The 70,284-nt window shown below is 37.4% G+C and overlaps 7 protein-coding genes across 15 annotated transcripts in view; 5 read left to right on the top strand and 2 right to left on the bottom strand.

The window, feature by feature from the left end:
• LOC117920844 (stomatal closure-related actin-binding protein 1-like) overlaps positions 1–2,192 on the top strand; it is a 16,607-nt gene extending 14,415 nt beyond the window's left edge. For both annotated transcript variants that reach the window (XM_034838504.1, XM_034838503.1), the window contains exons 11-13: positions 949–1,083; positions 1,650–1,799; positions 1,910–2,192. In XM_034838504.1, the coding sequence (XP_034694395.1) occupies positions 949–1,083; positions 1,650–1,799; positions 1,910–1,942 (318 nt within the window). In that variant the 3' untranslated portion in view covers positions 1,943–2,192. The remainder of the gene's footprint in view (positions 1–948; positions 1,084–1,649; positions 1,800–1,909) is intronic.
• Positions 2,193–6,086: 3,894 nt separating this feature from the next.
• On the top strand, positions 6,087–8,150 carry LOC117920007 (probable carboxylesterase 6). Its single transcript, XM_034837348.1, has one exon. The coding sequence runs from the start codon at positions 6,228–6,230 to the stop codon at positions 7,233–7,235; it is 1,008 nt and encodes a 335-aa protein (XP_034693239.1). The 5' UTR covers positions 6,087–6,227; the 3' UTR covers positions 7,236–8,150.
• Positions 8,151–10,982: 2,832 nt separating this feature from the next.
• On the top strand, positions 10,983–14,338 carry LOC117921208 (G2/mitotic-specific cyclin S13-7-like). The gene is made up of 9 exons (XM_034839041.1): positions 10,983–11,257; positions 11,981–12,128; positions 12,217–12,277; positions 12,385–12,639; positions 12,734–12,859; positions 12,944–13,192; positions 13,289–13,447; positions 13,551–13,729; positions 13,815–14,338. The coding sequence occupies exons 1-9, from the start codon at positions 11,215–11,217 to the stop codon at positions 13,954–13,956; spliced, it is 1,362 nt and encodes a 453-aa protein (XP_034694932.1). The 5' UTR covers positions 10,983–11,214; the 3' UTR covers positions 13,957–14,338.
• Positions 14,339–14,723: 385 nt separating this feature from the next.
• LOC117921209 (glutathione S-transferase U7-like) lies at positions 14,724–15,739 on the bottom strand. The gene is made up of 2 exons (XM_034839042.1): positions 15,376–15,739; positions 14,724–15,285 (listed from the first exon to the last, which is right to left on the bottom strand). Exons 1-2 carry the CDS (start codon positions 15,688–15,690, stop codon positions 15,076–15,078), a joined length of 525 nt encoding a protein of 174 aa, XP_034694933.1. The 5' UTR covers positions 15,691–15,739; the 3' UTR covers positions 14,724–15,075.
• A 3,569-nt stretch (positions 15,740–19,308) lies between these two features.
• On the top strand, positions 19,309–38,772 carry LOC117920754 (calmodulin-interacting protein 111). Of its 5 annotated transcripts, XR_004652268.1 has the most exons (13): positions 19,309–19,407; positions 19,630–19,965; positions 21,465–21,623; positions 24,337–25,229; positions 27,459–27,663; positions 30,914–31,121; positions 34,695–35,212; positions 36,049–36,475; positions 36,834–36,914; positions 37,037–37,227; positions 37,307–37,494; positions 38,314–38,481; positions 38,586–38,772. XR_004652268.1 is itself a non-coding variant. In XM_034838364.1 (12 exons), the coding sequence occupies exons 2-12, from the start codon at positions 19,672–19,674 to the stop codon at positions 38,399–38,401; spliced, it is 3,252 nt and encodes a 1,083-aa protein (XP_034694255.1). In that variant the 5' UTR covers positions 19,309–19,407; positions 19,630–19,671; the 3' UTR covers positions 38,402–38,772. The 5 variants fall into 5 exon arrangements, 4 of the variants coding, with proteins under 4 accessions (XP_034694255.1, XP_034694256.1, XP_034694257.1 ...); XM_034838364.1 differs by having other exon boundaries at positions 38,314–38,772; XM_034838365.1 differs by having other exon boundaries at positions 38,270–38,772.
• A 1,271-nt stretch (positions 38,773–40,043) lies between these two features.
• Positions 40,044–45,394, top strand: LOC117920533 (transcription factor MYBC1-like). 2 transcript variants are annotated; one of them, XM_034838133.1, is made up of 2 exons: positions 40,044–41,616; positions 42,747–45,394. In XM_034838133.1, exon 1 carries the CDS (start codon positions 40,686–40,688, stop codon positions 41,604–41,606), a length of 921 nt encoding a protein of 306 aa, XP_034694024.1. In that variant the 5' UTR covers positions 40,044–40,685; the 3' UTR covers positions 41,607–41,616; positions 42,747–45,394. The 2 variants fall into 2 exon arrangements, with proteins under 2 accessions (XP_034694024.1, XP_034694023.1); XM_034838132.1 differs by lacking the exon at positions 42,747–45,394 and adding an exon at positions 42,148–42,584 and having other exon boundaries at positions 40,047–41,616.
• Positions 45,395–46,808: 1,414 nt separating this feature from the next.
• On the bottom strand, positions 46,809–57,979 carry LOC117920340 (R3H domain-containing protein 1). Of its 3 annotated transcripts, XM_034837801.1 has the most exons (5): positions 57,642–57,979; positions 49,416–50,040; positions 48,281–48,563; positions 47,062–47,126; positions 46,809–46,964 (listed from the first exon to the last, which is right to left on the bottom strand). In XM_034837801.1, exons 1-4 carry the CDS (start codon positions 57,751–57,753, stop codon positions 47,076–47,078), a joined length of 1,071 nt encoding a protein of 356 aa, XP_034693692.1. In that variant the 5' UTR covers positions 57,754–57,979; the 3' UTR covers positions 46,809–46,964; positions 47,062–47,075. The 3 variants fall into 3 exon arrangements, with proteins under 3 accessions (XP_034693692.1, XP_034693693.1, XP_034693691.1); XM_034837802.1 differs by having other exon boundaries at positions 46,811–47,126; positions 49,416–50,002; XM_034837800.1 differs by having other exon boundaries at positions 46,811–47,126; positions 57,642–57,978.
• Positions 57,980–70,284: the final 12,305 nt, after the last annotated feature.

Below are 70,284 nucleotides of genomic sequence, written 5' to 3'. Positions count from 1 at the left end.
CGTTTCCTTGAGTTGATTGCCTCATTAGCTACCAAGGCTACATCCAGAATTTGTCTCCCCCCACAAAGGTGTTCTGGCTGTTCGATACCACTTTGCCAATCACACTTTTTAGTCTATTAGCTAGGACTTTTACAAGAATTTTATAAAGGCTCCCCACAAGACTAATAGGCCTAAAATCCTGCACATCGCTTGCCCCTCCTTTCTTTGGGATAAGAACTAAAAAGGTTGCGTTATGACTTTGAAGCACAGCATTCTGCAAATAAAATTACTCAAAAACCTGCATCACTTCTCCACCCCCTATAGGCCAGCAGAACTTCCAAAACGCCATTGAGAAACCATCCGGCCCTCGCACCTTATCACCCCCCAAATCTGAAAGAGCTTTAGCTATCTCTTCCTCTGAAAACAGCCCCTCCAAGCCCTCATTTTCCGAGGAATCCAGTCTCCCAAATAACCCTGAGTCCACATCAGGTCTTCTCACTTGTGAATCTTCAAACACAGATTTGAAGAAGGACCCAATCCCTTCTCTAAGCTCCTCCTCATTTTCCAGACGTGCACCCCTGACAGTAAGGCTGCTTATAAAATTTCCCCTTCTCCTTGCACTAGCCATGTGATGAAAAAACTTGGTATTATTGTCTCCTTCCTTCAACCATAAAGCCCTTGATTTCTGTCTCTAGGAAGTTTCTTTAAGGATGGCTGTAGTAATTAATACTCGTGGGAACTTTGCTGAGATTTATCACTGCAATAAAATGATCTGGGCATTGGTAAACATCTGTTATAATTTTTGTTATAAAAACTTGTGCAGAGAGCTTATAATTTATCATAAATGCTAATTAGTGTCATTTAGATGTGGATAGAGAGAAGTGAAATATTGGTATAATTTACTGGTTTATGGAACTGAATTCTTGTACCATTGAGTTTTCAAGTCCTGATATCTTTGTTCTTTTATAGGTAGTCATTTCCCAGACGAATGGACAAGATCATCCCTCACATTCTGTTCATGTATTTCATGTGGGAAAGATGAGAATGAAACTCTGTAAAGGATGGATCACAAAGGCTAGAGAATCATATACGGCATCCATGCAGGTACTTATGGCTGGGCTATGAATCTTGTGTTGAAAAGAAGGTGATAGAAGAGAAAAATTGGAAATTATTTTGGGTATGCTTGGATTTCAAATTTTGTTTATGTTGTAGATAGCATTTAAAATGAGATTGTTTTTTATTTGTTACCCCATTTAAGGTGATCATGTCCATTTCTTATAGAGGAACGTATTAAGATTCTTAAAATGATGTCATTTCATTCTTTTATATAACATTTTGGTGACGGTTGCATTCTAAAGAGGTGGATTTGTGTCATTTATGTGTTGGGGAAAGTAAACTCGGTTCATTCATGGAACTTTCATATGCATGAATGAACTATCATTAAAAAGGATTTGAATTGTCTGGTGGACAAGGTTATTCTCATTGCTTAAAAATATTGTTATAATGCATAAATTTTATCTTTTTTAAAAGTTCCTCTCATGTTCCATTACCCATTGAGGCCTCTGTCTTTCCTTTTTCTTTGGAACTCAATATGAAAGTTTTCTTTGCACCGTTCCACGGGTGGTACTTTGATGAACCGGCATTTCTGACTCTTTCTTTTCTGACCTTAGCTATGTGGAGTTAGGGGTGGTGGTAATGCTGCAGCCAAGGCTTTGTTTTGGCAAGCGAGGAAGGGCCATTCCTTTGTATTAGCATTTGAATCAGAACGAGATCGGAATGCGGCCATTATGCTTGCTAGGAGATATGCGCTTGACTGCAATGTAAACTTCTTTTGATCTCTCCATTGTACTTTGATATTTGATCTTAGTTTTATTAGTTTTCTTTCTTCACCCTAAAACAAATCTGCAACTGCAAAACTTCTAATTTACAGGTGATCCTTGCTGGGCCCGATGATCGAGCTTAAACCCCAACCTAACTGATTGAGTTTTGTCAAATATGAGAGTATAATCAGAATTCCAAGTGTGAGTATTTTTGTGTGTTTGTCTCTACCTTTGTTGTTGTAATTGGGTTTTCACTAATCTGGTTTCATCCTTCTAGGCATCATTTTTTTTTTATTTGCCTAATCATTTGCTTGTAACAAGTATATCACTTACAATTAATTTGTTCATTTTGTGGCTGATTTGCATACCATATAGGATTTCTTTGTTCTCAAATTTGGTTTCATATCCCTATTTCAATCTTCATTACAATTCCAACTCGTCCTGAATTCTCAAAATTGGGGCATCATTTTGACTTGGGGAACAAGTGAACCAACCATACAGATATTTAAAAATTCATCCAGCCATTCCAATTTTTAGGGACATACAACCACTGGTGTCTTAGCTCTTCATGAGGATACTGCAGTGTAATTGGATTTCAGCATGGAAATGGCTTAGTAGCTTCATAAATCTAGTTTCCATCAGTGATGATTTCAGCATTGCCCAAGTGAAAGATATTATTTTGGAAGGCATGCTAAGACTTTGTTCGTCTAGAAGTGCTTTTCTAATGGTCAAATGGGTTTTACTCATTTTGTAAGGTGTTTGGTAAAATTTTAAAACTCTCTCAAAAAATAATAATATTTTTTTATATAAAATGCAAAAATTTCTAAAGACTTAGGGTTTGTTTGATTGCTGTTTTTAGAATATAAAAAAAATTGTGTTTGAGAATTAAATTATGGAAAACAGTTTTTGTTCTAAGAAAAAAACCATGTTTGGTTGAGGTAATAATTTAAAAATAATAATAATAAAATCAAAAAACATGTTTTAAAGTTGTTTTTTTTAATTAATAAAGTATTTTCTTTCATTGATTTGATATTATAAATATATAAATAATTTTTATATGTATAATTCATTTAAATTAAAATAATTATTTTAGTTTGAAATTTTTATACCAGTTATAATTTTCTTAAACAAATGATGACTTTGTCATCGTATGTAAATATATTAATTTCAATAATTTAAGAAAGAAGAAAGGGCTTGCATGTGGAGATGTGGTGGTTGAGTGGAGTTCACCTTGTTGGAAACACAAAAAGAAGTTAAGAAAACACACACAAAAAAAAGAAGAGAAAACATGAGAACAATCTATTATTTGAATAGTAAAAAAACAATGAAAATATATTTTTAGTGTTTTCAAAAAAGTGGTTTTTGAAAACATGTAAAACATAAAAAACAAAAATAGACACCTTTCCCCAAACATGTTTTTAATGTTTTTTATTTTCAAGAACAAAAAATAGTTTTTGAAAACAACAACAACAACATGCCCTTACCTTCCAAGAGTGATGGTTTCTAAACATTTCTTTTTATCTATATTCAAATGCCAAATGATTCACAATAAAAACATGTTATGTCGAATCACTCTCAAACGGACTCAAAGTCGAATAAAAGAAATCAACTACTCAAATTAATTTGAGTTTGGTACCACACAATTCAATCTAATTTGAGCCACTCAAATCTCTTATGGGTAGATAGTTAATCAATTTTCCAATTTGGTACCATGCAATTCGATCTTAAAATGAGCCACTCAAAATCTCTGATCAACTATTGTTAGGCTTGTTACACATTTATTTGATTGTTAATTCGAGTCCTGCTCCTCCATAATTTCGGAGACAGGATTATCACGACGGGGACTCGAATAATCCAAGATTTCAAAGGCCCCCACTCCATTACGTATAGGGGGGATCACCTTTCAAGTTCCAACAAGAGGGTCCATGGGAGAAGGGTGCAATCACCTCCTAATGTCAGTGACCTAGGGATTTTGCTAGAAGATAATACTTTGATTTAATTGTCAAGACCCACATGTTTCATCAAATGATTTAATATTTGTAGACTTTGTGATAAGATAAAAGGATTTAATATGAAATACTGAAAACATTGTGGGCCAAAATACTTCATGTCACACTAATAAGTACTTTTTAAGTATTTTTTGTGTACGTGGTTGAAATTAGATATCAATCAAAGCCTATGTTTACTAATAATTTAATGATTTAGGTTTATTTTAAGTTAAATTATAATTAAACGGTTAGTTTAAAACTCATTACCTAATTTTTAGGTTAAGTATTAAGGTTATTTGATAAAATTAACTTATAACATATTCTAAATTATTAAATTGACATATTTATTATCATAAATTATAATTAGGGTAAAGGAGGTCAAGAAATGATAGAGGTCATGGAGTAGTAAATGATATTATAGAGATAATTTGGGTAAATGAGGGTAAAATTATAAAATGAAGATGTGAATTTAAGAATAAGTTAATTATTTTTACTTATTAGAGTCTATTTGTGAATGATTTTAGAAAGCGTTTTTAACATTTTTAATATTTTAATGATAAAATTTTTTTAAGTATTATAAATATTAATAGTATTTCTTAGAATTACTATCAAATAGGTTCTTAGAATATGTTTGATAATGATTATAAAAAATGTTATGACTTTTTTAATACTTGAAAGATAAAAAATTTCAAGTATTAAAAAAATTAAAAACACTTTTTAAAATTATTATAAAATGGATTCTTAATTGGTTTATTAAATACTCACTAAATCTTTAACTTGCTTTTTAAACAAAAATTCTATTTTTATGTATGATTTTAAATTTAAAAGGAACACATAAATTTATAAATGTTGAATTTGTTTGATAGTTTTTTTTTTTAATAATATTTACTCTTTTTGCTTTTATAATAACAAACACATAGGTTTTGTTTTATTTGAGCAAAATTTGAGAGAAATGAGGAAAAAAAAAACTAAAGCGGAAATGTAGAAGGAAAGCAAGAAATAATATAAATTATAAATTAATAAATTATTTTTATATAAAATTTCATAATCATTTCACCCCTTTTAACTTTTTGATATAACAATTAAGTAATGTAAAAACATACGAGTTTATGACTAATTTAAATATATTTGATTTTTTTTTATAATTTTTATATAAAAAGAATCAATTTTTTAGGCTAGGTTTTTAGAAGTTTAAGGAAAAATGTATGACAAAGAAAATAGAAAAAAGATAAAGAAAAATTAATAAATTATTTTTATATTTTACTTTAAACTTATTTTATTTATTTAATTCTTATTTATAAAGATAAAACAATTTTAAAATATAAAAAAAATTATTAATTTTAATTATATTTAAAATTTTCTCATATTTTTCTAATAAAATCAAACACGAGAATATCACTTTTTCTAATATATATATATATACTTTTTTAACTTTCTGAAATCAAATATAGTTTTAACATTTTTTATTTTATTTCGGGGAGAGCTGCATTAGGTAGATTACGCAGCTTTTAATTTGTTTGAATTTTTGTGGAACTTCGATTCGTTTGAATCTACTCTCAATTTTTATTTTTATTTTTATTTTTATATTTATACTTTACATCAATTATTATTATTATTATTATTATTTTTCTTTATGAAGGCATTCATGCTCGTGTTTATGAAGCCTAAGATATTGCTACGGCGCCCACACTTGTCCTTGCACGCTTGACGTTGACACATGCCTGGTAGCAAAGCGTGATCGGACTGAAATTTGCCTCCTTGGATTTTGAAAAAAAAAAAAATTTACATCAATTTAAAATAAATGTGTTTTAAAATTTCGCAATTCAAAATATATTTTCAAGTTCATAGTATTTGGAAGGAATTCAATTGAAATTTGTGTTTTGAAAAGATATCTTCAATATTTAAATTAAAATTATCTTCTTAAAAAGATAATTTTTAATTAATGTCTTAAAATATATTATAGATTTAATTTTAAAATCATATTTTAATAAATATTATAAAAAAAAAAGGTGTTTTGTCAATGATGGGACCCCTTCATTTGAAAAGCATTGATGGTTTTCATCAAGACAACATCGTGTGAAGATACCCACACGTTTCTCTCAATTTGAAAAGCATTGATGGTTACTGGATACTGCATACGCGTCAAATGTCGTCCTTTTGTCCGCGCCTCATATCTTGTTGATTCCACGTTTTCCACGCCCAATGGTGTTCCATTTTGATGCCACAGCCTACTGACCGGATTAAATGCCTGGTGGGTAATGAAAAATATTATTCATTTTGCATTTTTGTTTGTCATTTTTCCATTGAAAAGTCAAGTGGTAGCTATTAATTTTGAGCCCTTTGAAGAGTAAACACTATAAAAGGGTGGATGAAATCGCTAGGGGGCTATGCAACAGCCTCCTTTCTGGACTGAAATAGAAAAGAAGGAACGACTCTAGCCATGGTCTCTGATAAGAAGCTTGTTCAAGAGGTAACCGGATGGCTAAAGGTGTTTGATGATGGCTCTGTGGATCGAACATGGACTGGTCCGCCTGAGGCCAGGTTCATGACCGAGCCTGTACCCCCACACCATGAGTTCAAGAACGGAGTTGCCACTTCTGATGTGATCATCGACCCTACTTCCGGCCTTACTGTCCGAATTTATCTACCGGAGAAGAAACCGGGAGATGAGGATAAGCTTCCCGTCCTCCTCCATTTCCATGGAGGTGGCTTTTGCGTAAGCCAAGCTGATTGGTACATCTACTACCACACTTACACCGTGCTTGCAATCAGGGCCAGAGTCATTTGCGTCTCCGTCTACCTCCGGCGAGCTCCGGAAAACCGGCTTCCGGCTGCTTGTGAAGATGGTTACTCTGCTCTTCTTTGGCTTCAATGCGTGGCAAAAGGCCAATCGGAGCAGCCATGGCTGCACTCTCATGCAGATTTCACACGTGTTTTCCTCATTGGAGATAGCTCAGGAGGAAACCTAGTTCACCAGGTGGCTGCAGTCGGGGGGAAGATGCAACTGAGCCCCCTGAGACTGGCCGGAGGAGTTATGATCCACCCGGGCTTCGTCCGGTCCGAGAGGAGCAAGTCAGAACTACAACAAGAGGACTCTCCCTTCCTAACCCTAGAGATGGTGGACAAGTTCTTGAAGTTGGCACTTCCGGTTGGAAGCAACAAAGAACACCCAATTACATGCCCAATGGGGGCGGCAGCGCCACCGATCAGCGATCTGAAACTTCCACCGCTGCTGCTTTGCGTGGCGGAGAAGGACCAGCTCATGGACACAGAGATGGAGTACTATGAGGCCATGAAGAAAGGTGGCAAGGACGTTGAGCTGCTGATTAACATGGGAGTGGGTCACAGCTTCTATCTTGACAAGATCGCCTTGCTCACTGACCCCCACACAGCTGCCCAAGCTGATCATCTCATTGCCGGGATCACAGATTTCATCAAAAACCACTGAATCCTAATTGCTTCTTCTCCCAAGAAGCAATTTAATTACATAAAGCAAAATAAGATTAAGTTAATGCTGCATTAGTGTTATAAGTTAGTCACAAAAGGCATATCGTGCTGTTCAGGCTAGCCATCCAAACAGATCGCAATATAGAGATTCAACTGAGAAAGAAGTGGCCTTTGCTGTTAATTAAGTAGCGTCTCTATTGTTGATGCCTCGCGTCCAGGGAAAGTGCGCTTTCAACCAAGGATGAATTCTGGCTCAGTCAATCCTGCAAAAGATGTTTGGACAGGATGTCTGAACACACCCTCCGATGGTTTTGTTAGTCATGACTCAAAGGATTAGGTTGTTGTCCTTTTTCTGAGTTAGCTGGCTTACCTTCTTTTTTGCGTGAAGACCCTTTTATATAGTGTCAGAAGTTTTGCTCCCCTCTTTAATGGTGGGAAGACTTTTTGATTTGTCATGATATCTCTGATGTGATGACAGAATCATCATCACCTTGCAGGCGACTGTCAGAAATCGTGGGAGGTGACTTGTCATCACTCCTGTCCTTTCGCTTTGCAGGCGGCGAAACGTGGACTGTGACAGGCTGTCTAGGGTGATTCAGCATGACTTGCTTTTTACGATTAATGGTCCAGACAATGTATCCAGATAGAATAGAGCACCGTCCGAGTATAATATTTGAGAGTATCGTGTGCCCCCCGGAGGACCCGGATAGAGTTGGCGTGCCACGTGGACTTTGGGGAGGGGGTCCCTACATCTATGATGTTTTCAACACCTGTGATACTTGGTCACCGTCATCACAGTGTGTAGCAGGCACATTTAGAGACATGATCTGTTTCCTTACTTCAAATTGTTTTCATCTTCATACTTGGTGTAACTGTGACTTTTGAAAAGGATATGTCTAGTGTTAAGTTGTTTTCACGTACCTTTTGTATGCCAAGATGACAAGCAACATAACAAAATATATATATATAACACGTTAATAAAAATAATAATAAAATGAAACTGAAGTAAAAAATAAAAAAAATAAAAAAAATGATGAGCCAAGTTTTAATAAATTTATTCTAAGTGTACAAAAAAAAAAAAAAAAAAAACCAAAAACAAATCACAATCAAACAAAAGGAATATAAGAAAAATGAGACCAATGTATAATAAAATGAGACTCTAATATAAAGAAATGAGATCAATTAATTTATATCCTACATGTACTAAGAAATGAAATTTAAATACAAATCAATGGGATTAAGGTATAATAAAATGAGACTAAGATATAAAACAAACTAACTAGTATTAAAGGTATAAAACAATGAAAATCAAATACAAATTAATGGGACGTAAGTGTAATGAAATAAGACTAAGGCACATTCAAATAATTAAACCAATTTTCTATATGCATCTGAGTAAAGTACAAGAAAATGATACCAGGCAAGTAAATAAGAACTTTGGTACAATTAGGGATGACAATGCCACTAGTTTTTAAAATCCAAAATGGATTCAAGGTGAGTCTGGGTATGCTTTATCTTGGTTTGCTTTGCCTTGATTATATATAATATTATATAAGAAAATAATTTAGTTGTTTTTTTTTTCCATTTTCAATTTTTTTAACATATATAATAAATTTATTTTCATAAAAATAAATAATAAATATTTAAAACATTTATTTATTTTTAATGGAATTTAAAATTTTAAAAGTAAAAAAATGAAAAAAATTTAAATAGGGTGAGGGGTTATGGAACTTTCCTATACCTACCGTGTTGGGTTTATTTTTTCCTTTTATGTGGTAATGCAAATAGATATAAATAAATAAGACAGAGTTAAAATAAGATGACTTGTCCCAAACTCACTATGATATCATTCCTTAGTATAATAAAATGAAATTAATAAACGAGGGAATAAGATTGATAGCAGATTATACATCTTTGTCAAAGTTTAAGTTTTGAGGTTTATATATACTCATAATTACTCTTAAAATATAATCAATAAATCTTTTTTATTGAAAAGAATCAATCCTGATATTTTGAGATTCAAATAAAAAAATCGTTCAAAAATTCACTGTGAATAACAATAGTTAATGGTCCGAATTTGTACTTGAAAATCCACGTTTGTTTGGTTTTTCATGACTCACGTATGGAGAAATTTCGCTCAAATATCGAGTGTGGGTAAGGCAAATATTTGAGTTGTAGTGGATATTTCGGCACGTTGATCTAGTTCAGTCCCCAGCGTCAGCTATTTTCTCTTAAATGTTAATCAATTGGGCCAAAGGGAGAAGGCAAACGTACCTACTCATGAGTCCATGACTTAGCCAACATGTGCTATTGTGGTGTTCCATATTAAATCCACCGGTTTTTCTTTTTAAATTTCCCATGTGGGGGTTGCGAGCACCCAAATGAAAATCATGGAAACACAACTTTGGGGCAAGATTCAAACAGGGTTCAAGGATATGAGATGAAATGGCTCCAACCGCTAGCCAAACCTCTTTTAATGTTAAATCATATATGTAATTATCTTAATTTTTACTTATAAATTTTAATTATTTATAAGACCAATATTAATTTACAAATAAAATTATGAATATCTTTAAATAAAAAATATGTATACATATATTACTCTTTTTTTTATATATATATTTCTTTTAAATCTAAACTAAATATATCATAAATTTAATATTCATGTGTTTTTAAATTCCATATATTACTATACAATGTCACAAAATATATTATACATATATTATTTATTTAAAAAACAATTTGAATATATGCATTATTTTTTATTTTATCATTTTTTGAAATTTTTCTTAATATTTTTATAAGTTTTCATCAATTTTATTTTATCCATAATTTTTTTATCAAAATTTTTACTGATATATTCGTAAAATCCAACTACTCGCATATCTATAAAAACTAATATTTTCATCATTATTTGAAATAAGAAAAATAGGAATATATCAACTAAGATGTAATGTAAAGGTGAAATTAATAATATTTTTTATTTAGAATTTCATTTATTATTATTTTTCTTTCAACTTATTCTTTTACCTTATATTATTATTATTATTAAGTTGATAATAATAACAATGATAATAATTTTTAAAATTAATAACATTAACAAGATAATAATATTAATAATAGTAATTATAAAATTAATAATATTAATTTTATGAGTAATGGTATGAAAATAATATAAAGAAATAGAAGAAAATACAAATAATAAAATTGAAAAGATAAAAAGTGGTAATTTTCAAAATAGTTAAAGAATCAAATATTTTTCACAACAATTACATAAAAAGTTAAAGCTCATGGGAATGACATATGCCATACAACGGCTAGTAAGCACAATTTTCCCTAATTTTTAATGCCAGATCATTTTTACATTACATAATATCACTAACATTTTGTCAATGGGTTATATCGATACACTACACCCATACTTTGAATTGGACACGTGACTCACGAGCCACGCCTAATATCCAAATCAAAGAGCTGTTCATTTACACGTGTCGCAGATTGACATGTAACATCTTCATGAGGCATCTTATTCCAAATATAAAATAAAATTACAAAATGGTAACTTTTGAACAGTCCCAACGGCTAAAAAATCCTCATACGCCGAGACCTGTAAAACCTAATTTAAAGCCGTTGGATTAACAAAGATCCAACGGTCGAAATTTTCAAAAAAATAAGACCGTTGGAAGAGCGGTTCCATCAACTTCAAAAGGGGGTTCAAGATCTCGCGTTCCATTGCTCATCAACACAACCCTAAAGAAAGTAGAAACACACAGAGAGATCTAGAGAGAGAAAGCAAGAGAGTTTTAGAGAGAGAGAGAGAGAGTTGCGCTTGGAGGGTGGCGACTACAGAGGAAGGAGGAGGAGCAGGGGTAGGAGGAGGAGGATCGCCCAGTGGTCGCCTACACTCGCTCTGGTCATCGTTGTTTTCGAGATTTGTAGGTGTTCTTGGGCAAATCAATACCAGTAATCAACCATCTGAAATGGCTTCAAGACCCATTGTTCCGCAGCACCATCAACCCAGAGGTATTTTTTCTCTCATTCTCTTAATGGGTTTTTCTTGGTGTCGTCTGAATCTTCTTCTTATGGGTTTTCTTTGTTTGGCTTGGAACAAAATTGGAAGGAAGTAATAGAAGATGGAGTTTTCAATTTTACTATTACTTTCTGAAAGTTGGTCTGATTTCCGATTGAGGAAAACTCACGTTATGTAGTAAGGCTTTTGATATTGAAAATTGGATTTGTTTTCTCTTTCTCTTTTCCCACCCTTTTCTCACGAGAGAAACGGCACATTATTGTTTTGATCAATAGACGCCTATTGGTATGGAGGGTTTTAAAGGTTTGTTTAATACCGATTTGTTTATTCGGAACCAAGGATCTGATGATTCTTGGTGCTTACTTTTATTTTAATATTTTCTACTTCCTTTTCTTGAAAAACATCGGGTCTTGTTTGGTTTTCAGGGGTTTTTTCCCCTTGAAATATCTCTTGTTCTATGGCATTTCTCTCTATTTTATTTGGTTTCCGTTGATTTGCATCATCTTTTGTTAGAAATAACAATAATAGTTGAAAAAAATAATCTCGTCTGATTCTATTTTTGGCTCTCAGAAATATAAAACAAATCACTGAAGGTTAATGGGTTTCTTTCATTTCTTGAAAATTTTGTGAACATGTTGCTACTCTTTAACTCTTCTGTTGATTTGGGGATTCTGATTTTAACTTTTCTATCATGATGTTTCTTCACGAATTTATAGGTGAGGCATTAGCTGGGGATGGTAAGCAGAGGAAAAACGGGGCGGCTGAAGGGAGAAACCGCCGAGCACTAGGCGACATTGGTAATCTTGTAACTGTTAGAGGAGTAGATGGCAAGCCACAGCCTCAGATCTCTCGTCCTGTTACTAGGTTTGTTTCTCTCAGTGTTACGTGGAAGAACTCTTCTATATCAGTTTTGGTCCCTTTCGTTGATTTTTTCCCCCTTCTGTTCTTATAGAAGTTTCTGCGCTCAATTACTTGCAAATGCACAAGCAGCTGCAGCAGCTGAAAATAACAAGGTTTGTCTATCAAAACAACCTTATTTCTTGCATTTTTCTTTCTCATTATTGAACTTCAGAATTTGAACCATTTCTGATTGTGCATTTTGTGATTCTTCAATTTGCAGAAAGCAGTCTGTGTTAACGTTGATGGAGCTCCCATCATCACCGATGGAGGGGCAGCAGGCAAAGCACCTGTGGCAGCAAAGGCGGCAGCCCAGAAGAAAGTCACAATTAAGCCAAAGCCTGAACAAGTGATTGAGATTAGCCCAGATTCGGAAGAGGTTAAGCAAGAGAAGCCTGTGAGCAAGAAAAAGGGCAGAGAAGGTTCATCAAAGAAAAATGTTAAAACCATGACTTCTATCCTTACTGCTAGGAGCAAGGTAAATTTCTTTAATATCTCTTCAAAGTTGGTTTTGATTATTGGCAGCTTTTCTGGGTTTTTTTAATTTGGGTTCTAATTCAATCACATTGCAGGTAGCTTGTGGCTTGACCAATAAACCAAAGGAGCAGATTGTTGACATTGATGCAGCAGATGCTGGTAATGACCTGGCTGCAGTGGAATATGTGGAGGACATTTACAAGTTCTATAAATTGATTGAGGTATGTGACTGTTCATCTCTTTCAGTTTACTCTCCCTCTGTGTAGATTTAAGTGACTAATATTTGTGCGTACTTAATATTGCAGAGCGAGAGCCAAGTTCATGACTATATGGATTCCCAAGCCGAGATAAATGAGAAGATGAGAGCCATCTTGGTGGACTGGTTGATTGAAGTTCACCACAAATTTGAGCTTATGCCAGAGACTCTGTACCTCACAATCAACATTGTTGATCGTTTCCTTTCAATCAAGACTGTGCCAAGAAGGGAACTGCAGTTGGTGGGCATCAGTGCTATGCTTATGGCCTCCAAATATGAAGAAATTTGGGCCCCAGAGGTTTGTTTTCTAGATCAGTTTCTTCTCTTCTAGTGAATTTGATAGCCAAAATGTACAATTCATTTAGCTAATTGTATGATGAACCGTAATTGGCAGGTGAATGACTTCGTTTGCATCTCAGACAGAGCATACACGCATCAACAAATACTGATGATGGAGAAAGCCATACTGGGCAAGCTGGAATGGACCTTGACAGTCCCCACACCTTATGTTTTCCTTGTCCGATTCGTTAAGGCCTCGATCCCTGATACGCAGGTTAGACATCTTGTCATTATTCGGATGCAGTCGCTCTCCAGATTCATGAATTTTCCTATAAATTTTATTTATTTTGTCTGTTTGTCTTCTTCATCACACATAGATGGAACACATGGTCTATTTCTTTGCTGAGCTTGGATTGACTAATTATGTCACCATGATGTACTGCCCATCAATGCTTGCTGCCTCAGCAGTCTATGCTGCTAGGTGCACCCTGAGCAAGAGCCCTGTTTGGGATGAAACACTGAAAGTTCACACGGGTTACTCAGAGACACAGCTGCTGTTAGTGAACTAAAAACCCTTACTTTTTTTTTTTTTTTTTGCTAATGGGGTGTGTTCTAATTTTTTATTCCTTCTTCCCAAACAGTGGTTGTGCCAAGCTCCTTGTGAGTTTCCACTCCATTGCTGCAGAGAACAAGCTTAAGGTGGTGTACAGAAAGTATTCCCAGCCTCAGCGAAGTGGGGTATCACTCCTTCCACCTGCAAAATCTCTCTTGGCTGCATCATGAAGAGGACCACAATTTGGAGTTGGTGGTGTGATCCACCTGTTTTTCAATCACATTTCCGTTATGTGAGGAATGGATCATTGGCCTGTGATGATCTTCTTCAGGGGGTGGCATCTCTTGTGTTTGTTTGGTACTAATTTGACATTTTCTAGGTTTAGTTAATTACCCTAAATTGTGGTTTGCCATACAGAAAATTCAAATTAAATTTATCCATTTAGTTTTAAGAATTTGTTTGTTTTTTTTTTTTTTTTGGTCTTTGTGTATGGGCCCAACAGCAGTGTTAAAATGGATCCTCTGATTTTTTATCAGTTGTAATGGATACCAGCAATCCCGCTGAAAATCAATGAATTCATGTTATGGGACATAGAGAGAATTTGAAGGAAAATTTTCTTCTTCCCTTTTTTTTTTTTTCCCTTTTTGATGCTGCTTTTTAATGAAATTTTGATTCCTTGAGACTCTAGTAATTTTTGTCTCCTTTTCAGGGCCTTGTGATATTTTTAAGCGCCTTATTTTCAATACCCTCTTTTATCCCCTTTGGTTGATGAAAATGAAAATTCAATCTACCTAAGGTTTGGTTCTCATTCAAAAGTTTTTAAATCTTTTTTCCCCCACGTTTTCTGGGCCACATGAGTTCTTTTTTTTCCCCAGCACTGCAGAAGAAGAAAACCTTCCCAGCACTGCACCAGGTTAATTTTTTATTTGATTCATTGGTAATTTTTTCTTGGCTTTTTGTTTCTATAAATTCAATCATATTGCTGGGGGGGTGTGGGTTTGAGAATAAACAGAAGGAGCAGGGTTGCATTATCTAGACTGAATAGAGAGTAAACCCTCTAATTATTACATAGGTGGTGAATCAGAATCACAACATACATATGGCTTATCTAGACTGAATAGAGAGTAGTAACCCTCTAATTATTACATAGGTGGTGAATCAGAATCCATAAGACGGGTTTAGAATATTTCAGATATTCAAGAGCCGTGAGGATAGGAGTTTCTGGCGAAAAGTTATAAGATGAGCACGTAATTTGTCTGGAGGTGGTAAGAGCTCTTTCACCCACGGAACGCTAAGATAGGCCTTGAACCATGCGCTCAAAGCAGGGAAAGATGTTTCATCAACCAACTTTAAACCAGTAATGTCTTCGATAAAGGGTAACCAGTATGGAATCCAACCACATACGATATCCAAAAACCCAACTGACTCTCTCCCCCAAAAAACTTTTTCCCTTCAAGTTGTTTTTCCAGAATTCTGAGTTCTTCTATTGCTTTTTCCTTCGACTTTTCTTGCTCATCCCCCCCCTCGTTTCCGAAGACTCCAGGTATTGTAGTCCAACACTGAAACAAGTTGAAAACCAAAAACAGAATCACTACATATGCCGCCATAATAGTACGGAAATAATAACCAGTAATGATAGAGGGTGTTACCTTTTCGTCCACAAATTTAGCCCAAAACGGTGCCATGGCTCTTTCGTATGGATCTTCTGGCAACAAGGGATTCTGTTTCCATGTCTCATCAATGTATTCAAGAATGACGAGTGATTCAGGGATGGATTTTCCTCCATGCAAAAGCACTGGGATTTTCTTGTGGATCGGATTGTGAGTGAGAAGGCGTTGGCTCTTGTTTAAGAGATCTTCGTCTATGCATTTATAGCAAATTCCTTTGCATTTCAAGGCCCATTCAATTCTCAGAGCCAGAGGACTTGCCCACATCCCAAGCAGTGTCACCTCTTCCCTTGCCATGCTTTGCTTTGTTTTTCCTCTTCTTCACCAAGATTGCATGTTATAAGCTTCCAACTCTCCTAATCCTTTCGTTTTGATGTTGGAGATAAAAATGTCGCCGCACATGCAACATTGGTAGACTTTTTTGGAGATAAAAATGTCGCCACACGTGCAACATTGGTAGACTTCTACTAAGCCTCCAATGTAGACTCTTTGCATTTTAAAAATTGTGGACATTTTAACATTGATTTTATTTGAAGTGTTTTTCTTTTAATAAGAGGGTTTTTCTTATAAATATTTAAAAATGTTGCCACACATGCAACATTGGTAGACTTCAACTAAGTCGCCAATGTAGACTCTTTGCATTTTAAAAATTGTGGACATTTTAACATTGATTTTATTTGAAGTGTTTTTCTTTTAATAAGAGGGTTTTCTTATAAATATTTAAAAATGTTGCCATATATGCAACATTGGTAGACTTCTACTAAGCCGCCAATGTAGACTCTTTGCATTTTAAAAATTGTGGACATTTTAACATTGATTTTATTTGAAGTGTTTTTCTTTTAATAAGAGGGTTTTCTTATAAATATTTAAAAATGTTGCCATATATGCAACATTGGTAGACTTCTACTAAGCCGCCAATGTAGACTCTTTGCATTTTAAAAATTGTGGACATTTTAACATTGATTTTATTTGAAGTGTTTTTCTTTTAATAATAGGGTTTTTCTTATAAATATTTAAAAATGTCGCCACACATGCAACATTGGTAGACTTTTACTAAGCTGCCAATGTAGACTCTTTGCATTTTAAAAATTGTGGACATTTTAACATTGATTTTATTTGAAGTGTTTTTCTTTTAATAAGAGAGTTTTTCTTATAAATATTTTTAAAAGAATCCCATATTAAGTTTTTTTTTTTTGTAAATCACTTTAGAATTGGGTTGATAATAATTCTTTGAAAAGTAATTTTAACTTTTTTTAATATTAATTTTTTTTTTTTTTTTAAGATTGAAAATACCTTCTAGAACTATTATCAAACAATATATATATTAAAGTCTTTCATATAAAAATACTTTCTAAAAATATTATCAAAAAACTTTTAATGAGATTGAGTACCAACTAGAACTCCAAATATCATCATTAAAAAATAATAATAACCCAAAAAAGAAATGATGCGACGCTTTCCGATTTATTTTATTCACAAATGCATGTCCACATACTATATGCTCCTGATTAGTTAATTAGTTTGTGGCTTTGGAAACTTTTAATTTGATTGACTTAAAAATCAACCAAAACGGAACGGCGTTATAAATTTAGAGTTAATATTCAAACCTAAATTGGAACACATTTATCGAATTTTTCCAAATTTCAAATAAATTTATTAAATTAATTAAAATAGTGAACTCATTTCTCCGCTGACAGATTTGGAGAAAACTTTTCCATACGTTATTTGGGATTTGGAGATTGAAATGTAATCCATGACGTCAACCAAATTAATAAATTTTTCATTTCTTTGTGGGATTGGGTTGGTCAATTTACATGGGGGTCTAAAGACCCACATCTGTATCCTGTACACATCCTGAATGACGGGTTTAGGGTTTTTGGTTTTTCAGTGAAGCTCAACAACCGACCAAAGTCTCTGGTGAGTCTGCAATAAGTAATAATATATCTATCCTTGGTTGTTGATGACAGTAAAACAAAAGAAGATGAAATTCTAAAGGCCATTGCTAAGAATGTTTGAAAATCTTAGTTCTCTGTCCATGTAACCCTACCATCTCTATGCAGTTATGTCATATTTTTTTATTATTTATTTTTAGTTTGTATTGGTTAAAAGCATGGTTTTTAAAAATTAGACCGGATCGGTTGGTTTGACCGTCGACTAGTCACGATTCCGATCCGATCGTCGACCGGTCATGGTTTCAGTCCTACTATTAGCTGGTCACGATTGCGATCCGGTCCAGCCAATTGAACCGAATAGTGATTGAACTAGATTCAGACCGTTTGAACCGATGGTCTGACCGACCAACTGAACGAACCGGCCAGTTCAACCATTTTTTATTTTTTTCCCATCCTCCTCCCCCGTGTCTGGAGCATCATCCCACCAACAACACACGCCTGGCGCTAGGAACCCACCCCCTACCCCCGCGTCACGTGATGGAAAGCCCTCCACTGTGTGCTGGAAAGCCCCTCCCACCCAGCGTCGCGAGCTGGAAACCTCCCAACCCTGCCCTAAAACGGCTGCAAATCCTCATCACCAACACCTCCCTCCCCCCCTCCCTGACGACAGTTGAAAAATGCAGCGGTTTAGTGTTTTGAGGCAGGTTGTGTGTGGTTGGTGGATGAATCTTCAGCTGAAGAAGAAAGATGGAAGACTTGGAGGTGTCTAAGAAAAGTTAGATGATGCGTTGGAAACAGGAAACCTCCCAATTTTTGATATTTTATATTTAATTTTTTAAATTTTTTATTGATTATAATTGTAGCAATATGTTTAATATTTATTTATTTTTATTTGTTTTATTTATTACACATTGAAATTTTAATTTATTGAAATTATTGAAAATGTTGGGTGATTGACATCTACATGTAAAAAATTTTGTGAACAAACTTAACAAATACAGTAGATATTATCAAAATTTAGATAGAATTTATTATTTTTATTTTAATAATATATAAAATATATATTTATGTCGTCACCGGTTTTAATCATTGGTTCGACCAATGAACCGATAACTTTTCCGATTCAATGATCAGTCCGATTCTAAAAACATTAATTAAAAACATATATGGTAAAATCTAGATGGATCATCCCATCCCAATCCCACCTTAATTATTTTGACATATCCATATCTATGTTAAAAAAATAAAAATAAAAAAGGCAATACAAGGTTAGGCTTCTTCAAAATTTTTATATATTAAAAATAAAAATATAATTTTTAAATAATAAATGTTATATAATTTATAATTTATTCTAAATGAGAAATATATTTTTTTGAAAAATTATGTATTAAAAATTTAAAATAATTAAAAATGAGAAAGAAATTAAATTAAAATATTTTTATTAATTATAAATATAAAGGGGTGGAGCGAAAGAAGGAAATATTAGTATTATTAATTTATACATTTTAAATATTATTAAATAATATATATTAATATTATTTTTCAATAAATTTCTCGGTTTTCTAACCACAAATTTATGTTTTTAATCAAGATTTTTAGTTTTACAAAATAAGTAAACAATGTATAAAAAAATTAACAAGAAGAATAAACTTATGATATATAAAATATGCAAAAGAGGATTAGTGTCACTTATGCATAATATGTGGCCATGAAATACGGATTAAGTGGAATAGAATTGATTGAGTGGTAGAGTCGTGAAAACACTTGTTTCTTTCATATTTTGGACCTAACTCCATGAAATAATATGCTACTGCTGAAACATGGATGAATTAAAGTTTTAGATCAAAACACAATGGATGATATAATGGTAAAAATTTAAAGAATATGGTTGAAAATCTGTCACAACAAACTTTCGTGGCGGTTATAGTATGGATGTTTAGCAAATTTCGAACCAAAACGTTATTCCTTCTATTTCTGAATGTTTGTGGGCCTAGCCCCCCCCACAACAGTTCGGCCCATATGACCTCCTCTCCTTCTGCATCTAGAGTGAATAAAGAGGGTTTAGGGTTTATGGCTTTCGCTCAACTTCAACACCGAAGAAACTTTATTTCCTGAGAAACGAGTAAGTATGCATGTTTGGTTGCTGAGAAACGAGAAACAACTGGAATACAAAAGAAAATGAAGATTTAAAACCCTAATGAAGAAAAGAAACGAAACTTTAAATTTAAATTCTCTATGAAGCCTTTCCGTCTTCTTCCCTTTATTGTTTCTAAAGAATTTTCAATATCTAATCATATTTCTTACCTGAATGTCACCGTCTTTTCCGGATATATCATTCTTTTAGGGTTTGAAGGATAGCGTGTTAAAAGAAAGGAGTAAGGGAGAGATGCCTTCAAAGACAAAGAAGCATTCCAAGTCATTATCGAAGCTCTCGTATTCTGATAAGTCAGAATCTCCGTCTGTTTCATCAGTGTTGACACCACCGCCTGATTTAGAAATTAGCGAAGAAGATCTCCTACGGTATCTTGACGAGGCTTCAAGCAAATGCCCTTCTCTGATTGGGAAATCTGCTTTCATTGGCCGAGTCACAGGTGTTGACCCTGATTCAAAAGGCTGTAAAATTTGGCTTTCAGAGCCTTCTATGGTTGCTTTTAACCTTGCCCCTGGTTCTACTGTTTCGGTAATGCACCAGTTTTCATTTCTCATATTAATGATTATTGTTTAGTAATTCGTTTATTACTTGCTTTTGATATTAATCCAACCTCTTGAATTTGATGTTTGGAGAAGTGAATGAACTAACTTGTTTACATGAATTGGATACCTATCAGGCAGAAAGTTCTGCATCCTTACTATTTACACAGATTGTATTAGGAGTTTTAGGTTGGTAGTTGATTTACTTGACTAGAATTGAAAATTGAACAGGTAGTTTCTGATTCAAGTGGTCTGTTTGAAAAGATTAATTATTGAGGCATGGTGGTTCAACACAAAGCTGACAAACTAGAGAAAGATAATAGGAAAAAACCTAGTTAATTTAGGTTGCTGGTACTGTCAACAAAATCAGACCCATACTCATGGATGGTCAAAATTGATGAAGATATGCATGTATTTCAGAATGAAACATGAAATTTTAACAATATATGGTTCTAGTTACATGGTTGGTATAATTAGCTTTAAAATATGAAGTCTTTAGGCAGAATGCCATCTGTATGAAATCCAAGTTCTATAACTTACTAATTGCATAAGATGGTCTGTATAATGGTCAACCACATTGTTTTGGTGATGTCAAAAACCAGTAAGGTAGCTTCAAGACCTTGAATGATGATATTGTTCAAAAAATAGTATAGGTTAAGCGAAAGCCCCTTATATGGAATCGGGACTTGCCCTAGATCTCCAAATAGCCTCACCTGAAACTGGTGGACACACTGAGCCACCATGTACCCCTCTCGCCCGTCGTATGCTATGGATGTATCACTATTCAGACAAACGATTTTTCCCCCCTTTAATATATGGTTGATCTTCAAACCCACCCAACAAAGCTAGGGTTCACAGTAAGGAATGGTATGACCAGTTAGTTACTTGTTATATAAGGTATGCCTGCTTCTATAAAGATATATATCTATATATACACATATATTTTGCATATATGCCTTTTGACCTATGGAAAAAATAATTTTGCCCTGTCAAAAATTGTGACTCAGGTGTCATGTTGAGTCCTTATTACCTTTATCAAGTGGCTTAGGCATACTGATGTTCATATATGTATTTTAGATATGTATTTCTTCTTCTCTTATCATGAATAATTTTACATAAATCAGAAAGTTTACGACTTAGATCTTGTAAAATGGGATAATTTTGTTTTGCTTTTGCTTTTGGAGTCTTTTGTTTCTCTTTGTTTTATGTTTTAAAATAGGCTTCTTTTTGTTTGCATGTTCCTCTTCTTTTGCATGCACTTGATTTTTCTCAAAGGGAATTGTGCTTTGAGCCTTCTCAATCATATCTCCTTTTTGTATCCTATTTCTTCTTCTTTACTTCCATGCAACTTTTCAGTGTTTGTAAGCGTCTTTGACTTATATGTGTTTCTTTGGTATCACCAGTTTGTTTGCAAAAATGGGATATATTATTCGTATTTTTCTCTTTTGTCTTTTAGAGCTATTTTAACTAGAGTATTTCCATTGGCAGGTGTCACTTGCCTCGTCAAAGAAGAAATTTTCAAATGGCTTTCCTCTCAGCTCATTAACATATGAAAGTACTAGACATTTTCAAGTTGATTCTGGGAATAAAATGCCTGGTGAAGCAGGGAACTACTTTGCTCTTGCTACAGTTTTTCCTTCTTGTAAGGTTTGAATGAAAATTGTATTACTGCAATGCTGTATACCTTTGCTTTATGTTTATTACTACTTTTTTTTTTTTTTGTCTGCATACTTAAAAAATGAAAAACAGAAATAAATTAGTTGCATCTATGAACCATGCAATTATGTTATATACTTTTGGTAGTGTGTTTAAATACCCTTGTTCTAACACTTTATAGATAAATGGTAGCTCACATTGACAGAGTTCACTTTTGGCAATGACTGATTGTCTCTTAGGATGTACCATTGGTTTAAAACTGGACCAGTGATAATGTCTGTACTGGTTGAAACAAGTTGTGGTGCCTTAGATGATGTCCTACAATTTACATTGCACAATTGGATTGTAGATCATTTGGTAGCAATTTTTGTTGGCAACCTTGATCTAGTGTGTTTGAGCAAATTCCTAACCTGTGGGTGGTCAGGGTTGGGTATTTCCATTTGTTTTGTTACCTAAAACTTTGTTGGCGGAATGAATTGGGTGAGTTTCCAAGGAGCAAGTTAAATTGCGAATGTCAATAATTGTTCAATTACTGAAAGCTTTGTCTGGATTGTAACAATGTGAAGTGTTAAATGGGGTTATCCTTTGGAAAATGAACTTGAATTTTTATTTTATTTTAATTTTTTTTATGGTTTTAAAAGTAAGGTTTACATAAAGGTAGCTAACTTTCCTTGCACCTAAATTTGGGAAGATAGAGTTGCTGTGGTTGAGCCTTCTTCAAAGTTACGGTCATTTCACTCTCTGTTTAGACTGTTATAATCGTTTTTAGCCTAAGATATTGGTTAATCAGGTTGTGCAGATTTGAAGAGGTCAAGAGAGAGGAAACCTGAACAAAAAGTATAATAAAGAAATTTGGTTTAATTTCAAAGGTGGTTCTCTCAGGTCATGTAGTTTAAAAGGTTATATCTAGAGCTTGCTTGGGAGGTTAAAACGTTTGTCCATTACTGGGTTGTTGGTTTTAGTTTAGGGGTACTGTGATCATTTTAGTCGGACTCGCTGGTTTATAGTTCCTCATTCCTGTATTTGGGATTTTGTTATATGAATTATATTATAGGTTCATACTGACCTAGGGTTGTGAAAGTGTGGCTGGATTGCACAATTGTGATTCTGCAGTTGGCAAAGATGAAGATTGTGAGGTCACAAAGAAAAGAGGAGTTCAGGAGTAAGGAATTTTGATTATTCAAAGGACGCTTGTTAATGAATGTACCCCTGACTCCAGTTTTCAGTATTGAAAAGATTTCAATTCAAAGTTAAATACTTAATTCCTTTGTAAACGGAGTCAACACAGTCCTGCATCTGGGAATCATAGTCAAGACAAAAGGAGATGAGGAGAATAACTTAGAAGGTGTCTTTCACATCCCAGCAGTTCATCAAAAAATTGATTCCTTTGCCATTTCCTATTTGAACAACATTTCTATTGGAACATTCCATTGGCTTTAAGAATGCTCTTTTGCAAACTACAGCTGTGGGAGCTCCTGAAAAATTTAAGCCCCTGCCTCCTTGAAAAAGGTTTAAATTAGCTGCAATGGTGGACTTTAATATACTGTCCCTCTGGTTGCTGTCTCTCTGAAGCCACATTCTGAAGAGTGCTCTATTTGTGAAAGGGTGAATATTCAATCCCCTTGTTTGTTTGGAAGATAGACATTTTCCATTTGACTAAATGATATTTGGATTTGTGTTTCTTCTTATTATATCAAAGAAGTCCCTTCTCGATCAATCTAGCCTGGTCCTTGAAAAAAGGGACATGGAGTACATGAGAAAAATTACGAAAATGAACTCTTAATCCATGTTATTCTCCATCTGGAATGCTAAATGGATTGCAAGAGACCAATCACTTTTGATGCTTCTCCACCATAGGATTTGCTAGACCCTTTTCCACAATGTGCTTCAGATGTGGTGTTGGGCAGTGACACCTTTCAATGACAATGCCTCTACAGCATGGTATGAGGTGGGATGCCTTGAAGCAAAGTGTGGCAGGTATCTTGGCTGAGGCAATCATGTGCAGCAAGGACTGCGGCATTGGGTGGCATGGTGGGCTTGGACAGGCAAAGATGGGGTAGCAAATGTTGCATACAGGGTGAGGCACAGTTTTATTAGCAAGCCATTATGATAGCTCAGACACACTTGATGTGCTCCTAGTTTGCTATTAGTTCATAATGTTCTCCTTTTTGTTTTTCTCTTTTGTGAGTGGCAGTGGCAGGCTAGGTGGCAATTCCTTGGTTATGCGGATTTTATATTCTAATTGTAATTAATTTATGGGGTTTCTATCTTACTATTTGTTGGAGAGCATGATATACATTGTAGGCCCAAATCCTAGCAGCCTAAAGCTTTTAGGAAATTGGTTATCCAAGATAGTATTAACACCTCGTTTTGACAAGAGGTCATGAGTTCGAACCCTACCGTATGTTTATTTCTTCAATTTATTGAGCTCATGTGTTTGCCTATGGGCTAGTGTGTCTTTCCATGTGTGGGTATGCAATGGGATCACACATGAAGAAAGGTGTTGGAGGGCATGATATTCATCGTAGCCCTAGATTCTAACAACTTAAGCTTTTAGGAAAATTTGTTGTCCAACCCTCTTAATTGTAAACTTGGCAGTTATTATTGTGCTCAACTTCATGTTCTTTACATATTGGAGAACTTGATGCATCATATCAAAGAGCTTGAGATTTACCTTTTTTATACTAAATTTTTTCTTTTGTAGGTGTTGAAGAATGGGGTACGGCTTTCGTTGAACCTTTATCATACTATGGGTTCTCCTGCTTCAGCCAGGATTGTGTTTGTTTACCTTATCCAAAGTCAATCTGTTACTGGTTTTGTAAATGGAAGTCGTAAATCACACAGCACGACAATTAATGGTCTCTCACTATACAAGTGCAAGGAGTTATATTTAGAGATGATTCCTTCAAAGAATGGATCGACAGTGAACAGTGATATGCAGTCAACTGTTCAACTTTCTACTGAAACAACAAATTATCAAGTTAGCAATGGAGCTGCCTCATCGCCTAAGACACCAGTGTCATATCAGTCAAAGCTTATTTCTCCTAATTCTAATCAGTTGACTTCACCTATATGTGACGATTCAGTGTCAAGTTTATCCAATCCAAATAACAAAATTTTTGCTTCATTTGACATAACAGAAGTATTAGGTGATGAAACTGCAAAGAAACTTTTGCAGTCATGTGCTGCTTCATGGTTATACTCTCGCAGTTTACTCACCGGGAATCTTGTGACAATCCCAATACTTTCAGAACTTTGCACTTTCTGTGTGAGAGGTGCTATTAAATTGTCACCTGATAGTGATAATCATGATTTGACAGATGAAAGAAGTCATGGTTTGTTCTCTCGAGCTCCTGATTCAGTGAGCCATGTGGATGATGCTTGTGTTGTAGACCGTGAAACAAAAGTATATTTATATTTGCCATCAAATTCATCATCAGAGACTCCACAGAAAGGACGTCCACCACATGTGGAACTTGAATTTAAGAATTTCAAAGCTAACGTTGGAAGTGCTGTTAAATTGGGTGGTCTATCAGAGGAATATGCAGTTCTAAAGGATATCATAATTTCCACATCAGTGAAAAACACTCTGTCAAGGTATGTTATGTAAAAAAAAATTTTCTTGATATTTTTTTGTTTAGTTATAATTTGACTTTCATGCTGTTGATAACATGCTATGATATAGTGAATGAAGTGATTCAATTGAATTCTTATTTTTGCATACCTATATCATTTCATGGAGTGTAATTCATGCTTCAAATTATTAATTAATAATGGATGAAACGATGAATCATGGGAGTTTTCTGAACAATGCAAGTTATACCAAAAGATGGGCTGATTTTGTCATAACATAGATGCTTATAGTGCCATTCTTTGTCATAGCATAGATGCTTATGCTGCCATTTGGAACTTCTAATTTGAACATATTAAATGTCTAGTTTCTAATTTAAGATTGTGTTGATTGATGTACTGAAATTTCTTAGGATTTAATGATGCAGTTTAGCATTGATGTCCCAAAATCACTTCTCTACATGCTTTTAGGCCTCTTAGTGATCTTGTCAGTTCAGCAGCTTTCCCACCCTCCGGAAATGCAGACTGTCATATTATTCTTTGGAACATTAGAATGATGAGATGTGCTATAATTTTTCAAAAATGTAAGGTAGAATGTTTTTAAATTACATTAATAAATGAAAAGTAGTGTTCACCTGCTTTTGGCGGACCTTCTGGTTCCCTTTAGAGTTTTATATATGGTCCTTTTGGCACATGCTGAGAGGGAGAGGATATAAAAACTTTAGTGGTTACCTCAGGAAATACAACCGCCATTTTTCCTTAATTTAGCGTGCCTTTACCATTCTAAAACTTCCTGTGTTTCCCCATATTCTGAGAGCCTTGCAGTATTAGCATTTTGTAGGCTTCTTGTTGTTAGCTGTTTTTCATATATCAACAGTTCAGTTCTTAGCTTACTTTAGGAGCTTCTTTCAAATTTGTTATAATTTCCTTGCATTTATTTGCCTCCTCCAAGTGAAATTCAAGGTAAGTTTTGCTCTTGTTGACATTCAGGAATCAAGAAATTTTAGATAGGTATCTCAGGAATTGATCATGAAAGGGGTGATCTTGTAGTTCTTGGTCCGTGAAGATACATGGGAAAAATCTTGTATAAAAAAAGTCAAAATACTACAAATAGGTGGAGAGGCTTAGGTAGCAACCTTGTTGTCTGGCATGTATATATAAGCATATTGATGGATGCTGTGTATAAGGATCATCATTGTCTTTTTCATGTATGTTTTTATTCATAAAAATGCCCAATTGGCTAATTTATGCATGCTAGATACAACAATTTGTTTAAATACAAACTAAATCCATCCACATCCATAACTGTAATACAACTACTACATGTAACATAGGCTGCCTTAAATTGAGGGCCCTTACCACATTCGTGGTTTAATATCCCTCTATCTTATAGTGGTTAATCAACTATCACAAATTGATTACAGGTGATAACTGATATATGGAGAAAAAAACTTCTTGTTATCATTTTTGCTAATCTTATTGTTGACTGTGCTGGTTAATGGCATTGATTTCCTGTATGGTTTTAGCACTCGGTGAGTCTGAAAGTTTTACCCATCAAGCAATGTGCTAGGCGGCTGCATTACCTTTTGATTTTTACAAACCCATAGATAGCTGAATCTGTGGAGTGTTGCTTAGCAATCCTTACCCCTAATAATTTTTTAGCAGTTATTTTATTGATGTCTATAAATTTTCTGAGAATGTCCATACTCAAATTGCTTCCATTTGATTGAACTTGTTATTTAGACAACAAGCTTTGTTCCATTTCAGTATTTATTTGGTTTATTCTTGTCTTTTGACTCATTGACCATAATGACAAATAAATAAACTCAGGGATAATTTTTGGTCTTACTAATCTTAATCTAGAATTCAAATGTAGATCTTATAATATGCAGCTAGGACCATGCAATGATAATGGTTAAGAGTTGAATAAAAATGTCGTTAGGTGTCTTCCAGTAAGCCTGTGCATTATTAAAAGGTTGAGACAGAGGAGGGAAAAGAAAAGAGGAGAAGGGAGAGAGGGAGGGGGGGGGGGGGGGGGGGGGGCGTTTGGTTGCGTGGAGGTCTTCAAATGCAGATGGATTTTTACATGCAACAGTGCCCATTTATTCTTTCTTGTTTCCTGGATCATCTCTGTTTGTGTAGTTACAGCTATGGATGACATTCTCACTTACGTCTAGCGATTTAATTCATTCATATAGACACATTTAGTTTCACTTATTTAACATCACATATTGATTATTAATGTAACTGTTTTAGTATGGGTTTGCGAACTACAAAAGGAGTGCTTCTTCATGGTCCACCTGGTACAGGAAAGACTTCTTTGGCTCGATTATGTATTTGTGATGCTGGTGTCAACCTTTTCTCTGTAAATGGAGCTGAAATTGTTAGTCAATACTATGGAGAGAGTGAGCAAGCATTGCATGAAATTTTTGATTCAGCTAGCCAAGCTGCACCTGCTGTGGTTAGATTTCTTCAACCCAAGGAGTTCAACTTCTCAGACCTTGTTCATAGTTTCATTTCTGAGTAATCATTATGCAACTCTTTTTTTTTTCTCACTTTCTCTGTTTTGGAAGAAAAATTGATGCATGCTGTGGGAAACTCTGGTTTTCAATTTATTAAAAAGAATAGTTTTCTATAATGCAGCGATTCATGCAAACAGGAGTTTCTGCTTTTCTTTTTAGACCTTATATTCTGGGTTTTCCTTTATGCATTTTTCTTTTCTGTGAAAGCATGAGTATACTGCAGTGAACCATTACTAGGTAGACTTTAGAATATAGTTTAAGAGGAGTTATGTTGTGTATAGCTCAAGGGCAATAATGGAATCTTATCTTCTCAGTTATCCTCTTCTCAAGCTCCTCTTTTCACACGTTTGGCAGGGGAATGATATATTGTTAAGGGATATGAGGTGCAACAAGTTTGAAACTTCAGTTTGTATTGAAACACCTGCTGTGAAGCAAAGCAGAGTTGTTCCTGGGAAATAGTTGAAGTCTATAAACAAATATAGGTTTGACACTATTGATGCACTTTTAAAACTGCAGGAAGCACTATGGTAATTTAGGAATGACTTAGGTGGTGTTTGTTTTTTCAACTTAGTGCTAAATACAATTGCATTCAGACTCTAGATGGTTTGTTTTTAACTTTTTTCTTTCTTATTACTCATTTTTAAAATTTTTTTGACTGAATAGTAAAAGGCAAAATATTTAGCCTTCTGCTGAATGCTGAAAATAACTTTTTGAAACAACCAAGACACAATCTCAACACAATCCTCACCTTATTAATTATTAATACTTAATAGAAATAAAATAATAAAAAACAAACAAATTAATACTTAATACTATTAAATTTTATTTAGGGTTAAGTGAAATTAATTTCTATTTAGATTTAAGTAAAAAAAAAAAAAACAAATACCACCTTAATGAGAAGTGTGTATGTGTTTACAGTATTTTGGGTGTTTTTGTTCAGAAGGGTAACACAAACAGCTTGGATTTTATACATAAGGATTTAGATCAGGTTATGAGTAGTTTAAAGGCTTTCAAACTTGTAGTTGGTTTAGTTTATTAAGTATCACTCTTCTTTATATATACCTCCTGCCTAAACTTATTTTAATCTTTTTGCTAACCGTTTATTAACTCTTAGGCTATGATTGGAATTGTTTTCAAGAACAGGTTTTTGAACAGAAAAAAAGAAAAAGAAAAAAGAAAAAAGATAACGTGTTTTGTTATCAATTGTTTCCAAAACAGGTTTCTTAGAATCGTTGTGAAAATAAGGTGTTTTCTAGAACATATTTAATTGTTTTCACTTGTTTTCTAGGTGTTATTTTAAAAAGTAATTGTACAAATATAGAGAATGATTGAAAATAAAACATTACAGATAAAAAGTTATTTGAAGAAATATTTGAAAACACAAAATAAAGGTTGAGAACATTTCAAGTTTTCAAACAGACTTTTGTTATAGAAAACATTAGAGAACTTTTTTTGGAAACTATTTTCAAAAATTATTTTTCTAAAAACTGTTATAAAAAACTATTTTGAAATTTATTTTCAAAAACAATCTCAAACAAATCCTTATTTTTCTATGACAACTACCTTAGTGTTTATGGATCTATTGGTTTGGGAAAGTACCCTCTATCTTGAAAGCATTACAAATAAAAAAGTTAGTTTTAAGAGATATTTGAAAACACAAAAAAAAAAAGAAAAAAAAAAAGGTTGAGAACATTTGAAATATTTGAAGTTCGCAAACATACTTTTATTGTAGAAAACATCAAAAAACTGTTTTTGAAAACTGTTTCCTGAGAAATGTTCCCAAATAGGCCCTTATTTTTTTCTATTACAACCACCTTAGGATTATGGGTCTTGTGGTTTGGGGAAGTACACTCAATCTCTGACCTGCCAAGCTGCCTGAGATCAGCAGACTCCTCTCTACTTGTTATGCTAAATGGGTTGACTGATGATGGTAACTCCAATCCAACTAAATTAGTAGTTTCTACGACAGCGCTTTGATTGAACAGTTAACATCTAATAAATGGATCTGTTTTAGATTGGGTAGTTTTCAGGCAACTTAACAGCCACATTATTTCCAAGTATGTTGTAGCATATTTGATCTCTTATTTGGGGATAGACGTATGGTTTTGTGTCACAGTTCCCTTCCTATTCCAGAAAAAGTGGTCAATTGATCCAACCCATGGTCATGAGTTGATAATTTATTGATTAGGGCTTGAACTGTACAAATGATTCAAAACCTAGGTTAATTCATGGAAGGGTTAGAGGTAAAGCTTCAAATACATGCAGAGGTTAAGAATCTTATGATTTGACTTGAGTTTACCTTGGATGATACTAGAAGTAGAAATAATTTTTTTTGAAAGAACTTCTTTTGAAGCATAAAAATTTGGTATTTGTTGGTGGATCCATAGGAATCCTAAATTATTTGTTCTTGAAAATCCTGACAGCTTGTCTGATTTGATCAAACAAGATGTATGCATCTGATTGTACAAGCTGTCCACAATCAATACAACTTGTATGAGCTGTAAATTAGAGCTGTAAATCAGTGATAAATTAGGGCTGAAAATTAAAGATTCCTTCCTTGTTTGCATAGTTTTCTAATGGTGTCTACATTCAATATATTCTAGGAGGTTAGTATTTCCCTATAAATTTTATATGTTCATTGTAAATTCCTCCATCAAAATAAGAAATACAATTCTATAACTGTTCACAGTACTTAACTTGATTTATTGATTTACTAGGTGTTAATTTTGGTTGTGATTGATGATTACATCTCATATTGGAAGAAGCCTTTCTTTTTAGAATGAGGAATCTCATGATCATTTGTTCGCTGTTTATTAGAGGTCCTTGGAAATTTGCTCATTGGAGATATTAGATCCTTGATTTGGCTAAGTGCATGGTTTCCTCTTTTTGATAAAAGAGGAAGCTAGCGGCCTTACAGAGAGGGGAGCTTCTTTCACCCTCCTAGAGGTTTTTGGGTTTGGGTTGTGGACTTTTACCTTTCATTTTCCCCCCATATTTCCATATGGTCTTACAAATAGGAATTTATTATATTTAATTTCTAATATTGCTTCTGTTATAATAGTTTTCAATAAAATTTGAAGCTTGTTTTCAAAGTTGATTTGTCTAATCAAAATTTCTAAGGTCACACATTTTCATTAATTCTCCCTTAGCTATTTTTGCCTTGGATGAGTAACTATAAGATTTTTTCAGGTGTTCATTGATGAGTTGGATGCCATCGCCCCTGCACGCAAAGATGGAGGGGAAGAGCTATCTCATAGAATAGTTGCCACATTATTGAATTTGATGGATGGGATCAGTAGAACTGATGGGATACTTGTAATTGCTGCTACCAACAGGCCTGATAGTATTGAGCCTGCACTCAGACGGCCTGGAAGACTGGACAGGGAAATGGAAATTGGTAATTTGAAGTCTTTGTCTTGGCCTTTCATTTGAAACATTTCTTTCTTCTCTTTCTGTTTCTGGAACCTTGCTAAGTAATTTCTGCTTGCAATTTTCATAGTAATTCACTGTTTGACAGTGTCAAACTGCTCATGGCTTACATATAAAAATCTATGTTATTTGGTTCCAGAATTCCAGGCCTTGGAACCGGTGCATAGTTTATAACCATGAAACACTAAATTTTCACAAAATGGCTAATACGCATAGGAGGAGGAATTGTTTGGCAAAATCAGAATTAATGGAGCTTGGCTATATGAAAAGATAAAGGAAGGCGTAGTTCAAGCTTTTCACAATTTGTTGTCTGTTCTAGAAGAGTGTAGATCTAGCATCAATGGGATGTTTTTCAAAGCCTTAAATAGAGAGTGCTAATGACCTGAAAGACTTTAGACCAATTAGCTTGGTGGATGGTTTGTACAAACTTCTAACTAAGGTGTTGGAAAATAAGTTGAAGAGATGGTGGGAAAGTTGGTTTTTGAATTTCAGAATGCTTTTGTAGAGGCAAGGGGAAGAGAGAACATGGCCTTATTGTGATTATTTTGTGATTATGGGAGAAATAAAATAGAATAGACTTAGTTAAATGTAGTTGTTGGAGTTGCAACCATGGTTATTAAAAAGTTACAATACACAATATGATAGAATGATGCGATACATTTTTAGGGAAATCAATATGTATCATAATTTGTATCTTATCATTAGTATATCCTCTGATACATTTTATGATACATGGTACAATATGTGATACAACGATGCAATGATACATACACTTGTAACTATTTTTCATATTTTAAAAAAAAATCAAATTAAAAAAAATTAAAGAACTATTGTATTAATTGCTTAAAAAGTACAAGTGAAATTAGAAATTGATCATAAATTGGAGAGAAAGGTAAATTAATCTTACATGAATAGCTACATTCTTGTTGTCAAAAGTCATGTTGGAAGTCAAGTAAATTTATCCTTATAATGAATATTGGAGAATTCATTTGAAGGATTTGAATATTGACATTAAAAATGATGGTAATTAGTGAATAAAAACTTTTACATAATATATTAGTTTTTTTCCCCGGTGAGGAAGGAATGATGACAAACATGAAAAGTTGGAATTTTGTGGATTTTGTGATGAACCTATATATTAAACTCATATTTTGTTAAATTGAACTCTCAAAACTTAGGTATTCAATGTGTGCATATTTTTGCTGTTTATTTTACACTATATAAAACTTATGATACATGATATTTTTTTTTTTTTTGATAAGCATTATGATACATGATATAAAAAAATAGAAAAACAATACATGATATATTTTATGAATTAGCAACTATGGTTGCAATTGAAAAATATTTTTTGAACTCCTTATTTGTGTGGTCAAGAAGATCCATAGGAATGGAAACTATTCTTAGGAAGTTAATTAATGTATTGGGCTGTCCTTAAGGCTCAGGAAGTCCTTGCCTTTTTCTTTGGGTGATTCATGTGAACCTCCAGTGTTCCCGGGATGGGAATAAATGGCAATTTATAATTCTTTTTTTTTTTTTTTTGATAGACGAAAACAAATTGACTTGATAAAACTCCAAAATAGGGAGTACACCTTACTTATACAGGCAATATACAAAGAGAGCCAAAAAACAAGGCTGCAAAAAGAAAGAAAAAACCTTGAGAGCTAAAAAGCTAGCCATCATGCCAATCACCCAAAAAATTCAGAAAAGAGGGAAGGGAGGGTCTACATCCAAAAACTGTTGAGACCACTCTAGAAGAGTCTGAAAAAAGAGGTTCCTCAAGTAGGGGTCTGACATATCTTCCTCTTTGAACGTTCTTCGGTTTTGCTCTCCCCAAATACACCAAAAAAGACAAATAGGCGCCAATCTTCAAACTGCTCTCCTCTTCTTCCTTAGCCCCTTAACTTTCCATTTCAAAAGCAGATTTCTCATTGAGGCCGGGAACACTCACACCAGTCCAAAAAAAATAGCAGCAAAGTCCATAACTCCCTTGTCCTACCACAATGAATCAAAACGTGGTCTGCCGACTCCTCATTGTCTTTACAAAGGTTGCACCTGTTGACCATGGACCATCCCCTCTTCATTAACATGTCTATTGTTAAAAAATTTCCCCAAACTGCTTCCCAAGCAAAAAAACGAGTTCTAAGAGGGGCATACGAACCCCAAATCTCTTTGGCTAGAAATAAAAGGTTATTCTCAGCCCTTAAAGACCTATAATATGATTTGACATTAAACTTTCCCCTCATCTCGGTCTTCCAAACTAAGGAATCCTCCCGAACCTTTACTGAAGAAATATGTTCCAAAAAACAAGTTTCCTCCTCCTATTCCCAATCTTGGAAGGATCTTTTAAAGTGCACCTCCCAACACCCGCCTCCACCTCCTTGTCGCCCCCAAAGGTCAGCCACTACAGCAGAATTATGGGTTGCAATTCTGAATAGTATAGGGAAAAGATCCTTCAGCTTAGAATCCCCAACTCAAATGTCCCTCCAAATCTCGTGAGTCTACCATTTCCAATACTGATACTAGTTCTAAGAAGGAAATCCTCCCAACCTAATGTCTTTCCAAAGGCCCATCCCATAAGAATTCCTCACCTCTCTAGTGGTCCAACCCTCTTCCTCCTCTTCAAATTTTCCAACAATGACTTTCCTCCAAAAACTCTCCCTTTCTAGAGGAAATCTCCAAAGCCATTTTCCTAGCAAAGCTTGATTGAAAACCTCCAAATGCCTTGACCCCAACCCTCCATGCTTCTTATCTTTACAAATAACTGACCAACTTACCAAGTTACCAACTTACCAGCGGTTTATAATTCTTTAGCCTAGTATTTTTACCTAGCAATGGGAGGATAAAAATGTTGGATGTGAATGTCATATGAAAGCTAACTTAGGAATTGAGGTTAAATGCATTGTTTCTTCTTCTGTTATCAAAAGCAAATACCTACTTAGGCTAAGGGTGAATTTGACAAGAAACTAACAAATGAAAGGAGGAAAGGGATTCATTGGTATTGTTGTTTTTGTTGTGATTGTGTCATTTTTCTCCATATCCATTCTATGTTTCTTTTCTTTCTGTTCATGAATAATTCCTTGTCCTTCCCTATGATCTCCCAACCTATTCCTAGTAAACTTCTGTTTCCCACAAAGAAACTTTGAGAATATATATAAATAATATGAAACTGGTTTGTTAAAAAAGTAATGAAGGATAAGGGTTGTCTACAAAATCTTCTTCTGTGTATTGGTTTATTCTTTACCTGAAAAGTAAAAAAATGGTGAAGTATAAGGTGGTATCTAAATAAACTAGTATCATAGTTGACATAACAGAATAGTTTATGGACTTCTTTAATAAATGTCAAGTAAAATAGAAATATTTAGAACCATATACAAAGTAAGAAAATTAGATGAATCAATAATATTTGTGTTGCCCACATGAGTGGCTCAAATGCTTACTAGTTGAATGAGATTGTTACATTTTGTCTAATACAGAATCTATCTTTGTTTTCTCCAAATATTGTATGCAGGTCTGATAAAAAAACATTATTTGTGTGCAGGTGTCCCATCTCCTGGGCAACGATATGATATTTTACTCAACCTCCTTAGTGAAATGGAAAACTCTCTTTCGGACATGCAAATTCAACAGCTTGCTACAGTTACCCATGGTTTTGTGGGTGCTGATTTAGCCGCCCTTTGCAACGAGGCAGCCTTGGTTTGTCTGAGGCGTTATGTTAAGTTCAAGAAATCTTGTGATGATTTCCATTGCAACAGAACATCAATTGTACATGATGGTAAAATTGCAGACCCTGATGACTCGGAAGCTTTGGAAGACCAGTTTTCAAGGGATCATCCAGATTGTGCATCTTCCTCTCCCCCAGATTTGTCTGTTTCGTCAGAGAACCTACCATATTTTGGAGTCCAGAAAACAACCTCCAATAGGACAAATAATATTTGGAACGGAGTTGATGCTAGTGTTAGGAGGTCCTTTATAATGGAAGAAGAATGCATGTTGGTAGTCACTTTTGAGGACTTTGAAAAGGCTAGGATGAAAATAAGGCCTAGTGCTATGCGAGAGGTATGTTTAATACATCCATATTATTTACAGAATCAATTGGGAAATATTTATATAATGGTACTTGGATCCATTTCCTATGATCAATCTTATTCTACATGTGCCCTCGTCCTTCATTTCTCCTCTATATTAACCATTATACAATGGACAACATCAGACAGTGGGCCACCCAGGACTCTATTTGGTTCTCTCTACCTGAAAACCTTGGATTTTGAAAGTTAGCCAAGCATCAAAGAAACTATATTTTCCAGTTTAATTTGTTTTTTTAAAGAACCAATTGAATTATGTTATTCAAGACACTGGTTTATGTCTTGAAGTCCCTTCTCTATCTTAGTTTTGAGTAACTTCACAGCCTTTTGATCCTGTGAGTGTATCTTATATAAGGGGTTATCCACAAAAGCAACTCTATGATGAGAAAAGAGTGGACTGCACGTAAGAATTTGGTAGCAGATGTTATCTAGGATAGTGGACCTTGATTTAGGTTGAGCTTCTTAATAATTGAATTCTCCACAATTGCTGCAGCAACAACAATGAACCAGCATCATGATATAAACTTGCCACCTCTTCCCTCCACCCCCATAATTTAACTGTGGTATTTGGGGTGTTGCCAGTTGGCACACATTGGTGGTGCCTACTTAGCGAGTGCAGCAGTTATAGAGCTTGAGCTCCTGTGTCAATCTAATGGCCCCTTCCTTTTTCAGCCTTCAGTAATTAATATTTGATCCATGTTGTAACCTTGTGATCATTTTGCAATGATGCTTCAATTAAAAGGTGCAAAGAAGGAACTAATTGGTCCTACTTACCATACTCTTGTAGTCTAATCTCTTCTTAATTACTAGGTAATACTTGAGGTTCCAAGGGTTAAGTGGGAAGATGTTGGTGGCCAAAATGAGGTTAAGGCACAGCTAATGGAAGCTGTAGAATGGCCTCAAAAACATCAGGATGCTTTCAAGCGTATTGGGACCCGCCCCCCAACAGGTGTATTGTTGTTTGGACCTCCAGGTTGCAGCAAAACCCTCATGGCTCGTGCAGTAGCTTCTGAGGCAGGTCTGAATTTCCTGGCTGTTAAGGGCCCCGAACTTTTCAGCAAATGGGTTGGTGAATCTGAAAAGGCTGTAAGGTCTCTGTTTGCAAAGGCTAGGGCCAATGCTCCTTCTATTATATTTTTTGATGAAATAGATGGTCTTGCTGTTATTCGTGGGAAGGAAAGTGATGGGGTTTCGGTCGCTGACAGGGTTATGAGTCAACTTCTTGTTGAATTAGATGGTAAGTGATTGATTTGAAGTTCTGAACCCACAACTACAATTTTTTTCCCCTTTAATGGTTTTCTTTACATCATTGCATAATGCTTAAGCATCTCTAGGAGGTAAAATGTAAACAGAAGTGTTATTCGATTATTTTTGTGGAATTTGAATAACAGGCGGTATTTTTGTGTGTAACTTTTTGCTTTAAAATCTCTAGCATCTCCCAAACTTTCTGTGTCAGGAAATTACTCAAAAGAAGATTCCAAACTCTGTAAACTTAAGCAACATTAATTTAATATATCTTCTATTCAAAATATGCTTTCATCTTTTTTGCACTGTTATCTGCCATACGAACCAATATTTTGTTTTTTTCTATTTAGGTTTGCACCAACGAGTTGATGTTACTGTTATTGCTGCTACAAATCGGCCTGACAAGATTGATCCTGCTCTTCTAAGACCAGGTGCTCTCTCTCTCTGCCCCAGTCAGCACCTTTCTATCCTCTGCATTGAGTTCCAACATCCTTTTATCAATTACATAAATTTAATAATCTTCAAAGTATTTGATAGAAGAAAAATTGGACAGGACGCTTTGATCGGCTGTTATACGTGGGACCCCCAAATGAGAGCGATCGGGCAGATATATTCCACATTCATTTGTGTAAAATTCCATTCAGTTCTGATGTCAGCATAGGGGAGCTGGCTTTCCTCACTGAAGGCTATACTGGGGCTGATATATCATTAATCTGCCGGGAAGCAGCTATTGCAGCTATTGAAGTTTGTTGAGTTCCTGTTTTGATTATTTTGTATATATTGTTTATAAAGTTTTACTGAATTTTAATTCATCTGCTATCAGGATAACCTTGATGCTTCAGAAATAACTATGGAACACCTAAAGACTGCTATTAGACAAGTACAGCCATCAGAACTCCAATCTTACCAAGAGTTATCGACAAAATTTCAACGGCTTGTGCACTCTAGTGATAAAAGAGATGAATCAGGGCTTCCATTGCGCTCAAGTAAATCAACCTGGATGCCTCTCTGGTACATTCTATATCTTGTTCTAGTTTAACAACTTTTCTCAGTTTATCTTTATCATTGTTGTCATTTTGGTGGTAAAGCTGGACCAATAAGTCACTTCTTGGTAGAGAAGCAGTATGGCAGTCAAATCTGCCTCCCTTTTTCTCTATCTCACGTTGAAAGTTCCAATTGTGTAGGCCTCAACTACCATTGTCACCCTCAACTAACTACTACAAACACCACCACTACTGCTACACATCTGCCATAATTGCCATCCCATCAGCATTAGCATCCTTGGCATAGCCACCACCTACCTCTACTTACCTTAAAATGTTCTATTTATTATTTAGATATTTAAAATTCCCACCCCACCACGCCGACAAAGAAAAATATAGGAGCCTGGAGGCTGACTCAAGTGATAAAAGGATTTGTGGGAGGATCAGGCTCAAGTCCAATGGGACAAAAATTTACCCATCAAAGAAAAAAAAATCCCAGAAGAGTAGGTGGAGAACTTTAAATTCCTGAAGCACTCAAATCTAGCTTTTATTTTCATGTTGTTGCCTTAATTGTTCATTGTTCTTTTTGTAGCATCCTATTAGGATTTGCCTATCCATCATGCATTGATTTGATCCTTATCTTTTCTGCATCAATCTATCACTGGTATTTCAATGTCCATCATGCACTGCTTTTGTCCTCTCTTGAAGGGATTTTCAAATTTCCTTGCATTATTTAATCATTACCTATCTCCATCAATCATCTTTTTTCATTACCTAGTCCACTGAGCAAATTCTTCTTTCAGGAAATCAAATAATTGAGAACATTTGCATTCGTTTGATGAAGCAGGATCCTGATAACATCCATCAAGCAGTTCCTTTATTGGTTTCCTGCAGCAATTTCATGTTCCAAATCTTCCTCAAGCAGACGGACTTAGTTTTACTGGAAGTTATGCTCTTGTTTCCTTCATAATTACCCTCCAGTGTACCATTAACTTGAGGTTCCAGACAATGGAAGGTAGCATAATATTTGCATTGATCATTGTCTCTGGGTGGATAGCTTTTCAAGTTTCCCTGGTTCCTAAAAGCCAATGTTACTACTACTGTATGTGCTTTTTACAGGGAATGGGAAAAAGAAGCATCAACATAAATACATACACCATTTTTCCCAAGGCTGGACGTTTGTGTACATAATATAATGAGTTAAATGAGAGTTTAGAATTTTTCTTTATGTTATACTATAAGGCTTGGAGTTTGTAACATGAATGCTATCAAGTTAATAGAGGTTTTTCTTCCTTCCTTCTTCCTATCCACCAAATATTTGTGCTCAATGCTTCCATCTCAGCCAGGGGGGAGAATTTCAGGTGGAAACCCCACACTGAGGAAGGATATTTTAAGGGCTATGGATGTGGGTTCCACTTCAAAGCTGCACATTAGCCTCCTTTAACACTGTAACATGAAAGGTGGGGGGCAGTTTGTGGGTTGTGAGGCTGACATTTTTTTTGTCCATCTCAAAAACGTTGTCTTCAAGTCTCTATGCAGCCATTTCTACCTTTCTGGGTAGTAGCTATTTCTGTTTGATGGGCACATACGGAAAACCTGTGCAGCTGGCTTTGGCAGGATTCATTTGACAAGCTGTAGAAAGGATGAGACAGACTCAGATCTAGAGTGAACACCACTAAGCTAGTGGTGGTGGTGGAAAAAGAACTTGTCCTGTTTGGGGTCTGGCCTTTCCAATCCTGGATCTCGGCCCCCTCAAAAAACTTGTTTTTCCATGTTTGGACCTAGATGTCAAATTGGAATATTATCATGTGATCCTAAGAGGTTTTTTGAGGGTCGGTTGAAGCCGAATTTTGCTATAAATCACAGCCTTCATGTTTTGTATTTTTTTTTAATAGAAAAATAACTTATTAATCTAATGAATTTCTTTAATTTGGGTTAATATTTTTGTTCAAATTTCTTTTTATTCCTTCAGCCTATGCCCAAGTCGTTGTATTGGGTTTTTTGTGCGCAATATGACATGCCCTTTGTGAAGCACTTCATGTGCAAGCTTCTTGGCTAAAGATAGGAACGCAACCACCCCATCTCTCATTTCATGGGTTTAGCAACAGCTAGGAGGGCAATAATAATGCTAAATTGACTAAGTAAATACAATTTTGAGACCCAACTGGCAACAACCGAACCCCATATGGGCAATTTTGATGTGGGTAGTTGAGTTTTTGTTTCCATCTGGGTTTTAGAGGGCTCTGTCGCATATTAGGGCATTGAATTGCGACCCTGATCCTTTCTTTTACGCCCACAGAGTATGGTGGTGAGTGGTAACAACATAAATGAGACCCAATTCCCGTTCCATCCTGGGTTTATCATTACAGCTAAACCACTTTGAAGCACCTTTTTCTGGGCCAACACCTTGAAAGTTCAAACACCTTGAGCACCCAAAAATATTCTTTTGCAGGCAAATAAAAATAAAAATAAAAGGACAAATTATCCTCACAAAACAAACACCTTAAAAACCCAATTGATTCCCCCCATCACCAGACTCAAAAGAAAAGAAATCCCCACAAAGTGACCTAACTTTGCATTTTCTCTCTCTCTAATCCCAATCCCAACCCCAATCTCATCTCCCCGTACAGTCCACTAATCCAAACTCTCCTCCCACGCCACTGGCGCCCACGCGCCACCACCTAGGACAATAAAATAGCACACTTGTCCCTGGCGGACCGAGAGCAGCAAAAACACTTGGGGATGGCTAGGCAGGAGAGAGATCGGAGCGTGGGGGGACGTGGAGGAGAGTAAAAATGGTAGAAACACTCACTCTCAAAGTATAAGACCCCCAAATCCCGGAAAAATAAAACCATAAAAATCATAAGAAAAGCATCAGCAACAGTACCCCTTAATAAAAGCTGAAAAGAAGAAAACAAGATCCACCTCGAACCTCTCTCCACCCCCCTCCCCCCCATCCCCCACCATTTCCACACCTCTCTTCCTCTGCCTCTTCTCTGCTCCCCTGGATATCGAGGGAAGAAATATAGCTTACTCCTCTCTGTCTATCTCTCCACTACAATTCCTTCTTCTTGTTTTCTCTACCAATCACCCGTGTTCTCGGTGTTGTTTTTACTTTGTATTTTTCTTCATTTTTGTGTCCATCTTGGTGGTCCTCGTGTCGTTTCCTAAAATTATCCCCAAATTCAGTGAGGAATAGTGAATTGGGGTTGGGGAATAATGAGAGAGGAGGAGTCCAATTGGTTTTCCCGATGGGAAGAGGAGCTTCCCTCTCCGGAGGAGTTGATGCCGCTCTCTCAAACCCTAATCACCCCTGATCTTGCCTTGGCCTTTGATATCCGAAACCCCAACAGCCCCCAAGCCCCACCTCCGCCTCTACCCGCACCCCAGGTGACTCCCCCTCCTCCCTCCCAGCCCAACTCTGCCCCCGAATTTGATTCAGGCGATTTGGGGTCCGGGGCTGCCGGCGACGAGCCCGCTCGCACCCTGAAGCGCCCGCGCCTCGTGTGGACGCCCCAGCTCCACAAGAGATTTGTGGACGCTGTGGCCCACTTGGGGATCAAGAATGCGGTCCCTAAGACCATAATGCAGCTCATGAGTGTTGATGGGTTGACTCGGGAGAATGTGGCCAGTCACCTCCAGAAGTATCGCCTCTACCTCAAACGCATGCAGGGACTATCTGCCGGCGGGGGCGGTGGCGGGGGAGGTGGGGGCGCCGGAGGTGGTGCGGGTTTGGCCGCCGCTGATCCGGCCACCGACCATTTGTTTGCGAGCTCTCCGGTGCCTCCCCATTTCTTGCATCCAGGGCGGGCCAGTTCTGAACATTTCTTGCCTTTTGTTCCGGTGGCTGCGTTGCAGCAGCACCATCATCACCACCAGCAGATGGCAGTGGCGGCCGCAGCTGTGGCAGCTCATCCACAGCTGCAGACTCAGTACCATCACCACAGGCAGGTGGGACATTTCGGGTCCCCTCCAAATGGGCAATTTGAGCATCCCTTTCTGCCGAGGCAGTCACAGCCTGTTCACAGGATGGGGGCACCAGTGCACAGTCCGGTACCAGCTTATGTGGAGGACCTGGAATCGGCTACAGCAACTGGAGGGAGAAGGGTGCTAACTCTTTTTCCAACTGGGGATGATTGAATTGAATTTGGTAAATGCCGTTGCCTTCCCTTTTTTACTTTACTTTCAGTTCAGCACTTCAGCTTATGGATCCTCTGAAATCTCTGTTTGAAAGTACATCGTAGAGTTGGGTATAGGGCTTAATTGTTTTGTGGTTTTAGTTGTCTGTAACCTTGGTCATACTAATTGGTATTGTGCTGCAAACTCCTCTTCACATCAGAGAAGGAAAAAAAAAATGTTGCAACTGTGCTTCTGTTGCCATTGGGTTACATTGTTCAAATTAATTAGAAGTGGTGGGTTGTGTCAATTCTAGTCTCATTCAGCTCTGTGGACTTCTACACGTGTAATTAAAAATTGTGGGTAGCAGTCTACATGTCCCCTTCCAGCTTCTTGGTGACGGATATTGATCATGATGTCACTGTGGATGGCAATAACGTCTGTAAGGTTGTTAATGGCAGCATGGTCTTCTTTCTGGGTTAATCTATATTTCTTGGAGGTTGCTTTATGCCACAGTAGTTTGAGAATTGGATGGGTTTTCTTACATTGGAGTCTTCTTTGTCAGGGAGATTTTGTTATTGGTGGTAACTGGTAAGTGGTGGTGGCAATGGTGGCTGAAGCAACAAATTGACTAAATTTTGAGCTTGCAGGTAATGGTAAATACTTGGTCATGAGTGCTATTTATGTTCTCTAGATATCCAAAATTGGGATTAGTGTCCAAGCCCAGCACCTTTGATCCAAGTTTCTTGGCAATTTCCTGGAATCTCCTGCATTGGTATTTAGTTCTTGGTGTTTGTTAGTTTAGTGTTACTTAGAGGTGAGTTGTACTTGTTGTACATTGTGTGATTCAATAGAAGACTTAAACCCCGATATTAGGGGGATCTTTTTCAGAAACAGATTCTAATGCTATTAGAATGTTTAATTTATTTTAATGCTCCATGAACATTGAACTGTGGACAAATTTCTTGAAATTGCTGAGTTATTCAAGTAATTTTCTGTGTACTTCCTCTCAAATCAGGTATGTCTTTCTCATAAAGTGTTACTTTTTATCTGATGAAGCATAAACAAGTGCCTCAGCAATTCCTTATCTTAATGAATGCATTACATCTAAATTGAGATTTAATTATATTAGGCTCAGTCAAAATATGTTTATTGCTTGTTCAGTAATTCTTGATGGGATACTTGTAGCATTTTGGAACAAGAGTGGAAGGATACTGATGGAAAAATTGAAGTTGTGATGAATTAATAATTTCAAGATGAGGTATGTGCACCCCATCTTCCTATGCTACAAATCCAAGGAGACGCATTAGCTATCCAATTAAGTCCTGCTATGAAATCCTTTGTGTATTTCATGATGAGATGTTTATATATTCACTATAAAATATTACTTTTCATTTACTATCATAAGTTTAAAAATAAATAAACCCATACCTACATGCCCTTTTGATTGGTTGATGATCTAGAAGAAGAAAAATAGCAACCTGAAAATTTAAAACTAACTGGGGGTGGGATGATTGTTGCAAGATGCCAAATTTCCTCCTTTCTCCCCTCAGAAGATCTTGGCTTCCATAGTGAGCTTAAAAGAATGCCAATCCTCTCTTAGTTACTGCCCCCTAAGTTATTAAAAGATTTTGGGTCATGTGTATATTTACAAATTTAGGTTACTTCAAAGATATGCCAAGAAGTTCCACTTACTGATGGCATCTCTCCATGATAATGTTTTGGTTGTGGTGGAGGGGGATTGCTTAAGTAGGGATTCATTTCTGAGACTTTCACTTTGTTTTAATCATATTAGTTTCTGAGCTGGAACCGGAGTTGATAAGATAATCAAGTACTATCTCCTTTCAGTCTGTGCTTTTTCGCCTCTTAGAATTTTTGTGCTTGTGTCCAGTACCATTTACCATGATATCTTCATGTTGTGGCCCTTGTGGATCTTATTGTTTTTCATGAATCTTTTAGTTCTCAAAAAGGAATATATAGTGTAAGCTTCTTCTCCATAGAGCATGATATTCCCAGGCTGTGAATGCTGCCACTACAAGAAACTGTTAGAACCCTTAAAAATGGAAAAGAATATAGGATCTTAGTTTTTTTATCTGCAGATCAATTCTATACTTAAGAGGAAATGGGTGGATTAAGGAGTTAGAACCTGTAGGTGGAATCCTAAGCTATTTTTAGTTAGTTATTTTTTTTTTTTCCTACTTCTGAAGCATCAGAGCTAGGGTTTTAGATCTTGACAAAATACAATGCACTTCATATAGAGTGAGATTCTGCTTTTAATCAGTTTGAACTCTTTGACTGTGGACGCTTTGCCCCATTGATATTTTTCTGATACAGAAGTGATACTTTGGCTGAAATTTCAAGTTCTCTAGATTTTCTTTCCATTACCAATTTTGCTGAAAATGAAGCTTGAAAGCAAGGGTTAAAAGTAATATAGAATTCAAGTCGTCATGTATAATCCTTACCTTTAATGGTTTGAGCACATGGTGTTTTTTGATTTAAAATTCATTTGCCAGGAGTGTAAAGCCTTGCAATGGTTGTAGTTTTGCTTCTTTTATTCAGTGAAGCTTGCTCAGTTCATCTTGTTTAGAATCCGTTTTGCTAGAGATTGCAGAGCTATCACTTCTCAGGAAGGAATCACTTATCATAAGTCAATAGATGAATGAATGATTGCCTTTTAGCCTCTTATGCAAATACAGTGCATAGAAAACGGAATGTTTTCTTTGTTTTGATTCAATTTTGACCTTTTGGATGTTGGCATGTCATGCATTTCAGTAAATCATGAGCTAGTTTCTCAACCAATTATTTCCTCAGTAATGGAAAAAATGTAGTTGCACATTTTACCAGAAATCTCTCATGATTTGAATGCCCAAAAAGACATTGGAATATAAATCAGAATGTTGAATCTTTCATTATGTTGCTGTTGCTGTGACTGTTGGAATATTCCACATGTTCCTTTCTTTTCCTGTGACTTCTTGCGGATCAAACAGCATTTGAAGTTTTACAGGTTTTGTGGAATAAAGTGATGGATTTTTAAAGCAGATGCTATTTCTTTCTTAGATTTCAAAATCAGCCTGACCTCTTAAGCTTATAACCATAAACCTTTTGTAGTCTCTTTTCATGAAAAAAAAAAAACAACCCATAAATGTTCAACCTCTCTAGATCCCTAATTTTAAAGTTCAGCATCTTTTCTTTTTATGTTCCTTTTTTTTCCCTTAAAGTTAGTTTTTTGTAAGCATGACTGCTCAACTTACTGGTGAGTTGATGTTTATAGCAGGATAATCTTCTTCCTTGTCTCTTTTTTTTTTTTTTTTGGAGAGAGAGGGAGAGAGATTTTTGGGGCATTTTCTGTGAACTAGATCATTCCGGCTAGTGTTGTATGTTGTCGTTGACAGAGCATATACCCAATTCAATTCTTGCATCAATCATCTGCCAGGATGGGCATGTGGAAGCAGCCATCCTATTTACTGTTAAACTATTATTTTTATGTTGTGGTGGGGTTTGTTGATGTAAGTAATATAGGATTTTTATCCTGAATAGTTATATACTGTTGAACAGGTTCTTTTTGACAGCTTGTTCTAAGGGTTTTTGAGTATAACCTGATTTCGACATACAAGCATGCTATAATTACTGGGGGGATTTTTATGAGAACCAGGGGAGATATTTTGTTTTGGATGTCCAGACTCCAGTGTGCAATTGAACTTTTTGACTTTTGGGAGTTCATCTTTTAGTGCCATTAGGATTTATCTATTACAATTGTACCAAGGCATTGGATTAGAAAGTGTTTGATTGGAGCAAGTAACAGGCTTCTGTCACCACAATGTCATGCTCAAATCTTGCAACCTTTATCCATATTTGTGGATGCCATGGAAAATAGTGGAAAAAAATATTTATAGAATTAAAAAAAAAAAAAAAAAAAAAGGTTCTCTCAATGTTCTTTAAACAAAAAGATGAAGAAAATTTGGACAAAAAAAAGAAAGGTATATTGCTCATTAATTTAAATTTCTTTAAATAAATAATAAAAGCAAAAGAAATTTTTGTCAATTTTTTTTTGTTCTCTCAAAATTACGCGTAAAAAAAAATTAAACTAAGCTTAAAAACTTTAGGTGGTATCCAAGTGAGGAATAAAGATTCTAGGGAGGGTTACAGCATGAACCCTGAATCTTTCCGAAAGATGGTGTTTTGCCTTTTTAAAAACAATCGAACAAAACAGATGGGCATGGCTTTGGGTATGGGTGGAGACGTGAGGTGGACCACATAAAAAGTTTGTAGGGGAATCATATCAGACCTCTTTAGTCTTCATCATAATCCAATCCAGTCTTAGCGTAGAGTTAGAACAGTAAACATTTGCAGACAGAATTTATTCACATGAAGATTTTTTAAAAAGAAAGAGATAAAAAAAAAAAAAAAAAAACGCGTGCGTCATTTTCCTGATGACCGAGCCTGCACATAAGGATAGCCAGAGGTTATCCAGCAATAGAGACAAATGCCAACCATGACCATGATCCCACTCTTATTTGTCGGGACCAGTAAGTCCGAAAATGATGGTCAAAGAGTACTAAATATCATCAACCAAGTACCACCACCACCACCACCACCACCACCAGCCATCTCTTCATCTTCCATTTTTATAAAAAGAAGATTTGTTTAATAAATCAAGCCAATCATTTACCTTTTTTTTTAATTTAAAAAATAAAATAAAACTTTAACGAACAGATAGAAAAAGACATGTGAACACCACCTTGACTCCTATCCACTAATAAAATGATAACATCATAATGCAATGCTAACTTGCTCCCTTACCTACCTTTTCCAGATTCAGTGGAACCAGCCCCCCCTCCATTAAAATTCCTTTGACAGTTCAGCAAACTTGTTAGGGGAATGAATCCTCCCATCATCCATGCAGATACCATGTATTATAATTGAATCAGTGTACAATAATTTATACATTTATATTTATATGATGGATTCATGATCCAACTCAAGCTGTCAAGGTGCCCTTCTAAACCAATATCAGCTTATTATAAATCCCCAACCCATGTGACGGACCTTTCCTTCTCTCCACAACGTAAAACAAAATTTTGAAACTTGGTCTTTTAAGCCTTTGTGCTTCACTTTATGCACAAGCAAAACCACAGGGCTTGGCAGCCATTGTCTAGGTATTGGGTTCCACAGCCCAATCCCCACTCATGAGAGGGAGACAAAGAATAATAATAATAACTATAACTATAACAACCACAACAAGAAGAGAGCATTTAATCAAGTCATATAGTTCCACCAGAGGGATTATAGTCAGTCATATGGAAAGCAGTATTATCATTCACTCCCTTACTAATATTAAGATCCAAAAGGAGACATATGACGCAAGCTAAACTGTAGTAAGGACTGTAACAAAAACATAAGACAATGAACCTACCATCAGAACAGTCCAAAAAATGGACAAGAAATTTAAACGTAAATCAGTCATACAGAAAATCCCCACCTAATCATTGTCACTTAATGGTTCTGGGAGTAATCAAAGCTCAGAGGCTGCTGACAGAAAGGAGCCTGCAAAAATAAAAAACGTAAATATAATTATTCAAAGACACAAGTGTGTGCGTGTAGGCATGCACAGACACAGAAAAAAGCAGGAAATATTAGACACCTAAAAGGCGTAATTCTACTCTCAGTGGGAGCATACAACACTTGAAGAACTAACATAATATCATACAAAAACGATGAATACTCAACCTGTTTCCACAAAATTGGTATTGCAGATAAAAAAAAAAGGTTCCATCACATAACAGTGTTATTGATATCAATTATAAATGAACTACAACCACCACAACTACTTTGAGTTTTGTCACACTGGTTATTCCTATGTACCTCAATTCTTTTGTCAAAGAGGAAAAATGCCACATTTACCACTGCAATCATCCTAAATATGAATTTTCAGAAATACTCGCTATTCTTGCATGTCTCAGTCCTTTGGACAAAAAGGTAGATGAGACATTTACGGCTACAATCATCAATGAGTTGTATCTCTTAAACTACTAAATCCCAGAAAAGAAATGTCTACGGTGACATAAACAATTCCCTCTTCCAAAAAAAGTAGTGGACAAACTAATTTTAAGAGAGATGTGCCCTCCCTCCAAAAATGCACTGTTTTAAAAGCTCATGAAAGCATGCTGATCATAGCAGGACAGCCATTATATGTATGCTCTATGAACAATTTAGAAACATAACCAGCATAAAGAGGTCCAAATCTTCACAATTACTTCTTTCAACAATTCTCTCAAGTTCAAGCAACATTACACAATGCCTTTACAAGATTACTGACAATTCAAGAGGAAAGAGAATAAATACTCCAAGTGACATGGCATCAGGTGACATTGAGTCTCAAATAGGGAAAACTAATAATAATTATAAGAATAATAGGAGACCCAGAAGAAAGGTCTTATAAGACACTTTGTAGAACCATATACAAGACAGTTTGTATGAGCAATATCTCTGACAGTCCATGCCCAAGGGCAATTGAGTTCACCGTTTTTGGATGACCAACTTTTAATCTGGGAGAAGCAGGATCCTTAAAAAGCATTTTTTGGGTGCTAAAATTATGACAGTTCCTTTTATTCTCCCAGAAGTAAAAAACTGAATTGAACTCTTTCTCTGGGTAGGTGGGTTTTGAGACACTATAATGTAATAAGGGAACTGTAGTTTACCTGGAAAACAGCATGTCTAAACTGCTCGTAAGAATGTGCATACATCATTGAATGACTAGGCCACTGCAGATAAACAGCATCCCTGGATGTCTGATTCAGTCCCATCGCACAGAAAGGGTTCATGATTGGGTTTGAAGGCCTGTAGCTGAGGGAAGCTTGAGTCCTTTGAATCTGACCCAACTGAGGAAAACCAGTATCATACTGCAGAAATGGATGTTGAATCTTTTGCGCATCGAAAGGTGCCAAGCTAAAGCTTTGGTTTGTAGGAAGGTTCCTAACATATCTGTATCAATTCAAAAGGCAATTCAGTTTGGATTCAGGATCCATTTGTTAAGCAATATTAGTATGTATCCTCCTGATAATTTGATAAAACAATGCACCAAAGTCAAAATAACATTCAGTTAACTACCACAGAAACAATCACTCTAAAATAAATTATTAAAATTACTTTGGATCACAAACCCTTAGAAGAAAAGAGGCTTAGGAAATGATTTCCTTTTTTTTTATAGGTAACAAGATATTTAGGAAATGTGAAAATGCATTGACAACACCACATAGTTGGAGAGCAAATCAAGGCCTCCTTTAATCCCTTCCCACAAAACCTACCCCAAGCAACACATACAACTTAGAAAATCAATCTATTGTGAAAAAGCATTGACAACAAAAAGCCCTCCTTTAACCCCCATCCCTTGCCACTAAACATTCCCCAAATAACACATACAAGTTAGAAAATCAATCTATTGCATATCATAAAACCATAGTTTCCTAATGCCAAGCTGATCAAATAATAATATAATTTCTCAATGGATTATTTAAAAATCAGGTGCCCAAAATAACTATTTATATCGATAAGAAATATCCATTTTTTTATGCATGTGACTAGGAGACAAATGGATACTGGGCAAAAAACACAGGTGTCTCAAACAAAAGAGATATTGTAATATGCATGCTTACCAATCACACAGCAAAATAAGACAACCCAAAAATAAGAAACCCAACAACAAACAGACAACTAAAACCAAACAAAAGGAAATCTAAAATCCAATATAGAAATATCAATCCAACAACAAATACACAATCAAAATCAAACAAAACAAGGAAAACCCAAAATGCAATATAGAATTATCAGCGCTACCTCTCATAGCTCCGATCATAATCTGGGTCAGTACGATCTTTCTCTCTATCTCTGAAAATGGCGACCCGAGATGAAGTACCACTATCCCTGATGCTGATGTTTTTTTCTGGATCAGCCATGGAGTTCCTGCAACCTTCATTCTCATCTCCGTTCAAGCACAAATTTTTTCCATCTGCTGGGGCCTGAGGCAATGTATCATCTGAGTCAGGACTGGCAGGGGTACTAAAGATACGTGCTCGTGCCTTGTCATAATCCTCCTTCCTCTCCTCCACTGTTCTAACAGAACTTCGTTTGATCCCATTTTCATTTGTTTCATTTAAGGATGTTTTATTAGGCCTACGCCTGATTGCAATTTTAATATGTTCAGGTTTTTCGTTCTCCGATTGTTTAGCAGGAATTTCAGATAAACAGATTGCAGGACATCTGCTCTCAGCTGTTTTCATAACCACGATTCTATTTGCCAGACCATCTACACTGTTATCCTGAACCATGGTCTGCAAACCATAGTGTAGAGCAACACGATGAGCTGCAAGCCGAAGGTAGGAAGTGGGGAAATGTTGGAACTCGAATTGCTGTTGATCAGGGTTCTGCAGGAACCTTTGAATGTCAAGTTCCATTCTCAAAACTGGAAATAAAAGGGATAGGAAAATTTAGTATTTACAAGGATGAATAAGGGCATATATCCCACAAACCATAGCCAAAAAAATATAAAATGATAAAGTAAGAACTTTCACTATACATTATCTCCAGAGAAGATTTATAAAATCAAATCAAGTAACTAAATGTAATGTCACAGCCCAACAGCCAACTTTACTAATATAGTTCTACTTTTCCCATTATATTGTAAGAGACATTCTTTGTGTAGATTAGATTTGCAAAATGCGCAGAATCTGAAAGTATAAATATGAGAAATGATTTATAATATTTTGTAGGCAAGCTCAAAACTCAGCTAAGTTGCTTCCAATTTATGCATCCAGCTATAAGTTCTCAAAGTAGCAAGCCAATTCAGTTAAGGCCATGAAGAGCTCAAGTGCTAGGACCAAATAGAAACACTGACATAAAATACCAATACATGGTTGCAGAGATGGACAAAGTACAATGAAAATTTATACTTTGAAGGATATCATCTATGAAATATTTGCAATAAGCACATTCTGGAAGCATAAATAGATCAGAATAAATGTTAGCAAATAATATTATGCCCATAACTCAGAAAAATAGCCGGTGCTTCCAAATAGAAGTTTCAAAGTCCAACTAGCAATTTGCACAGGCATGTTATAGTTAGGTACATGACAAACTGTTGAAGCCAACTAGAAACAACAATACAAGATATGAATATTGAAGTGAATCTATCCTCTTAACATATAAGCTGTGTTACATGTATGCGTTAAAAGGGTGAAGCACTAATGACATGTCAACATGACAGTGGTTCTATGGGGCAAACTGTCAGATGCACTAAATCTCAACAAAGAGATTTTCTTCAATCAAGTAAAAATGATGTAACAGTGAAAGGTACTACTTCAAAAGACTCAAATAAGAATGAGAGGACCAGAAAGAGACAGATCAAAAAGACTACTAAAAGAAGAAACACAGAGAACAAAGTCAACAGAAAATAATCTTCTGAAATAGAAGAGCTTTTGAGACAACATCTATCCTATATAACAATTTATAAGTGTATTATTTGAGTTTAACATGTGAGAGAAAAATTAAAAAGCAATGAAATCCTAGAATCTGTGAGACAAAAATGTCCCATAAACATGGAGAAGCTCATCTTTTTATAATAGCATTACGTTTCACATATGCATATAAGGGTACTTTGGCGTCTGTTTTGCCTACTGTTGATGACATTTCATGCCAAAAAAGAGAAGACGCAATTGCATTTAAGATGAAGGATTCCCCTTATAGGTTCTGACTAGTAGCTCTCACCCTATTTTCTTCAGCCATTAATTTTGAGAAGCATGTGAAAGATCTCACTTTATGACTCTCCTAAATATCAGAAATCTCTTAAACATATTCTGGGTATTTTTAGCTCATATTGCCAATAACTATCCCATGCTTTCTTTTATTAGTAAAAGCTTATGTTATCGTAAAAGTAAAACTAACAGCATGCAATGAATCACTAATTGCTAGGATATGTCATATACTTGTCTCTAGCTCCTCCTCTAAAATGTGAAGCAAGTAAACCAAGGCAAACATAGAAGAATGTGCCCATATCAATATCAGCTGCGTAAGAAGGCAAAAACCAATTTGTACATGGGGCTAGATCACAACACCCTTAAGCACAAACTATAGAGCAGTATTGTACATTGTACAAGAGGAATGTACTATTACGGTGCATTGTCCTAAACCTGGGAATTTACATGATTGTTCTCATCTCAGGAATGCATCCCCTGGTCTACATGTACCAACCAAAAAATAATAAATGAAATAACAATGACAAGCAAAAAGGAGGAGATATGGCTGTGGAAAAAAAAAATGGAAAATCACCATAAAAGCATGGCCTATGCTTAGTCCTACTAGAATGGAAAGTGGCACAAGGGAAGTGCTTTTAGAAAGCACACCCATAAATTATCTTCTTGATAGATCAAGAGTTTTCTAGCCACTTTTTTCTTCTATTTGATTGAGAGTGGAAGCCCTGTATTTTGTCACAGTAGATCCCCATCCTGTGCAAAGTTTCTTTCTTTGTGCGGTTGGCCATAATTAAAAATCCCACACAGAAGTTCTTGATCTAAGCAAAAGGAGAAAATTCTCAGTAGTTGCATCCTCTGTCGGTCTCATCCTTTTTTTAGCAAACCTTCTTATACTCCAGCATCCACTGATAAGGCTACTAATAGTTGGGAAGGCTGTTCCCAAGTTCTGGGTCTCAGTTTAGCATGTGAATCATTTCCCCCGATTATAGAAAAACTTTCAAAGGATATGCAGAGATAAGCAGAAGATTAGTTGGTGCTTTGTTAACTTGAACAAGGGAATTATATCACTGATTTTCATAGAAATTGGCTCACATTCTGTAGTTTCTGAAATAGGTTGATCCCACAGTATCCTTTTGTAAGCTATTTCTTTGCTGTTTTATTCCTTATATGTTAAGTCCTAACTTTCTATGTGTATATATATATATATATTTGAAATAATGCTGGCAAAAAGTCTTGCAAAGGAGAGTGCTTCTTCTTTTTTAATTATCAATTTTTATAGGACAGACCATGCAAATGGAACATGGAAGAAGGTAGGCAGAACCAGAATCCTGCTCGGGCTTGTAAAAGTTCAGTAGCTAGTGGATCATTATGGATTATACAGCATGCTTGTGGCATAGCATTGCTGTCTAAAAATAGAGGCAAACACCAAAAAGGCTTGGGTTCAGGAATAAATTCTCACACAAGTGTTCCGTCTCTATTTTTTTTAAGAGTAAATGAAAAGAGTGTATTATAAACAAAAAGCGCCAAAACAGCACTCCGAAGTACATGGGGCATATACAACGAATGCTTAAGAGCACAAAAAAGGAGAAGGACCAACAAAAACAACGTCCCTTAAAAAAGAACCCACCCAATCCACAAAATCTACAATTGAAGAAGGACCAAAAAATAAAAACAACCTACACCAATACCAAAGATTACAAAGGAAAGCGTGTTTTATTCCTTCGACGGACTGCTTCTCATTTTTGAAAGCTCTCCTATTTCTTTCTTTCCATACGGTTCAAAATAAGCGAAGAGGAGCTGCCCGACACACCTTTTACCGACAAAAGAACCATGTTATCCTAAGAGCATGTCCCTAACAAAATGAGGTATCCAAAGCACACCAAATAGGGAGAACAAAGAAATCCATAACACTCTTGTCTTGACACAATGGATAAGGATGTGATCAATGATCTTTTCCTCTTCAAGACAAAGGAAGCATCTATTTGCTAAAAACCATCCAAATAGATGCTTCCTCTAAAAACCATCCTTTCCTCTTTAAATGATCCAAAGTTAGCTCTAAGGGCGGGAGAATTACCCTCATTAAAAGTACATTGGCCAGCATTCCCATCTACCAACTGTCCCTTTTCAGAATGCCCAAGTTAGTGGTTAAAAGGCTTGAAAAATTACAAAGAGATTTTCTTTGGGGAGGGGGAAGTCTGGAAAGGAAAATCCATTTAATCAATTTTGGGGGGAGGGGTGTGCACACTCAAAAGGAGAAAGGGGGTCTTGGCATTAGGAAGATTGTGTTATTGAACAAGGCCTTACTGGGCAAGTGGATTTGGAGATTTGTCTTTGAAAAAGATGTTTTGTGGAAGAAGGTGATCGGGGTGAAATATGGCCTAGAGGGATGTGGTTGGAGATCTAATGAAGTTCGTGGTCCTTTTGGAGTGGGAGTTTGGAAGGAGATATTGAAGGAGACAAGCTAGTGTTGGGATAACATGGAGTTCAGGGTGGGGAAGGGGACTAAGGTTATGTTCTGGACAGACCATTGGTGCAGCAACGCAGCGCTGTCCCAAGCGTTTCCCCAGCTTTATGCCATGGCGGTTTGTAGTAACGCGACGGTTAATGAAGTGTGGGACCCAAGCCTTGGTCAAGGAGGATGGAATCTCAGATTGTCTAGAGATTCTAATGACTGGGAGCTGGTGTTAATAGAAGAGTTGCTTCTTTTGCTAAGGGACTTCAGGATATCCTCAGAGGAGGACTCAGTGTTATGGAAAGGAGGGGGTCTTGATATTTTTCGGATTCGGATGGCTTATAATATGCTGGCAGCCCCCAATCCCCTCGTCTTTCCCAAAAAAAACATTTGGGTGGACAAGGTCCCAACCAAAGTTGCTTTCTTTGCGTGGGAGGTTACTTGGGAAAAAATCCTCACGTTGGATAGGCTGCAAAAGCGAGGGTGGCAGCTCCCTAATCGTTGTGAAGAGGAAAATGTAAATCACATTCTTTTACACTGTACAGTGGTCAGGGCCCTTTGGGAGATCGTCTTTGCCTTATTTGGGGTTCAGTGGGTGTTTCCAGAGACAGTCAAAGAGGTGCTATTTTGTTGGAGGGGCCTTTTTGTGGGTAAAAAAAGGAAAAAGATATGGAATTCCTTTCCGTTGTGTATTTTTTGGACGGTTTGGAAGGAAAAAAATAAGTTAGCTTTTAGAGGGGACTCTTTGGCTATTCACACTCTCAAGAATTCTTTTGTATGTAGTTTGTGGAGTTGGGCTAAGGTGTATATGGGAGAGGAGTCCTCTTCGCTTTTAGGCTTCTTGGAGTGGTTAGCGGCTCCCTAAGGGCTGGTGAGGTGTTCCTGTTTTTGCGCTTTTGGTCTTGTGGCTGCTTTGTATACTCCCTGTATGCATTGCGGCCTTCTGGCCTTTTTTAATATATTTTGCGCTCATTTATCAAAAAAATATATATATATATATCCAAAGTTAGCACCTTTGCCCAAGAAGCCTCCCATGCGAAAAAAACCCAGCTTCGAAGGAACCCAAGAATTCCAAATCACACTAGCAGGAAAGGGTATAGTACTTTCTGACTCCAAGGTCGAATAAAGGGCTTTAACAAAAAAGTTTCCATTTTGTCCTATCCAAAACAAGTGCTCCATATCTATGATCCTCTCAAGCCAACAAGGAAAAAAATGAAAAAGGAAATAGACTTCCATAACTATAACATATTTCTCATCCAACAAGAAATCATAGATTGGACCATTAAAAAGAAAATGTCTGCCTGCAATGGTTGACTTAGACCAGGAGACCAATCTCAATACAAATAAGTTCACTCAACTCTCAAGCACAAGTCCTTGTCTCCATGGCATGCAATGGTGTCGAAGGGAAGACAATATACTCAAATGACACAAATAAAAGATCAAATTTATGAGAGGCAATATAAAAACTCAACATTTACGCTTATACGTATGCATAACATGGTTCAAATTCAAACTAAAGTTGCTAGAACATACTAGAAGGCAAAGGGAGAAAAGGGAGAAAAGGGAGAAAAGGCCACATATGACATGAGTTAAGTTGAAATAAAATTACAGTATTCACCTTAATAGGAACTATGGCCATGGAGAGAACAAATTTTCAGAAGGTAAAAGCCATAAAGGACATGAGTAGGGTAAGTGAGAATCACAATATTGCCACTAAGTACGGATAAGGAGGAAAATATATTTTGGCAAATTTCAATGGGTGGCGAATTCACAGTTAAATCCTAGCATATTCCTCCTCATCAAATGAAAGAATGCAGGCATTCCTCTCATGCATTGTTTGGAATCCATGGGTCCCACTGAGGATCCTTTTTTTGCTTAGGAAGCTAGATGGGGAAGCATATTGACACTAGACCAGCTCAGAAGGAGGGATTGGAGGATGCTGAATAAATGTTACTTGTGCAAAGGGGAAGAAGAAACAACTAATCACATCCTCTTTCATTGTTCCATAACAATCATGTTATGACAATTAACTTATGCTCTCTTTGGAGTCCAGTGGGTGATGCACTCAGTCAAAGAATTCTTCTTTGCTGGCATGGTTCCTTTGTTAGAAAGAAGAGGAAGAAAAGCTTGGTGAGCAGCTCTTTTATACTTATTTTCGACCATTTGGAAGGAGAAATAGGAGAGCGCTTGAAAACACTGGAAAAAAAAAAAAGGATCAAGATATCAAACATCATTAATGTACAATTTTTTGGAGTTATGTACACAAGAGATTGCTTATTGTCCATGATTGATTTTATTGATTGGTTGAGCTCTAACTAAGGCAAGGGTGTTGGTTTTTGTGAAGCCCTTTGCCATGTTTGGCCTTTTGGCAACGTGTATTTCAACAAGTATACTCTTGTGCACCCCTGTGTCCTATCTAAAAAAAGTCTATTTCTAAGCACCTTCTCATTCTTACATATCATTTTTTGATATGTGAAAATTCATGTTATTAGTGACCACCCCCTCTTTTTAAGTTGATCCAAAGTTAACACCTTACCCCAAGAGGCTTCCCAAGCATAAAAACCCACTTTAGTAGGAAGAAGAGTCTATTGATCATATCCTAATTCATTGCACCATGGCAAGAGTTTTATGGGAGTTATTGTTTGCTCTTTTTATCGTAATGTGGATCCTTCCTTATTCAGTTAGATATCCCCATCTTGGTTGGCGTGGTATCAACTTGGGCAAGAAGCGTAGTAAGGTGTGGATGGCAGCCCCCTTATGTCTTTTTTGGGCAGTTTGGAAGGAAAGAAATAGAATTGATTTTGAAAATGAGGAGTTTTCGATTCATAGGATGAAAAATTCTTTTGTATGTAATTTTTGGTTTTGGACTAAGTCGATTGTAGATGAAGGGCCTCTTCCTTTAATCAGTTTTTTTTATTGGTTGGGTTCTAGATGAGGGCTGGTGATATTTTGTATCCCCTTTTCTTTTTGTTCTTGCTTTTTGGCACCTCTTGTATACCCCTTGTATGCTTTGAGTCAACCTTAAGGCGCCCTATATTCTAATATATTTTTTCTGTGCATTTACTTATCAAAAAAAATTAGTGACAGAAGATTTATTACTCCTGTACACAAAGAGTACTAGAAAGATCATCATCACAATATCTAATAAATACTCAGTTTGACTGAATCAAAAAGCTAATCCAAGTTATATGGTCTTATAAGTTAACAAAACCTCAAACACACATCTAATCACCCAGCAAGAACATTGTAAAAATATGGACAAACCATTACCAAATAAAACCAAACAGCCTCAAGACAAGTTATCGTATATTGAAGAAAACATTCAAGAAGTTACATAATGGCAGCTGTTAAACCGAGAGGAACTAAATAAACAATTTACTTTACAAAACCATAAAATAATACCAACACCATCAAATCTGATCTAAGGGAGTTCAAGAATTTCTCATAGTCACACTAACAGACAATCTTAGAAGCCCCAAGAAAATTAAACCATAATGGTCAGCCCTATTTCGTGTAAAAAAGAACACAGCTTTGAATCTAAACAGATTGCCTCGACTTCCGAGATAAAGAAATATCCCAGATTCAAAATTCTGATTTATCTTTCTTTTCCCACCTTTTCTCACAAACCAACCATAGCATGTTTCACAAAGCAGACATAGATCTGACACAATTAAACCCCAATTGGAAACAATCCCCTCAAAACCCTAACCCCAACCGGATCGAAAAAAGAACCACAAACCCAGAACAATTCCAAATAAAAATAAAAATAAATCAAAAATAAAAAATAAAAAAAGAAATCCAAACACGTGTAGATGTGCAAATAACAAAAGAAGCGAGAGAGAGATAGATGGAGGGAAGACTAACTGGTGAGACGATGGCGAGGGTTTTGAAGAGCCTCGACCAAGAAAGGGTCGACCATGGACTCCTTATCTCCTGGAGTGGCTGAGACATCATTGGCGTATGGGGCTGAATCCATGGCGAGAATTTTCCCCCTCTCCACAAATGCCTTCTCTTCGGATTTTCTCTCTCTCCTTTTCTCCTTCTCCTCCTCCACCCTCGATGCTGAGGACCAGAGGGAAGAGCCAAGGGTTAAGAAGAAGAAGAGAATCTACTTCTTATGAGCATCACAATTCTCACAAGGCCGAAACGAAAAGGATGGAAAGAAAACCCTCCCCCTCTCTTCCCCTCCTCTTTCTATATCCTCCCCACCAAAGAGAAAGGATGCGACCATCCATACACCTTTGATTTATATGTCTCCCCTTTTTCTTCAAGGAATATAAAATATTATTTATTTAATTATTTCTTTATACATAATATCTTCCTATTTGGGTTTTGACTCCATTCCTTGTATTTATCTGTTTCTGTCCAATCAAATTTTTCCTTTCCAAATTTTTGTAACTCTAAATATTAATTTCACTTTAATTTAATTATCATTCTCTTTTATTCTCTTCCCCATGGCTTTAATGATTGATGCTTTTCACTTCCTTGCCCTCTTTTACTAAAAGTTTTCAATATTTTCTTATTTTAGGCTTAATTTTTTTATATGAATTTGTGAGTAATTTACTTAAAAAAAAAAAAAAAAGTAGATTTTCAAACACTACTATTTAAAAATAATTAATATTTTATATTTTTTTTTATCAAATACATTACTTTTGATCATTTAGATAATACTTTTTAATAATATAGCTACTATTTTTTACTATTCTAAGTACCACTTTTTAAGTGCATGAAATTTAAATTATTTTAAAAGATTTTTTTTAATTATTTTTATATAAATGCACAAAAACTTACTTTAAAAAAAAAAATTAATGAGTTATATTATTTCTTCCTTTACATTGGTCAACTCTTATAATACTCTTATAATAGGCAAATTATATATATATATATATATATATATATATATATATATACACATATAAAAAGACATTGTCTTGTTATGATTTACTTATAAAAATTTTTGTTCTAATTATTTTGATAGTTAACTATGCATGTTTTGTTTTACTACTTTTTTTTTAGAAAAAAAATTATATATTTGTAATTTATTTTCATAATTGAGAAAATATTACATTTTTTAATATTTAAAATTTTCATGATTTATTATTAACAAGCACAAGAACCCCAATGGTCTAAATAGAAAAATAATTTTGTGAATATGAAGAAATAAATTACTAATAAATAGATTTTAAATAACCTATTAATTAATTAATTTTAAAATTTTCTATTACTCCCACATTCATTGTGAGGAAGATGTGAGTCATGTGACAGGCCTCTATTTCGCTTTTGGCAAATCTAACTATTTTTCAACTACATTGGTAAAGGCTAAAGTTAAATTACAAGAGCTTTGAATTCTATTAATTGCATTTTAGGGAGTTTAGAATATGTTATTGTAGACCCCCACTTGGGCCTCATTCTCCATGCAGCTGATTTTGCCACGTGGAGGAGCCCCAGTGAGCCACGTGTCACTCTCGGATTGGTTGTTGAGGAATCAGCTTGGTGGTTTGGAGGACCAATGAGAGGCTGACACGTGGAAGGGTCTTCTAGAAGATTCCTGCATGCCGTTAGCAGGAGCGGAGGAGAGAGAGAGCAAAGGCAGCTGCAAGGTAGTGGCTGGAGGTGGCTTTTTCTGCAGACGGTTGGAGGGGCAAATCCGGGAGAAAAGAAAAGGGATTTTGCTTTTTGAGAGGAGGGGCAGATCGGGGATAGAAAAAAGAGGTTTCTGGTGATATTTTGAAAGAGAAAGGATAGAGAGAGGGGGGAGTTTTTCACGGGAAAGGGAAGAGTGAGAGTTTTCCAGGGAGGAGAGGAAGCTGGTGGGGGAGAGGATAGGCCTCCATTGACGACTGTGAGAGATTTTTCTGAGGTGAGTTTTTCTGAGAGTAGAAGGGAGGTATCCGGGGTTTTGTGGAGACGACAGAGAGCTTTCTTTTAGAGGGGGACTTTTGGTTTAGCTGTTTTTAGGGTGAGAGAGCTGCAGGAAAAAGGTCCAGAGGGGGCTGCCGTCAGAGGGTTTTGGGGGGAAGAGAAAAAGAAAAGTTTGAGAGAGTGAGAGTGGAGGGGTAGAAGGTATTCGTTTAGCTGTGAGCAGGGGGGATTCTAGAGGAGCCTGGTGAGGGGTGACAGAGAGAGGGGGAGAGATTTTTGGGAGGGAGAAGATCCTTGGCTGAGGGAAGAAAAGGAGATTTTTCTACAAGCTATACAGAGAGTAGCTCCTGGAGAGACGAAAAGAAACTGAAAGGAAGAAGGTTCAGGTATCATTTCCATAAGTTTTGGTTTCTTTCACGTTCATGTTTTTTTTTTCGTTTGGGTTATCTGAATATTAATGGGTTTTTCTATCTTGGTGTTTGAATGTGTTTGGTGAGGATTTTCGCTTGATTCATCCTTATTTTCTTATTGGTTTTGTGTCCTCTGCCTCTGGGATTTTATGTGAAATATTGGTGTTTATATCCTGATTTGGTTTTAAAACTCATTAGAAAAAACTGTTTTGACCCACTCTAACATCTGAGCCCATTGATAAATACATGCAATGAGGCTCGCATGGATTCATTTAATTCCCATCTATTATACTCTATTTTGGATGTCTTCTTTGGTTCTTGGTGTTCTTCCTTGGCACATATCTGCTCCCTCACCTCCGCCTGAAGAAGCTGCACGAGGGCTTACAGTGGTTTTTCTTCTGAGTTCATTCAGATTTGAGATGCTCTTGTTGTTGAGAGTCTCCATTTTCTGGCTCATTTGATGACCTCTGATGTAGCTGGCATCGTTGACGAAATCATTGTAGTATGGGATGGCAACTTGATAATAATATTTGGCAGTATTGTGGAGAAGAAGGAACGAAGAAACCACAAATGGTGAAGGGTTCTGTCCATCTGCTGCTCTCCCTCTATCTTTCTGCAACTTCTGTGGGAATTGCAGCTCAACAATGGTTTGTTTCGAATTCCTCAGATGGGGTGGAACAGCTGGAATTTCTTTGCCTGCAATATCAACGAGACAGTTATCAAAGAAATTGCTGATACTCTAGTCTCAACTGGCTTGGCTGATTTAGGGTATGTCTATGTCAATATAGATGATTGCTGGTCTTCCTTGGAGCGAGATTCTAAAGGTCAATTAGTCGCGGACCCAAAGACTTTTCCATCAGGAATTAAAGCTCTTGCTGATTATGTATATGCGAAGTGCCTCAAGCTCGGTATTTATTCTGACGCTGGGATTTCTACATGTCAAGTTCGACCCGGATCAATATATCATGAAAGGGATGACGCAGAACTGTTTGCCTCATGGGGTGTGGATTATTTGAAGTATGATAACTGTTACAATCGGGGCATCAAACCAGAAGAACGGTTATTCCTCATCGAAGTCTCTGTGTGGACCCCGCGTTTCTGTCGATTAGAATATATATTCAGCTGCAGCCAGTGGGTAACGGAAAGTTGGGTTGATTGACAAGGCTTTAGAAATGTTAAAGAAGATGGAAAGCAACACGTCGCCCTAAGTTCCCTCAAAAGCCTCCATTGAAGTCCAACATTCTCACCTGCCCATGAGTCCCATGTATACGTGATTATCATGCCTGTATCCACAACACCAACCACACTCATCACCATCATCATGCTCATAGCCCTACACAATCTATCCCATGCAAACTCACCACCTTCACGTACCCATCTCTCACTATGCACCCATGGCTGCCATTCACAATCCCCGTACCCATCACCGGACATGCTGATCACTACATACCCATCTCATCCCACCTAGGTCAACCGATCCTTTACATTCCTTGTGCCTACCATATACATACGTCTCCACCTCATCTATTCAAACCTCTCTCTAGTCATACACTGTACCCGCTCTCTTGGCCACCTTTCTCCTTCCCTATATGTATGTCTATATTTCACACCGGTTTGCTTTATCCTCCCATTACCACATCTCTTATACCCACCACGTGAATGCGTCCACATTCCATTCCATCTATACCCATCCACCCGTGAATCCCATTCCATAATATCCATTCCTCACTCCTTCATACCCATCTTCATACCCACTTTGTACCCTCACCTATTAAATCCATTCTCTCTTACCACTTTCCATCTCTTTACCAACTTCCCTAATACCGTTTTCTGTGGGTTTGAAGCTGAAAGTTAACATGTGATTTCTGAGGCTTGTTTAGTTTCTATTATGCCGCGGTGACTATGAAATATCTGATTTCGCAATGATTATTTGAGTCTTAAGAGCACCTAGTTTGAAGTATTGAAGGGGAATCACAGATGGAATTGTTGCTCACCGAGACGAGGTTTCTGAAGCTTAGATTAAAGCTAGATTCCTTTCAGACTGATGGAAACCGAGTTAGTCACAAATGACGGAAAAGGAGATGAAATCTACATTCCTAGTATTCTTGGCAGGCCCTCTGTTTTTTTTTTTTAGATATGGGTCGGGTTCCGTTATGGGTGACTGTCACTCTCAATGCTTATGACCCTGTTACAGTGCGTTACGTGGCCGAGTATCTAAGGATGCATGAGGCTATTGAGAAAGGGAACCTCATCCACAAAGCCGAGGTTGTCTTTAAACTCCAGTATTTTTCATATCTGGAATGATTCTATCATTATTCTTCAAACCACAAAGTCTCTTTTACCAGCATCTGGAGACCTCAAAGTGATCAACCACTGTGTTGACCCTATAATTTCCAAGGTTGCAAGAACAAGGGCAGGTCCAGAATTCAGAGAAGCACTATTTGGGTGCTATTGATTGCATTGAGGTGGTATACAGAAAGGAAGATGCATATCTCTCAAGGCTTCCTATTTCCATTATGCCATGACGGTATCAACGATAAGGTTATATCGACTCTATGGCTGAGGAAGAGATGCAAATTTTCTTTGAGCCCAAAGGGTGATGATATTCTTCGGTGCCCATGGGGTATGCATTAGTTATGTCGAGGATGCTGGAGATCCATACAGAGATCAGATGGAGGAGTGCATGTATAGCTCTTATCATCGTAATTGCTAGTTGGTTCCAAACCAACCCGGATATCATGCCCATTAAGTCTCTGTTTGACAGTTTTGATTAGAGAAGGCTCATTAGAATGAAGGAATCTCTGTGACAATGCAAACTATAGGGAATGGTTTTCTGAATGGGTGAGGAGAGATTTGACTTTCTGCAAGGTGCCACGTCCTTTGATAGTATTTAGGATGAGATTGGTCATGCTGGGTCGGAATCTCCTAGCAACAGTGGCCCTCAGGTTTATACTGAAATGTAGTAATACACATGCATGCAAGATGTAAACGACGAGTTAGGTTCGGATCTCCACTACCTAGACGTTTGGAAAGGAGGATCTTCTGCATGCATGGGAGGAGCCAAGACCTCTGTTCTATGACCCCAGTCTCATTTTCGGTCAGCCATGTCAGAAAGCTCGCGTCCAGTGTAGACTTCGGTGCATGACCTGATAGAAATCGTGGTGAGAGTGGGGAAGTTGCCAATGAAGAAAATAACTGTAATGAAGCGAGCTAGGACACCGAGGAGATGGAAAAAGAGTTATCATCAGTGGCTATTATGGTTCAAATGGAAGGTAGAGGCTGAAATCATAAACCTTGCAGAAGAGACTCAGTGACACCAAGGATCCACACGTGTGCTTGAACTTTGCATGGCTATTTTTTTTGCAAGGGTTGCATGGTCATTTTTGACGTGCAGTTGTGGTGACCGCGTACCCTTTATTTTCATTTCATCATCCTTATTTTAAAATAAACCGTCAAATTCCAAATTTTCAAATGGTTTCTTAATTTCTAAATTCTTCAAATAACTTTGACCTTTTTTTTAAGTTCTCATCCTTAGTTTATTTTTAGGACCTAAAATCCCATTTTCAATAAAATTTGGTTGCCATTTTCTTTCTAGCAAGCCACTTTTGAATTTTCTTTGATTTTCAAAATGTTTTAAAATAAGTGTGAATTTATTTTTCGTAATTCTTGATGATAGAATTTGCGAAATTAATTCATACAAAAATAAACGGGCTTTGGTGGGGGCCCCACATCAAATAAATTTTCATCAAAATAAAAGTGGACTTGAAATAATGTCATGCATGATATTGGTGCTTCTTTATCTGGTTTAGTGGCACGTGTGACATATCTCGTGATTGTTATTGTGCACTAACCCCCTTTCTTGATAGCGCATGATGACTCGCTTGATGTCAAGGTACGCTCCGCTCTCACCTTGGTTATTCTTCATTGAGTGTTCCGATTTTCATATGTGCATGTTTGATTCGGGTATCCATTGATTTCCCTATTAGATGCCATGATTGCTTTATTTTATTAGTAGAGACCCGATTTTAGGGACTTAGAGGGGTGCTACGGTCTTTACCGTACCTTCCCGATAAGTAACCTGACCCCCGAACCCGACCCGGTTTTTTCGTAGACCATCTTTTCCAAAATAAGGAGTCGCACTTAGGGTTTTCTTTCTTATTTTGTTTACCCTTTTAAAAAAACAAAAATAAGTGGCGACTCCAAGTCCTTTTTCAAACAATAAATAAAAATCAATTTTTCAAATAAAAATCGAGCTTGCCATCGAGTGGGAAACGCATTCAGCCGAAATGCGGGGTCCACAAAATGGCGACTCCGCTGGGGATTTTTAGAGGGTCAAGCTTGAACTTAAGATGAAGCAAAAATGGCATTTGATGAGTCGATCAGTGAGTACCTGTTTCTTGATTGCACATTGAGGATATTTGATGCATGCTCGGATTTTATATCCACTTGAGACTTTGACATGTCGATTGTGTTGATTGATTTATCTTGATTGAGGATTCCGATGCCATGATTTCTTCTGGGTTTCATTGATATATTCGTTTGAGACATTGACATATTGTATTATTGATGATTGATTTTATCGCATCGATTAGCACATTGATTCTGATTTTGCCATGCTTGTTCTGATCACTTCACATGCATACACTCACCACTATATATCACTCGGCTCGACATGCTGATCCATGGTTTTTGTATATCATTTTGATTGTCTGTTGAGCATGATGTTCGTATTGCTTTTCATCCTGATAGTCATAGCTTCTTGTGTGTACATGATGATATATCTGAGCTTTGCCTGATTGCGTGATTGCATGACTACCCTCCTTTGCGTGATTATATGCCGCCTGTCTCTGTGGGTCGTACTTCTATCCCCCTATCTCCAACTCTTTTGGTTTCGGTCATTCCTTCCATCTTGGCTCTCACTATTGCAAGTGTGAGACCTTCTGTGTGCTTGCTCTCTGACTGAGCCAGAGATTAGGAGTGGGGTCTAGCAACGGGCTATATCGATGTACGGGAGCATTCTGGAGGAGAGCGACACTTTGATGTCGATTGGAGTCCGATCATTGAAGACCTGTATAGCCCCGAGCTAGGTTTCGTGGATAGTTGTGCGACCAGTGTGTTTCCTCTTCTGCTCTAGTTTTTTAGGGTTATCGGATGCACCCACACCATCACCGAACACTCTAGTTGACTATTGAGTGTTGAGAGTTTGAGAGGTTTCACCATAGGAGCCCCCTGGGATGCGAGGTAGTGCATGTGTGGAGGTGATTACCACCTTGCATGGAAGCGCCCCGTCTCTTCGGAGGCGTGCAGAGGGTTGCATACCGCTGGAGGGTATGATCGCTTCTGCTAGGGATATTTTAAAGTCCACCCCTATCCATTTAGAGCCACCTGGACCTCGTAGGTTGAGCCGTAGATCCTCCGATTAGGATTCCCTCCCTACACGTGGGTGCATCTGAGGGCTTTCCGTGCCTCTATAGCCGCAGTTTTGGATCCGATTTTCCCTCTGTTTAGTCTCCAGTTGAGAGTGTACTGAGATCAGGACGAGTTTGAGTACGGTCGGACCGCTCATCTTCACTTGGATGTTTTTGCTTGCTCCTGTTCAGATTATCTTTTCTTCTATACATTCCCCGAGTCGTATCCTTATTCCGTTCTTCGTGTTTTCCAGGATCGGACCTTTGTTTCTCGTCTTGATATACCTTTGTGGATCAGAGCAGAGGAGGAGTACTTTCAGGATCAGGGTTTTTACTCTCAGTCTGGGTATAGTTTCGTGGATCAGAGTTGAGGGCAGATTAGTTCGGGTTTCAGATACACCAGATATGGATCAGCAGCTCGTCACGGTCGATCAGTTCACGGCCGCCATGGCTTCTATCCAGGAGGCTTTGGCTGGCCTCAGGCAGGAGATCGGTGGTCAGCAGGGTAGACCACCGGCAGTTCAGGATGAGATGCCATATGACTCACATCCACCTCCACCACCCCCACCCGTTCCTTCAGTGCATCAGGCATCACCATATGTATTACATGGGCTTTCTGAGATTGCTCCACCCATAGTCGCCCAGGCCGCTGTCGCTGATGACACACATGCGCGCATGGACCGCATTGAGCAGCGCGTGAGGCAGCTGAGAGTGTCTGATGGAGCTGCTGTATGGGATGATTTGGAGGGTATGCCGGTAGCCAGCTTGCCGGCTAAGTTCAGGATGCCAGATATTGAGAGGTACACTGGTATCGGTTGTCCACGCATCCATCTCCGACTGTATAGCACCGTGATGAGGGCTCATGGATTGGACGAGCTTCAGATGATCACTCTTTTCCCCCTATCTCTGAGTGGGGCGGCTCAGCGCTGGTTTGCGTCTCTGGAGTCTTCGAGACGCCGTACATGGGATGACTTGGCCCAGGAGTTCCTACGACAGTTTTCATTTAATACTGTCGTAGACGTATCGAGGAGAGAGCTCGAGGCTCTGAGGCAGAGGACAGAGGAGTCCGTTTCTTCTTTCATTTCCCGCTGGCGCGGGAAGATTGCTGAGATAGTGGATAGACCATCAGAGAGAGATCAGATTCAGATGGTTTTGAGGAGCCTACAGCCGAGGATTGCCAGACATGTGGTTGGGGTCCCGTTCGCAGATTTTGGGTCTCTGGTTATGGCTTTGTATGATGTCGAGGACGGCATCTCGAGAGGTTTATGGACAGATTCTTCCCCTAGTGATATTAAGGGGAAGAAGCCCTTTATGGGACCGAGGGCGACAGATGTTAGTACTATCAGTTCATCCAGTCAGAGGCCTCTCAGGCGCCATCAGTCGATCCCACAGTTTTCCGAGCCTCATTCTTCGTATACATCTCAGCAGTTCAGGCCACGGGCACCTTCCCCGGTTTTTGATCAGACATATCAGGCTCAGCCATTGACTCTACCTTACTATGCCACTCAGGGTATTGAGAGGCCTCCTGTTTCATATACAGCCACTGGACAGCCATGCTACGCTGCACAGTTCGCTCCGAGGCCCGCACCTTCATACCCTAGGCCTCGAGCTCAGCAGACCTCTGCACCTTTTGCCTTGAGGACGCAGAGACAGTTTTCACAGATAGGCATGCCGTTGAGCCAGGCTCTTCGGAAGCTCATAGAGGCCGGTTTGTTGACTGCACTCACCCCTCGGCCACTACCTCAGCCTATTCCAGCTCAGTTCAGGATGGATTTACACTGTGCTTATCATCAGGGGCCTGGACATGAGACCGATCGATGCACCGCTTTGAGGCACGCTATTCAGGATCTGATAGATCAGGGTTTGGTTCACTTGGGTCAGCCAAGTGTAACCCAAAACCCACTGCCGGCCCATACCACGCATGCAGTTCCTCCACCAGACGGAGGTATTCATTTCCTGGATTTTGCTGATTCTGATGACCATGTCTGCATGATGAGCTGGGATGACATAGATCCAGAGCCCATAGAGTTGGGGGATATTTACGAGATGAGCGGCATGTCTTTGGGGCCTCAGGTGCCCACTCCTTTCCGATTAGTTCCTGAGGCAGCATCTGTACAGGCTACTATTTCTGAGCCTCTGACATTCACACGCTATAGTGTTCAGGCGCCGTACATTCTGATCCCTGATATCGAGGAGGTTCAGACCCCACATATTGATATTTCTCAGACTCCGGATGTCCAGTATATTCTCCGAGGGGGTAGAGTGATGCGCCAGCCACCTCCAGCCGCGGCAGCCAGACCAGTTGAGGGTACCTCTGCTTCCGAGGAGGTCAGAGCAGAGGATGATGAGATTTTGAGGCAGTTACAGAGCACTCAGGCTCGTATCTCCATCTGGAGTTTGTTGGCGTCTTCGAGTACTCACCGAGATGCATTGATTCGAGCCCTGAGCCAGATCAGAGTTGAGACCACTACCACTCCTGAGGGTTTGATTCACATGATGACGGCTGGTAGAGCCACTTGTATCGTCTTTTCTGATGACGACTTGCCACCAGAGGGTTCAGACCACACGCGTCCTCTCTATATATCTGTTGGTTGTTCAGGTCGTCGAGTTCCATCTGTCCTTCTGGACAATGGCTCGGCCCTGAACGTATGTCCTCTGGCCACCGCCATCGCTCTTGGGTACGCACCATCCGATTTTGGCCCATCCACTCAGACAGTTCGTGCATATGATAGTACTCGGAGGGAGGTCATGGGTACACTGCAGATTGAGCTCTTGATAGGTCCGACCACATTTATCACTGTCTTTCAGGTTCTGAGGATTCCTACATCCTTTAACCTGCTTTTGGGCCGACCGTGGATTCACAGAGCTGGAGCCATTCCTTCTTCACTGCATCAGAAAGTGAAGTTCATCCATGAGGGCCAGATAGTCGTCGTACAGTCGGCAGGGGACATGTTCATTTCCGCTGAGCCCGTGCTCCAGATCAGCCATAGCGATGACGATCTTTTCCTGACTGGATTCACTTTTGATGAGGTACAGACTCTTGAGATAGAGGACTTTTGCCGGGACTTCGTCGCTATGTCCTTTGACCAGCATGGCAGCACTGTAGTGCTTGATATGATGAGAGGCATGTCCTATCTTCCCGGCATGGGATTAGGGCGTCGTCAGCACGGACCTCGCGAGTTCATAGCCATCCCTGATCATGATGTACCGTTCGGACTCGGGTTCATCCCCACTGAGGCCGATTATCTCTATATGGCGCGATTGCGCAAGGAGAGGGTGAGGGCTCGACTGACTCATACGCCTTTCTATTACCCTGTGCGCCCGTACACCAGGAGCCTGGCAGATTATTTTGTGAGGGCATCGGAGCCGCATGCACCATCTGGTGGGATCATTGGAGGACTTAGCACCACTCAGGAGGCCGAGCTTCAGCGCCTTGTCCAGCAGCTACGATTGAGAGATGGAGCCCCTGGTTCTTCGACTTCTGTGTTGATTGCTCCTTCCTCTCCAGATCGCACGAGCCTCATGACACTTTGCTTCCCTGACGAGATCGATGATTATGGGGCATTTGCCGAGATCACCGACAGAGTGGACGGAGCTGTGCCACATGACGAGTATACCGACGAGATGCTCGCCCTGAGCCTGAGCCAGATTGAGGAGACTATTCAGCCTGGGCTTGCTTCATCCTTTGACCTTTTCGGGGTATCCTTCGTCGAGATCGTTGAGGAGATCCAGACTGCACTTGCTCCGGAGATTGCTGAGGATGCTATATCTGTTGTTGATTTGATTGATAGCCATGTTGGCATTGTTGAGGGAGTGTCCGACTTTGTGGACTCACCTCTTTCATTTGACGTTCTGTCGGGGTTCGTCTCCCGTTCTGACATTGTTTCCCATGATTCATCTATGGATTTGAGCATTTTTGAGTATTTGCCTGCGTCTCGTGATATTGCTTTATCTGCACCACCTTCACCCACATCACAGATTTTTGATATTGATGATGAGATTGCACAGCATGATTCAGATGACGACTCATCTCCCGATCCCGATTCGGATCCCGTTGATCAGAGAGTTTCACCTGCTGTAGGGGACACAGAGATTGTTGATTTCGGCACAGCAGGTCAGCCTAGGGAGTTGAGGATCGGATCGGATTTATCTGTTGATGAGAGGGACAGCCTCATCCAGTTGCTCAGATCCTACTTGGACGTTTTCGCATGGTCCTATGAGGACATGCCGGGCCTTGACCCATCTATCGTCCAGCATCGTTTGCCACTTCTGCCTCATGCCAGACCGGTTAAGCAGAAGTTGAGACGATTGCACCCCCGTTGGAGCTTGCAGGTGAAAGAGGAGATTCAGAAGCAGCTCAGTGTAGGATTTTTGTCAGTGGTTGAGTACCCGGAGTGGCTGGCCAATGTCGTCCCTGTTCCCAAAAAGGACGGCAAGGTAAGAGTCTGTGTTGATTTCCGAGATCTCAACAAGGCCAGTCCTAAGGATGATTTTCCTCTTCCACACATCGACATGCTAGTTGACAGTACGGCAGGTCATTCGATGTTGTCCTTTATGGACGGATTTTCCGGGTACAGTCAGATCTTGATGGCTCCAGAGGATATGGAGAAGACGTCCTTCATTACCGAGTGGGGCACTTATTGCTACAGAGTCATGCCATTCGGATTGAAGAACGCAGGAGCCACTTATCAGAGAGCAGCGACCACGCTTTTCCATGACATGATGCATCGGGATGTCGAGGTTTATGTAGACGACATGATAGTGAAATCCCGGGATAGATCAGATCATCTAGCAGCTCTGGAGAGATTCTTTGAGAGGATCAGGCAG

This window comes from Vitis riparia, chromosome 8 (assembly GCF_004353265.1).
Source record: "Vitis riparia cultivar Riparia Gloire de Montpellier isolate 1030 chromosome 8, EGFV_Vit.rip_1.0, whole genome shotgun sequence".
Classification (NCBI taxonomy): domain Eukaryota; kingdom Viridiplantae; phylum Streptophyta; class Magnoliopsida; order Vitales; family Vitaceae; genus Vitis; species Vitis riparia.
This window is presented reverse-complemented; position numbering and strand designations above follow the sequence as displayed.

Excerpts from the sequence above, each read along its gene's own strand:
- LOC117920007 (XM_034837348.1), top strand. The coding sequence starts at position 6,228 with ATGGTCTCTGATAAGAAGCTTGTTCAAGAGGTAACCGGATGGCTAAAG.
- LOC117921208 (XM_034839041.1), top strand. The coding sequence starts at position 11,215 with ATGGCTTCAAGACCCATTGTTCCGCAGCACCATCAACCCAGAG. Across the intron at positions 12,129-12,216 it reads ATCTCTCGTCCTGTTACTAG|AAGTTTCTGCGCTCAATTAC; the intron begins GTTTGTTTCTCT and ends CTGTTCTTATAG. Across the intron at positions 12,860-12,943 it reads AGTTCTATAAATTGATTGAG|AGCGAGAGCCAAGTTCATGA; the intron begins GTATGTGACTGT and ends TTAATATTGCAG.
- LOC117921209 (XM_034839042.1), bottom strand. The coding sequence starts at position 15,690 with ATGGCAAGGGAAGAGGTGACACTGCTTGGGATGTGGGCAAGTCCTCTG. Across the intron at positions 15,286-15,375 it reads CTAAATTTGTGGACGAAAAG|TGTTGGACTACAATACCTGG; the intron begins GTAACACCCTCT and ends AACTTGTTTCAG.
- LOC117920754 (XM_034838364.1), top strand. The coding sequence starts at position 19,672 with ATGCCTTCAAAGACAAAGAAGCATTCCAAGTCATTATCGAAGCTCTCG. Across the intron at positions 31,122-34,694 it reads GGACAGGGAAATGGAAATTG|GTGTCCCATCTCCTGGGCAA; the intron begins GTAATTTGAAGT and ends ATTTGTGTGCAG. Across the intron at positions 35,213-36,048 it reads GGCCTAGTGCTATGCGAGAG|GTAATACTTGAGGTTCCAAG; the intron begins GTATGTTTAATA and ends CTTAATTACTAG.
- LOC117920533 (XM_034838133.1), top strand. The coding sequence starts at position 40,686 with ATGAGAGAGGAGGAGTCCAATTGGTTTTCCCGATGGGAAGAGGAGCTT.
- LOC117920340 (XM_034837801.1), bottom strand. The coding sequence starts at position 57,753 with ATGGATTCAGCCCCATACGCCAATGATGTCTCAGCCACTCCAGGAGAT. Across the intron at positions 50,041-57,641 it reads CCCTCGCCATCGTCTCACCA|TTTTGAGAATGGAACTTGAC; the intron begins GTTAGTCTTCCC and ends TTTTATTTCCAG. Across the intron at positions 47,127-48,280 it reads TTAGACATGCTGTTTTCCAG|GCTCCTTTCTGTCAGCAGCC; the intron begins GTAAACTACAGT and ends TTATTTTTGCAG.